The following is a 60,948-nucleotide window of genomic DNA, read 5'->3' on the forward strand; positions in this document are numbered from 1 at the left end:
ATCCCAGCCTGAGGTGACACCGCTGTGCCCAGCCCAGGGTGGCCCTCTCAGCCCGGGTTGGCCTCTCAGAGCCCGGCACAGCCTGGTCACCACCCCGCGACTGCGGCGCTCAGGGCACGGCTCCTGCTGGAGCTGCAGCCTGGGAATGCTCAGAGCTTGCCCGTGGATGTGGGTTTGTTCCCGGGGGTTTGTCACCGGCTGTCCCCACGGTGGCATCGCACCTGCAGCATGCAGGGAGCTACGTGCTGACAGAGAGGAGGGTGCTGTTCTCAGGCTGCTGGCAGGGAGATGCTCGGAGGACACACAGTTCTGGAGTGGGCCTTGGGCTCTGCTGCCAAAGGGAAATGCTGAAGGTGTCACCAGAATCTGACAGCAAAGGAAGGCTTTTCTCTTTAAATGAGGGAAATGAGTCCCCTGGCACTTGCTGCACCTCAGCTCAGTCTGTCAGGCCTTGGCAAACCTCAGCCTGTGCAGGGTGAGCTCAGCTCCTTTTGCTGTCTGTCGTGAGCGCTGGCCCATCCCACCCTGGCTGCCGGGGGTCCCAAAGGCTTGGGTGGGTCAGGACATCCCAGTAACCCCAGTCCCAGTGCTTGGGAAGGGGCAGTCCCTGTCCTTTTGTAATGAGAGACAAAGGTGTTCTTGGGAGTCAGCTCCGGAGAGCAGCGAGCCCAAAAGGGCCTGAACCAGGGTCAGTGGGAACTGGTGATCTCAGGCTTAATCTTGCTCCTGAGTCCAAATTTTAGGGCCTGGAGCCTAGCTCACAGTGTTTGGATTGAGCTGCTAAACACAGACATTCCGTGGCTTTCCCGGTGCTGCCGTGGATAAACCCCCCAAACTGGAGGGTGTCTCCCTGCTGTGGCTCAGCACAGCACAGGGACTGCTGGCACAGGAATGTCACATCCCACTTGGAGACATGGTACGGGTGCTAAAAATACCCTGAGACTCCCGATACGAAGGACAGTAAATCTCTGGAAATTAATGGGGTCAAAAGCCACGTAGATCCAGACAGAGTGTGAGCTCTCCTCTGAGAGTGGGTTAGAGCTGCCCGCGGAGCGGGAGCATTGTCCCGGGGAGGCCTGCGCCTGCTGGGCTGAAGATCCTTTATCTGGAGCCCCTCAGCTCTGTTTGGATCCCCTGCAGCCCCAGCTCCCTGTGTAGGTGTTCCGGCCCTGCTTCGGCACCATCTCAGAAGCGCGATGTGGGTTTGACAGGTTATTGGCAGCTGGGTTTGCTGCCATCTGCGGCTCTGGCAGACGCCACATGGGTCGGATGTTGCATCATTCTTTTGGGGCTTTTATTTAAGATAAAGGCAAATGATTTCTCTTGCACCGGGCAGAGGGAATTGTTTGCGTTGCTGTATTTGTATCTCTCTGGTGTTTCTGAAGCATCTGTCTCTTCTATGTGTGACAGAGCAGCTGGAGAACTGGCTGAAATTTTTATTAGAATGCGAATTTGCTCCACGACCACCATGAACAAGCAGATGGTTCTTCTCTCTCCTCTTTTTCTGATCATATTTTCCTCCTCTCCCAGAGAAGGAGCCATCTCTAGCAGCCGCATGGTGGAGCAGCCAGACAGGAGAAGCAATTAGAGGTTTGCACTCCATCTTTCTGCTGGAGGCATTTCTGAGTCCTCACTGCAGCCAAAGGGCGGCTTTTCATATTCAACACCAAACACTCGAGCAGAGCCATTGGTACCTTCAGTGTGATGTCAGCTCTGGGCAGACTGGCCCTGCTGCTGAACCAGCATACCCCAGAGAGTCGATTTATCAGTGTCACTTCAGATTTGCAGAGTCCACACAACACATCCTGGTTGTGTCCTCGTCACTGGGCCCCCAGAGCCTTTGGTCCAACACCAGAAGAGGCGAGTGTGTGTCAGACACCAGAGCTGAACCCATCACTGGTGAGGGCTGGGCACTGCCTGGGAAGTGTTAACATCCGATTTTGTTCTGTGAACAGGATTCAGAGCTGGCACCTGCAGTCATGAGTGGCTTCGGCTGGCCCCGCGGCTGAGCCCCGGCACCCTCCTCCCCTCTGCCCGTCTTTGGGTGCTGGTGCCGCCCTGTCCTGCCCGAGGAGGTGCCGCTCGCGGCTCCCCACGAGGTGGCAATGCCGGTCTCCCGCAGGAGCAGCTCGGCAGGCAGCTCCGAGCTGCTGCCGTCTCCTCGTGCCCAGCGCCTGGCAGACAATCCACGCTGTCCCCCCGGGCTGTGCGGGGGCTTCGGCACAGCAGCCCCGGTGCGTGGGGCCGTGGCCGTGCCAGGGGAGCTGCCAGAGGCCGTTCAGGGGCACCAGGAGGAGCAGAGGGAGCCCAGAGCCGCCTGCGTCCTGTGACACCTGTGCTGTCACTGCTCACAGTGATGCCTTTTCCTGGTCTTAAAATCAAGAGTCAAACACGGTTAGAAGGGAAAAAGGGATTTTACTTTGGTACTTATTTTAAGGATCCTTAGGTGCACACGTCCAGGTTGAATGCACCTCCATGCACACTGCAATGCACACCACACAAAACATCTGGTATAACATTATAGGTCTTGCTAATTAGCATATCTATAAAAATTACCCAACCAGAGGCTCGAGTGAGCCCCCCTCCCCAAGGAACCTTCTCCTGGATGGTTCTATCTTAGTTTACAGAATGTGTTCTGGAGAGGACCTTGGGGTCTGGGGCACACTGATCCCTAGCTACAAAGCTTCTAAGATGTTTAATCTCTTAGCTTGACAAACAAGGCCAAGAATGTAGGCAAAAAGCACTAAGAATACAGAAGGTGTAAAAAGGGTGTAAAAGGGGTACAAAAGAAAAGGCAAAAAATCATCATGGCATCAACTCGAAGGCATCGTAGTCATGCTGGGGTCTGGGGGTGCTCCTGAGGACCATTGTGCTCCTTGGCAGTGAGTGGCACATGCGGCCCTGCAACAAGGAAATGCACTGGTGGTGAGGACAGGGTCTACCCAGCACCTGCCAGTCCCGGGGATCTCATGGGGAAATGCTCCTGGGTACCCCTGCATGTGTGCAGACAACAAACCTGGAGACCACAGTGTGATGCAACTCAAGGCTGTGTGTGGGGGTCCTGCAGCAGTGGCCCTGGGACTCCTGGGGGCTCTTGGTGGATGACAAGCCTGTGCTTACTGCAGGTCTCTCTCTGTTGGGTCCTGCAAGGCCATTTCACCATGTGCTCTGAGGTGGGGGGGTCTTGGTACCATCCCAGTCCACCTGGGAAGTGCAGCAGAATGGAAGGAATCATCCTGGCATTTGGCTTTACTGCAGCTCAGCAATGCCCTCCAGGCCGGGACATTCCTAGAAACCAGCTTTTCTCCTCCAACATCCTTCCTGCAGCCTCTGTGTGACTGCACTGACGGGGATTCAGGATGAGCTGGATGTTTGATGGATATTTGATCCCATTAATCAGTGCGGGCAGCACTCACAGGCGTCAGCCCTGGTGATTAACCTGCTCCTGGAAAGAGCAGCAGGGTGAGCCCGGCTGTCACGGGGCCCGAGGCAGCGCAGGGATTCCCTGATCAAGTCCTACGTTCCTTTTCCTTACACAACTATTCCTGGCATTTACATCTCACATTTGCAGACCCCGGGGTGCTGCATGAACTGGCCACTGCTCACCTACAGTCGGGGCCTGCGCGATGCTCGCTGTGGTCCCAGCTGTCGGACGCTGTGGATGGAGGCACTGGACATGGTGTGACACACATTCAGAGGGTCCCACACGCCTCTCCCCTGCGTGCACAGCAAGGGCCGGCCATGGGCACATCCCGATTCCTGTCAACCCAGTGACCTCCAGGCACTGACGTGGCCCCGGGTGTGTTACAACCACTGCGTTTAAGGGTATTTATTCACCCTCCCTCGCACCGCTCAGCTCCCGCTTCCCCTGGCAGGGCCCCCTCCCTCTCTCCCTCCCTCCTGTTACTCCGCTGCTCTCCACGAGGTGCCAGGAGAGCTCCAAGCACAGGCTGAGCCCAGCCGTGCTGCTGGGGCAGGTGAGCAGGAACAGACCTGGGGCAGGTGAACGGGACCTGGCTCTGCCCGCGCAGCCCTCCCTGCCGGCACCTGTGCACCAGCGATGGAGCGACTCAGCTCTGTCCCTCCGGGCCGGTGCTGGGGAATTCTCTCAGGGAAGACCTCCAGGATCTTGGAGACCTCATGGGTTTCCTGCAGAGAAGGGGTGTTGTGCACTGCAGCCCCGGCCATTTCCTGAGTCTTTCCCATGGCTTCTCTCCTCCACCCATTGGGATTCCCCTGGCCAAGGTCGATGCCCCACGCAGATATCACTCCGTGCTCACATCGCAAGGAATGTATCGAATAAACATCCACCTTGTGGGGGTCACTGGGGTCCGACAGCCCCAGCCCTCAGCTGGGGATTTGGCATCAGCCTGGGGGAAACCCGACACGGCAACAGTGATCACAAAGACCAGGAAGGGTGGGAGCAGCTCAGGCCAACGGCTCCGCTCTCCATCAGACACCTGCAGAACCTCTGGGAGCCCCAGCAAGTGCTGGCCTCTGCCTAGTGACAGGGAGCAGGTCCAGAGGGTTTTCTGCAGTGGAAGGGCCCAGACCAGGCATCGAGGGCACCTCAGGCAGCTGGGAGAGGGACAGGCACAGCCATGATAAGATTTTCATTCCATATCTCCTGATGGATTCAGGAGCTGTTGGCACCAGGCGCAGCCAGGGCGGGGCTGACTCAGAGCCTCGGCATCGGGCCGTGCCAGGAGCACGGATCATCCCTGCATGGCAGCTCTGCCTGTCAGCCCCACACAGTCTGTTTGCACATGCCAGTGAAGCTGCTCCTGCCATACACTGCTTTGCTGCAGTTTGTCACACCTGGGCCATGGGACACAGAACTGCTCCAGTGCCACAGAAAGGGGCAAAGGTACCAGGCTCAGCACGGCCAAGGAGCAGACTGGGACATGGAGTCCAGCTGGGGACATAACTCATCTCCCACTGCTGCCCTGCTTGGCTCTAGCCCTGCTCCATCCATTCTCAATGCCTCATCCCTGGAAGTGTTCAAGGCCACGTTGAATGGGGGTTAGAGCAACCTCCTCTAGTGGACGGTGTCCATGCCAACGGCAGGGGGTGGAACTGGATGAGCTTCAAGGTCCCTTTCAACCAAAATCCTTCTGGGATTCCATGATTCTATGATCCATTGCAGTGCAATGCAGCTGTCCTGCCCTGCAGCCCCCTGCTTTCATCTTGCCCTTCCACTCTGCCTGAGCCAGGCAGCTCCTCTCCATTCTGTAGGGAATTCCCTGCTCCATGCCAGGGAGAGAATTCGGGCCATGGAGAGACGCTGAGATGAACCTTTGCTGGAATCTTGTGTGCCAGGCAGGGCCCTCCTGAGCTGGGCTCCTGGCATGTGCCAGCTCACCACCAGTACCAGCACTGGCAACATCTCTGGATACAGGATGGGTGCATGGTGGGTGCCCAGCAGTGGGAATAACCTGAATGCACTGGAAAGCACAGTGACACCCTCCTCCCAGGTGCCCTGACTCCTGCCCTGTGCTGCTGATGCTGCCTGACACAATGGAATCACAGCAGAGTCCCCTGTCATGGCACAGCAAGGGTAGAGGGTACAAGCCTTACTGAGCAGCTCTCCATGTCCACAGGCTCCGAGGCCCATGAGAGGAGCAGCCCCAGCCCATGGGAAGAGCAGCTCCTGCCCTCCCCGGAGAATCATTGCCCACTGTGCACTGCCCCCGTGCCCCTCAGCTCCTGCCAAGGGAGGAACCAGCCTGGCTGCCAAACAGCTCAGGCAGTTGATCCTGCCCTGGTGTGACAGGGGGTGGACACCAGGCTGAATCCACACCTGCTGATCCTGGGGTAAGGGCCAGGAGATTTTTGGGGTAACAGCAGCAGAAATGGCAAGCACAGGGCAGAGCTGCCCCCACTCTGCTGACTCGAGCAGAGAGAGGGGCAGGTCAGGCTGAACACCTTGGTCAGCACCTGCCTCACTCCAGTTCGTATTTCACTTACGAGGCAAAACCTGTGCGGGGTGTGAGCACATCCCCACGCAGCTCCAGCCACAGCCCGGCCCCTTCCCTGCCCCGAGGCCAGGCACACTCATCCCCGCCTACACCAACTCCCCGGGGGCCAAACACTGGCCGTGGGCCAGCGCTCCTTCCCGCATGCTGCCTGCCCCAGCCCAGCCCAGCTGCCCGTCCCGGCATGATGCTGGCACTGCAGGGATTTGCCTCTTACAAAACACTTGGCCATGGCACTCCCCTGCCCAGGCCGGGAGCTGGAGCTGGGAGCAGGGGGCCGGGATGGCCACACTCAGGGGTCCCAGGGCCCCTGTTCCCAAAGCCCAGACAGGCACTGGGACAGGCTGGTCAGGGAAGGGCACAGGTTGCAGTGGCAGAGGACACTCGAGGGGACACCAGCCCCTGGGGTGCTCAAGGTCCTTCAGAGCCACAGCTCGTGTTTGCTGCCATGTTGTGCAGTTGCTAAGCCCCCTGTGCCTGCTCACACTCCTGGGGCTCCCCTGGCACCCCAAAGGTGCAGGAGCAGTGTGTTTATCCCAGAGCTGCCTGGCCCCTTATTTGGGTATCCAGTGAGTGCCAGCCTGGCAGGGGGACAGGGAAACCTCAGCAGGCACTGTCTTGGGGGTGCAGCTGTAAAACCACTCGGCAACAGCCCCTTCTTTTGCTTATGAGATGTCAGGGACCCCTAAGCAGCGGCATTTCCATGTAACAACACTGCTCAGCTGCTGTGTGCATGGCCTTCCTGGCAGCCACTGCACTCACGCCCTGGCATGGAGCTTCCTGGGAAAACCAGGTCAAGATGGAGCCTTTCAGCATGTGGCTCTGTGGCAGGTTTTGCTGTGCTTGTGCCACAGGCTCGGTCCTGCACTTGCCAGAGCCAGAGCCACAGCGGCTGAACCGGTGTGGGGCAGGAAGGGCTGACAGATCAAGTGGGTTTTGGGGACACAGGGAAACCCAGGGTTGGGGTGCCAGGGCTAATACTGGCCCTGAAGCAGTGTGGGTAATATTGGCCCTGAACCCCTCAACCCTACAGCAGGTTCTCACCAGGCTGGGGCCAGGTTTTGTTCAAACCCTGTAGGGTTGAGATCAGAGGCGGGCACTGCCTGGCTCCTGGGACCCAACTACCCCCCTGCTCCAGGGCAGACTCTGGCTGCATTTCTCCCTTTTCCTTCACTCCAGAACCAGGAGCAGGAATTAAACTCCCCACCACAGCCTTCCCTGCTCAGGGGCTCTTTCTGAGCCCGTCAGCCTCGCTGGAAACAAACACGACACAGGGAACAGGGGCTGCCCAGCGGCCCCCAGCACACGGCCCCAGGGCAGGAGACCCCCAGGCTGGGTGTGCTGAGCTGAGCTGAGCTGCAGGCGTGTCACCGGCGTTGTTTTGGCTGCCAGGGCCGCGTCCCTGCCGCGGCTTGTCCCCACGCCCAGCGCTGGGCTGTGATTAGCGAGGCGGGTCCTGCCCGCGTTCCCATCTCCGCGTCAGCGCCGCCGCCCTCGCGGGCGCTGCCAGGCGGTGCCCGCAGCCAGGTGTGCCCCAGCCAGGTGTGCCCCAGCCAGGTGTGCCCCAGCCAAGGGTGCCGCCCCGCCGCCGCGGTGCCAAATAAGGAAACCGCCCGCTCCCTTCTGCTTGCAAAACACTTTGGACTTGGTGCTCTGCTGACGCTGCCTGTTCCCAGAAGCTCCTGGGGTGTGCTGGAGGCTGAAATGCCCCCTCTCTCCCTTGCTGGGCTGCAGCCAAGAGCCCCGGGACCCTGAAAAGATGATGCTCTGAACCCCCACAGCGCTGGTGTCCCAGTGCCCCATCAGCAATGCAAGGGACAAGGGGAGGGGACATAGGCACGGACCCACAGTGCGAATTTGGTCAGCCCTGGCCATGGGACTCACACCCCGTGCATGGAGCTCGACTCCCAGGCCCAGGACATAAAGGGGCTGCTGCCTGGCTGGCAATGCTGGTGCTGCGCCATGTGCCATGCTGGCCTGGCTGGGGTGACCTGTGTCCCTGGGGCTGCCAACGAGCCATGGAGTGGCACCAAGCACAGACCTGCACTCTGATCAAGGCTCACATCCCTTCCACAGCTGCTGCCATGCAGCTGCAGCACCGTCTGGCCAGGGCCAGCAGCAGGACAGCAGTTCCAGCCTCCCAGCAATCCCACAGCGGGGTCACCAGCACAGGGGGGGGAAACACAGTGGCAGCTGGAGGAGGAGGCAGGAGGCTCTGGCAAAGCTGGTTCAGGAACTGGCTGCCTGTGTCTCTCCATCTGCATGGGTGACAGGGAGAGGCTCAGGGGACAGGGATCCCAGGTCTTTCCCAGCTGGTTAAGCATTTGGGATGGACAGAACATGTCCAAGGGGCTTGGTGGGTCCAGCCCAGTCTGTAATTTGGGAAGGCTGTGTGCCAGCTGTGGGTGACAGGAGTGCCCTGAGCAGATATGGTCCCTCACCCAGGGAGTCTCACGTGTCCCCCAAGTCTCCCCAGCTCCTCACAATGCACTGAGTCGAAGCCCCACGTCCTGAGCAGTCACTGGGGAGCTGTCCCCAGCCAAAGCAAAGGTAAAGGGCCTGACAAGGCTCCAACGGAAGGGCCTGACTGGCCACCCATGTGGCTCCAATCTCTTGAGGACACTGATGCAAATCCCCCTCAGCTTCCAGTCACCACAACCACCTACTCTGACCCCCAGGGAAGGGCGGTCAGACCCCAGCTGTGCTGTGCACTGAGCTGCACTGACCCCACACAGGGAAAGAAGGCACCAGCACCCTGGCCTGAGGGAGCTCTTGGGACAGCAGGAGAGGGGTCGGGGCTCTTTGCAGAGAAGCAAAGCCAAAATGGGGCTGGCAGGAGCGCCCCAGTCCCACTGGGCTCCCTGGGCAGGGCTGCGGCTGGGCCACGCAGGTGGAAAGTTATTTCTCAGGAGCTGGCTGATGGTGAAAGTTCTTTCCCAGGTGTGGCCCAAAAGGAATGTGAATCCTCTGAAGTCTTCATCTCCCCTGTAATTACTGTCAGACAAGTTTCAGCTTGGAGCTGGGCCGCCCCTGCCCCGGGCGTGGGAGGGAGGGGATGACGCACCTGGCCTGTTCCTGCAGCGCACATGTCCCCTCCTGCCCCAGGAATGCATTCCATGGCTCACGGGGACCGCGGGGGCAGCGAGGTGGACGATGTAGAGGGGAGCACCCGCAGTCGGGGTGCTGGGTGGGTGCACACTACTGGGCTCATGCAGGTGTGGGGCCCTGTGTTCTCCAGCCTGGACATCCCATGGGGTGACTGAACACCCAGACACTGCTCTCTCCCTGAGGGACAGAGCCTTGCCTGTGCTGGGATCCCAGCGGTGTCCCAGTCCCACGGTCTCAGCAGACCCAGACGAAAGGTGCCTGCCTGACTCTGTGAGGGGTCTGACCATGCAGGGCACAGCTGGTCTGGTCTGTGCCCCTGGTGTCCCTCACCATGACCAATTCCACAGGGATCATCCCTGGGACATCATCACTGGGCCAGTGGACATATTCCTGGCAGCTGTGGACCAGCAGATTCCAAAGGGTCTTGGCTCATGGGGCTATCAAAACTGAGAGCCATTGCACAGGACTGACAAGGTCCAACCCATCTCAGTGGGGCCTGTGCAACTGGAGCTGGAGTGGGAGTGGGAGCTGGAGCAGTGCACAGTGGCATCTCAGGGCCAGGGGCTGGGGGCATGCCCAGGGGGGATCACTCGGGAAGGAGCCCTGCACGGTTCCCGCATGCCACGGCCCGGGCTCTCACCCTTGTGCTGCGCACCTGGGGGTCGGTCACAGGCACGGGGCTGCAGCAGAGCAGGGTCCACACTGCCAAGACCCGTGTTCCCCGGCAGTGCCCGGTGCCAGCGGGACTCTCCCCGTAGCCTGTGTGTGGGGATCAGCCCCGGCTGCGAGTCAGAACTGCGCACGCCAGGCGAACACACGAGTGTGCTCACCTTACACACCTGCTCACGCCCTTCTCCTCCCCTCTCCGCCCGGCTCTGCCCAGCGGGACGCAGCTGCCGGCTCAGCGCCCGCCCCGGCCGTGCGGCGGCTCCGACCGCGGGCCCGGCTCTGCGGCAGCGGCACCGGGGGCTGCCCACCCTGCTGGGGAACTGAGGCGCTGCTGGGGCGCGGGGACCAGCGCGGGCAGGATGCAGGCAGGGATCGGCTGCCCACAGGGCACCTGTGCACATCCCTGCACACCTTAGTACCCCCCCTTAGTACCAGAACCTTCCTGCAGCCTTGCACACCCCAGTATCCCCCGCACACCCCTGCACACATTAGCACCCCCAGGAGCCCTGCACCCCCCCGAACTGCCCCGCACACCCCTGCACACATTAGCACCCCCAGCAGCCCTGCACCCCCCAGAACTACCCCGCACATCCCTGCACACATTAGCACCCCCAGGAGCCTTGCACCCCCCAGAACTGTCCCGCACACCCCTACACACATTAGCACCCCCTGCACCCCCCAGAACTGCCCCGCACTCCTCGCTGCACCCCCGCGCTCCCGCCCCGTCCCGCCGCGCCCTCCGCTGCCAGCAGGGGGAGCCCGTGCGCAGCGATCGCGCCCCCGGGCACCGCCCGGCGCGTCCCGCCCGCTCCCACCGGGACCCCGGGATCCTCCCGCTCCCACCGGGACCCCGGGATCCTCCCGCTCCCACCGGGTACCCCCCGATCCTCCCGCTCCCACCGGGACCCCGGGATCCTCCCGCTCCCACCGGGTACCCCCCGATCCTCCCGCTCCCACCGGGTACCCTCGGATCCCAACCGATATCCCACCAGGTGCCTCCGGGACCCCCGCATCCTCCCGCTCCCACCGGTCCCCCGGTCTTAGCGGGTCCCTTCGGATCCCCCCGCTCCCCAGGGGTCCCACCGGGTCTCTCTGCACCAGCCCATAGCCCAGAGAGGGATCCCAGCCCCGGTCTCCGGGGCAGGTCGCAGCGCAGCTGTCCAACTGCAGTCCGATCACACCCGGGGTTCCCGCGGGGTAGGGGGCATCGGCATCACAGGGGCATCGGCATCACCAGCACCACCGGCACTACTGAGGAGCCAGGGCATGGGAACCATTGGGACCATCAGTACCACCAGGACCATCGGGACACCAGGACCATTGGCACCACTGGGGTCCCACCATTCGGTTCTGCCTGAGAGTCTCAGCCCAGCCCTGGTGGTACAGAACCACATTCACACACTGAGCAGGGTATGGAGTTTATCCCAAGCACCCACTGGTCCCGCAGCACTGGGCTGAGCCAGAGGTTTGGATTAACAGAGTAATAACAGAGGTGAAGCTGATTACAGAGCTGCGGCATGTAATTACTATTACATCTTTGGAGAATTCACCGCGCTCCAGGCGAGAGCGGGGCCAGCATGTGCCAGGTCCAGGCAAGCCATCGCCTCCTGCCAGACACAGCTGATGGGCCTTGGCTCTGCACTCCCAACTCGTGTTCAGAAAATCATTAGTATCATTAGAGCTCCAGGGTGGAGCAGTGGCCCGTGGCCAGGAGTGCCGTGAGCATGGCAAGGGAGCAGGAGTGGGAACGGGGTCCCGACATGGGCTTTAGCAGGGCTGTGGGTGGGGGGCTCAGGTCCTTGGGGGAAGCCAGGGAGGGATGGGGCAGGTTTATTGCCAGGGGCCTCTGGTAGGCACCGACTGTTTCAGCCTTGTTAATGACTCCATAAAACTCCCTGCCAAGTACAGATTAACGAGTAGCCAAGTCATTACCATCGCGTGGGAAGCGACAGCACAGCCCGGTTACAGGGACTGCTCTGGGGTACATCTCCCCAGCACAAGGGCTGGGCAGCCCCTTACCCTCCCAGCAGCTGTGGTGGCCTCGTGGGAGCATGGCCCCAATGTTGCCTCAAGTGCACAAGGTGATGAGGCCCTGCTGCACCAAGGCCATGGCACAGCCTCACAGGCAGCACCTGCCACAACCATCAGCCCTTGAGGAGCAAGAGAGAGGGAGGGCAGGGGAGATCCAGAACACACAGCAGTGTTAGTCCTACCTGAGGGGCCAGGCCACAGCCCTCTTCCAGAGGGGACTGAGCCCAGAGCTGGGGTTCCACTGAGGAGGAGCTGGAAATCACAGTCTGTGGGGGCTGCTTCCATTGCTCCTGCCCATCCTCCTGGTCATCGGGGCTGTGCTGCTGGGAAGGGTCTGCATGGGGCCAGGACACAGCCTGTATGCAGGAGGGCACTAAATGCCAGCAGAGGCTCCTGTGGAGGAATCATAGGGCTGGTGGAGTCCCTGTCACCACCAGCAGGTTTGTCACATCCCCCTGGGGTCCTTTGGCATGACTGGCCTCACCCCAGAATGGGGATTAAATTGCGATTCCCTTCTGTGAGCGCAAGTGTCCCCAGGGCAATGCTGGTACCTGCCTCACCCCACCACCACCATGACGGGTGTCCCAAGCCGGGATTCCCACTCGGCTGAAGACCTTGCCCTGGGGGTGCAGCGGGTGTGGGTGAAGGATGAATGTGGGAGCCGCTGTTTGTTGCCCACAGTCAGCAGAATGTATGTGTGACTTGCTGCTGGCTCTGCTGTGCTCAGTGAGGGGAGAGGAATGAGCAGACAGGGTGTGATCGTATTGCCACACCGAAGAATGAGACATGAGAAAATGCAAGAGCTGCTGCTACCTGGAAAACAGATGCTGAAAAACTAACGTGGGAAACTCCAAAGGTTGGAGTTTGCTGTGGAGATAGAGCTCAAGCAATTCCTGGTGGCTTGGGACTTTGGCTCTGCCCAGATGTAACGAATATTCTTCTGTCTGAATAAAACAAACCCTGAGGTGTGTCAGTCTGTCCTTCTTCCACCCACCAGAGTGACTGTAGTCACACCTCTGACTGCAGCTCAGGGAGATTCACAGGGAGAGCCTTGGTCCCACACGGTGTCGGAGCAGCTTGTCCCTTGGGCTCTGGACCAGGGAATCCCCAGATCTGGTCCATGGTTCCACACATTGTCACTTACCTGAGAGCCTGGGCTGGACTGTACGAGTTGTCACGTCACTGGAGACAGCCCACAGGGAGCCAAACTGTGCAGTGCTGGGCTTGCTGGAATGGGTCCCTTGTCCCCAGGCAGAGGCAGGATGGCTGTGCCAGCCCTTGGAGACAGGACTGGTGTGATCACAATTTGTTCAGTATCTTCCTTGCTAAGATGTGCCAGCAGAGAGGCCGTGCTCAGCCTGCAGTGGGCTGGCAGTGCACAGGGCTGTCACAGTGCCTGGATGGCCATGAGGATGAACAGCTGCAGTGGGACTGGGGGAAGAGCTTTGACAATCGTGGAATGACCATCTCGTGCCAGATGGGTCCATGATCCCTGAATGCAGCGGAGAGAACCTCACTGCCCCGCGCTGCCTGGCCACTCAGAAGGGCAGCGGAGCTATGGACTGGCTGTCAGCAGTGCTGATTCCCTGGGAATCACTCCATTGAAGGGGTCTCCTTGGAACACACTGTGCCAAAACAGGCAGAGTGTGTCCCTGCTGCGGAACAGATCTGTGCCCCAGCATGGCCCTCACTGGTGGAGGTGGCTCAGGAAACACCATGAGCCGGGACCTTGTGTGATGCTCTGCAAACCACTCAGGACCTGGGCCAAATGGAGGAACATCACCCTGTTCCACATTCATGGGAGGAGAGGGAGAGGGAGAGGGAGAGGGAGAGGGAGAGGGAGAGGGAGAGGAGAGTGGCCCTGATATGGGGCCGCCAATGGGGCAGCTGAAGGGTCCCACTGGCACAGCAAGGTCTGGCTTCACTGCTCCAGTTTGGAGCCTGGAGGACAATACAGAGTTGCTCCCCTTGTCCTCCTCTTCACCCGACTGCCTCCATTGCTGCCTCCTCCCCTCTGCAGCAGCTGGGCTGGGCTGTGCTGTCCATCTCTCAGTCTCTTGGGGTGGGCAGAAGGCGATTAAATAGGGTGGGCATCACCCTCACCCTGCAGCTTGGGCAGCAGAGGCTCGGCTCGCTGGCTGATGGCAAAGTGCCCTGCGCTGCCCAGAGGGAGTTTCCATTGCACACACAGCCACTGTTTCCTTTCATGGTAATAGGATCTGGGATTGCTTTCTCCAGATAATGTAGGGGGCCGTCAGGACATGTCCGGGCAGATGGTAAAGAATCGACAGCTGAGATAGAAACAAAGACATCATATGTCACTCCGCACCTTGATATATTTGTTACCTGTTTTGTGTTGTTCAGACTTACAGGGCAAACCCATCAGCAAGGGTAGAGCCTGTCCCTTCCATTCCTCACACGCAGGAGACACCTTTCCCAGGGCTGCAACCTTCAGTGAGTTCCCACTGAGCTGGGAATTGCTGTGGGAGGCACACTCGGGAGAAGCTGGCCCACAGGGGAAACCCAATGACTCCTAATTAGCTCTTATTCATGACATTAAAAGCACAATTAGATGTTACTGTTTGAGGCAAACCACCACACTGACCATGGCCGTTTCACACCAGCCCTCCCCACTCTGAGCACTGTGTGTGCAGCATGGTCACCCCAACAGGTCAGGTCACCTCCCCTCCTAAGCAAACGGAGGAGTTCAGTTCTTTCCTCCCCACTGCAGCACACGAGGCACAGATAGCATCTCTGGCATGCTTCTTGCTGGAACAGACGCCGATACCATCTCCCGAGCATTATGATGTGTTCCTTTTTTCTTTTATCTCAAGGGAATTTGTTGTGGGTGCGAGCTTCAGGAGAGCCTGGGAGATTGAATTCTTCTGGTACATAAAATAGCTGAAGCAGTACTGCTCCTCTGTATCCTGATGTCCCATCGACAGCCAGCGCAGGGGAACTCTGTGCTGAGGGCTCCTGATGTCAGAGTGGGGCTGGTGTGGGATTGTTGTTCAGGAGCTCAGTCAGGGGCCAGGGAAGCAGCTGACCAGCAAAAGCATTGGTTGAAAAAGACCAGGGAAAAGCTGATACTGCAGGACAATCTCCAGATAGTCTGTCTGACATCTGCCACACACAGTAAAAGAACTGAAACATGGGCTGAGGTTGTGATAATACAGAAGGAAAAGCCGTAAGTCCAGGTTTCCCCAGCCCATGGGCTGTGGAAGGGCTTTGCCTCATGTTAGGGCAGTTGTCACCTTCAGGCTGACTTGTAACTTGGCCTAAAATGTGGGGGTGCCCTGAGGGGGGTCAGACCTCACAGCACAGGTTTTAGCCCATGTGGGAGGCTCAGGGCCAACATGGGAATTGCCTGGAGCAGGAGGGTGTTTGCTGGAGCAAACAAGAGCAAAGGGAGCACATCTGGAAGAACTGGGAGCAGGGGTGGCCTGGGATGACTCTGGAGCACAGCTCTCACACGACAGCTGTTGGGTAATCCTGTACCCCCCACTGCAGAGGGAAGCAGGCCAGGAACATCTGATCTTCCGCCTGCCAGGTTGCCCCAGGATGGTGCTGGAAGCTGAGCACCGTCCTCTGCTCATTCTGCTCTTTGCCAACCAGGTTGTGCCCAGGAGGTTGTGCCTCCTTCCCCAGCTCTCTGAGGGATGAGGAACTTGTGCATTTTGCAGCTTGGGTAGTCAGAAATCTGAAGCCCACGGGAGTGAGGCAGTGCTGTCCAGAGAGCAGAGCCCTCGACTGAGAGGATCCAGAGTCTCTCTCTGGTTAAGCTTGGTGGCCGCCCAGAAAGTCACCCCACACTCCTGGAGCTGCTAAAGGGAGCGTGACTGCTGTGAAGTCCTGAGATCTAACAGGAGGCAGATAAAGCCTTGTTGTTGTTGTGTCCTTCGGGGAACATGAAAGAAAGGAGGCACCATGAATTACCGAGGGTGAGGCTCTGGGAACATCAGAGCACCTCCAGAATCAGTTAAGTGCATTATAATGTGAAAACAGCCGGAGGGGGCTGGGAAGGAAGGAGATCACAACGGGAGGGAAAACACAAAAGGGTTCCTAATCCCTATAACTCCTTTGCTACCTCACAGGCACCTCTGCAAAAAGCAAAAATAACTTCTTTTATTGAGAATGCCATGGATGGAGCCAGGCAAGCCGGGCTGGGTGTGCGATTTTCCACTGCACACAGCAAGAGCTGGCGTCGCATCAGTGAAGGGCTTTTTTCCCAGGAAGGAATAAAACAGTGCAGCGCCTCATTTCCTGCTTCTTTGCTGCTTTTTTTTCACGCCAATACCTGTCCAGCTATGTTGCTGTAGTCATTCTGCTTAGTTCCTCAGTAGCCTGGGGCAAGTGTGGCCAGCACTGTCCCTCCCCTCTGTGCTGGCCCAGTCAAACCCTCAGTGCTTGCAGGGTCCCCCAGTGCTGGATGTGTTGGGCTTTGCCCATCATTACTTTTGACAGAGGTGATGCTGGTCCTGCTGAGTTACCACTGGCATTCAGCTGCAAATCCATAGGAAAAAGCCTATAGCACAAGCACTGATAAGGATTGGTCATACTTTTCCTACCGATAAGGATTTATTCTACTCTTCCCATTGATAAAGACAGATCACGGTCTTCCCATTGATAAGGATTGATCCTTCTCTTCCCATCAGGAATTGCGAGTAACTAGCCCTGGCTGTGGGTGTCCGATGGAGTTTCAGTCCCTCTCCTCTGATTTAGAATGTTTAAGCATTAAACCCTGCCTCAGTGTTGAGAGAGCAGAAATTGTGGCACAGGATTTTTTAGCTCCTACACATTTTTAGAAGTCACAGGCTGTTTCTGTGGGATTTGGGAAAGGTGATGGAGCAAAGCAGGTACCACTGGGAAACATTACTCATCTGCCCTTTAAACTGACTGAAACACCACTGCTGTAGGGACTTTCCAGTCTCTGTAGGGAGATTCAGCTCAGACTGGTACATAAGCAGAAATTGCTGGAGTTTATTCTCTTTTGAGCTATAAGATTTCTGCCAAATCCTGTATCAGTACACAAATCCTGCCAGGTCTGTGCTTGTCCTGCGATAAAGGTCCTGACGGGAAAGTTTCCATCTGGCTTTGGCTTGGCCCATATAAAGATTATGGATGCTCAGAGCTCTTAAATCAGCAGCTTTCCTTGGCTTTAGACTCTTTTAAAAAACAAATAAATAGATTTGTAGATTTTTGCAATGATACTTGCAGGTGACTTGGTGGATGACAGAGGATTCCCTTGTGTTACTTCATGAGAGAGCAGCGAGTAGAGCTGTAATGGACACTGGGAATGCCAAAACATAGCCCTGAGCAGGGACCTGGATCACACCAGGTGCCGGAAAGGAAAGAGGAAGAAAGTCCCATGTGAGCCATAGTGTTGCTGCTGGGATGTGACAAAAGATGTGAAATCAAGGAGAGGAAAATGATGATTCTGGAATTTGGCTCTGGCTGTCAGGGGTGTCGAAAAGCCCCGTGTGGCAACGCCTCCTGGCCGGGCTATAAAGGGCCCCGAGGCAGGAGAGCGAGCACTCGCTGCTGCTGCTGCTGCTGCTGCGCTGCCGAGCCGCCTCTCTCTCCGCCTCCAGCCTCCAGCATGAGCACCACTGTCAGGCAATACTCCTCCTCCACGTCCCTCAAGGGATTCGGGAGCCTGGGGGGAGGCTCCAGCAGGCTTTCCTCCGTGCGTGTTGGGGGAGGAGGGTACAGGGCCCCCAGCGTCCACGGGGGCTCTGGCAGCTACTCGGTCTCTTCCCGCGTGGTCTCGGGGCTCGGCAGTGGCTTTGGGGGCAGCTACTGCAGCAGCGCAGGAGGGGCCCTCGGCGGGGGCTTTGGGGGCAGCTATGAGGCCGGCTTTGGGGGCAGCTATGGGGCCGGCTTTGGGGCCGGCTTTGGGGCCGGCTTTGGAGGCGGCTTTGGAGGAGGCTTTGGAGGCGGCGATGGCATCCTGCCGGCGGGGGAGAAGGAGACGATGCAGAACCTCAACGACCGCCTGGCCGCCTACCTGGACAAGGTGCGAGCCCTGGAGGAGGCCAACACCGACCTGGAGGTCAAGATCAGGGAGTGGTACAAGAAGCAGGGACCTGGTCCTGACCGTGACTACAGCCCCTACTACAGGACTATCGAGGAGCTCAGGAACAAGGTAGGATGCTGGGATTAACACAGTGGGACGTTGTGTGTCAGAGAGGAAGCAGAAACAATGACTGTTACCTCTGTAATTAGTCAGCACTAATTATGTCGTAAAAAGTGTCCCAGTGGCATGTGTGGAGTGCCCGGTTGGAAATGAGAGATGTCTCAATGTCAGCTTTTGGTTACATCCTTGTAACTGGGACAAGTGGCAGCTTTCCACTGGGAGGAACAGATATAAGAGGACGTAACACAAAAATGAAGAATACAGACAAGTCTGCACTGATCATGTGTGTTCCTGGGAGTTTAAAATGAAGGTTCAGGGAAACTTGCAGCTGTGGGCAAACTGTGAAACACTGATGTCAGGTTTGGAAACATTCAGGCAAAGAATTTGCAAACTTGTTTCAGCTCCTCCTACTAAGGAGATTTAGATGATTAAAAAATGGAATTGTCCAATAACAGGTTTTTTGCCTCTTTCAGCGCTTGCTGCCCCAGGGCTGGAATTGGTGCAAAGGCCCCAGCCCAGGCAGCTTGGGGGGATTCCTCTCCCTTTGATTTGAGTCCCAGCATACCATTTTGGAGGAAATGCTCAAGTTTACATCGTTCTCTGTTACTTCCCATGTATGACTTGCCCCCAGCAATTCCGGAAGCCATGTACAGCTGGAGCTGCAGGAGTGCTGGCAAAGGATGCAGGGAGTCCGTTTCCCCGCCCTGTCCTAAACAGAGTTCTCCTGAACTCTGACTTGAATCTCCTCCCAGTGTGGGTTATTTGCTCCTGCTTTGGTAATATGAAAATCAGAATCTGTAGGCACCTGCTTGCTGACTTTTGATCCATTTCTGCTGCCAACAAATTAAATCCATCTGAGAACAAGGTGTGCCAAGCACAGACACCTCACTGGTCCCTCTGACCTTATCACAATCAGCACCTGCCCTGAAGGATAGGGACAAAGGCCACCATCAGATCTCACACATCTTATGTGGCCTCACTCTCCTTTTGAAGCATTTACTGATGGATTTTTGGAAAGGGAGGTTGGAGTAACTGGTTGCTTCCTGCAGTCAGTCTCAGCTGCATCTCACTTGTCCTGATTCCAGACACACTTCTGCTAAGGAAATGCAAAACTTCCCCAAAACTGTTGTTCCTGTGCCAACACTCAGCCAGGAGGAATTCCTGACACTTTGTCTTTCACTGCCCAGGTATTGGTGGCCACAGTCGACAATTCCAACCTCTTGCTGCAGATTGACAATGCCAGGCTGACAGCAGATGACTTCAGGACCAAGTAAGCTACATTTCCAGGGAAAGACAGAGTAAAGTGTGCAGGGAAGTTTGATGAAATCAGGAGAAAATCCCATCCAAACCCTAGAAAGGCAATGTGGAAGCAAAGCCTTCAAAATGAGGGTGCAATTTCCAAAGCAGATGGTTATCTCAATCTTACAGGCACCCAGGAATTGCGTTGCTTCCATCCAAACCCATTATTTTATTGCTATTGCTTGTTCATCTGTGGCACAGCCTCTCCTGTGCAGAAACCTTGCCCTGTGCCTCTCTGTGCACCTAATGTGTGTGTGCAGAGCCCAGGGCCAGTACCAAGGCCTGGTGGTGTCAGGAGCAGGGTGATGTTATGGACTCAGGTGGACACTTTTTTATCAGTTTTCCTTCACTTTCCTCAGCATTCCCTGTAGGAAAGTGGTCAATGGGGCCATGTAGTACTGCCACAATGCCAACAGCAATGTGGAGAGAGCAAACAGCAAACCTGGGTGCTGTGTGCCCAGCTGGAGGGAGCTCGTGCAGCTTTGCTGACTGTGTGTGTGTCCCCAGGTTTGAGTCGGAGCAGGCTCTGCGCATGAGCGTGGAGGCCGATATCAATGGGCTGCGCCGCGTCCTGGATGAGCTGACCCTGTCCAGAGCTGACCTGGAGATGCAGATTGAGAATCTGAAGGAGGAGCTGGCTTATCTGAAGAAGAACCACGAGGAGGTGAGCACGGAGTTGGGCTCTAAAAAGGCCACCCTGGGCCCTTAAACTTGAGTTCCAGCCCAGCCTTTAAGGCTACACTGAGTTCTGAACTGCTGGGCAGGAGGTGAGAAGTGCTGGTGAGGCAGCAGAGGGGATACACTCTGGACAGCAGCACATCCTCCCTGGAGCCTGCGGAACTCCCACTCACCACTTGCCATGTCAGTAATACCCACTGTGGCTGTTAGAGGTTTATTAACAACCCTCGCAGCTTCTGGCTGGGAAGGTTTGTTCCCTGAGAAATGAACCAGCTACAGGCTCTGTTTTATTCTCTGGAGAATTAACTCCAGTGGGGATTTCTCAAGAATTTGAATTATTTTATTTGTGGTCATGGAGCAAAGACCCCAGTTTGTTCCCTGTTGATCAGGCCCCAAATGCTCCCTCTCCTGAAGTGTTCCTCAAAAGGAACATTTTATATGCTGATTCTTGGATTGCATGAAGATGTGTTGTGTCTCTTTTTGTGTCAGGAAATGACTGCCCTGCGCGGGCAGGTGGGTGGGGAGATCAGTGTGGAGATGGACGCTGCTCCTGGCATCGACCTCACCAAGATCCTGGCGGAGATGCGGGAGCAGTACGAGAGCCTGGCGGAGAAGAACCGCAGGGATGCCGAGCAGTGGTTCTTCAGCAAGGTGAGGAGCTGGCGGCGAGCAGCGGGCGCAGGGCAGGGGCTGTGCCCACTGCTGGGGCTCTGAGGGCACGGCTTTGCCTCGCTGCAGACGGAAGAGCTGAACCGGGAGGTGGCCATCAACACGGAGCAGCTGCAGAGCGGCAAGACGGAGATCACGGAGCTGCGGCGCACGATCCAGAGCCTGGAGATCGACCTGCAGTCCCAGCTCAGCACGGTACGAGGGCTCGGCTGCCGGCGGGGCGGAGGGCGCAGGGCTGTGCCCACCCCGGCTGCCCCCTGAGCCCGTCCCCGTCCCACAGAAAGCGGCCCTGGAGGGCACCCTGGCCGACACCGAAGCGCGCTACGGCACCCAGCTGGCCCAGCTGCAGATGCTGATCACCAGTGTGGAGGAGCAGCTGGCCGAGCTGCGCTGCGACATGGAGCGCCAGAACCACGAGTACAGGGTCCTGCTGGATGTCAAGTGCCGCCTGGAGCAGGAGATCTCCACGTACCGCCGGCTCCTGGAGGGCGAGGACGCCCAGTGCGTGAGGGGCTTTGCTGGGCGGGTGGGTGGGAGGAGATGGGTCATAGCAAAGAAATCAGAAAATGAACCACCGGCATCCCCTAGAGGGTTCTCTCAGCCCGTTCCCTGACCCATTGCATGCAACAGGGTCTCCATTTCCAGTCTCACCAGTCCACAACAGCCCAGTGGTTACAATGGCCCTGCAGCACCGCTGGCTTCCACCTCCAATCTTCCCATGTCTGTGTGATCCTGGGCAGGGAGCAGTTGCTGCTTGTTGCAGCTGGGATGGGTGCTGCACTGGTGTCTGAATCCCTGTGTCACACATCCATTTGTACCAGTTTTTTCCTTCAGTTGTGACACTGGCAGTTTCCAGAAGAATTTTAGTCATGTATTGGTACAAGAAATAAAGGCAGGGTTTAAACAATGATTTTGTCTAGATTACTCACTCTTTTCCTGTTTGTCACCACCTTTTCTCTGTTCTCGTCCTATAGCATGTCTTCCCACTACATCTCGCAGCCTGTGAAAGAAGGTAAGAACAGGTCTTGGCTGAAGCTCTGATCATACACAGCTCTCATACCCTCACCCACCTTCTTAGCTCAGACTCCTTTTACTTTTCTACTAAAGTTACTATTTTGTTGTATTTCCCAAAAGTGAATTGATATAAGCCATTTTTACGATATACCAAAACACGTGTCAGAAATTATCTGAGCAGACTGAATCTGTACAATTTAGCAGGGGGAATGTGGTGCTATATTGGGTTTCTGAGGTGGTGATTGTAGTAATAAATCTTCAAGACAAAGATTTTTAGCACACTTCCTCCTTGCTGCCATGGAAATAATGGTTCCTTCTTTCCCCATTGCAGGACCAGTAACCACCCGCCAGATCCGCACGATCTTCGAGGAAGTCCAGGATGGGAAGGTGATCTCCTCCCGGGAGCAGATCACACAGGCTGCCCACTGAGGCACTGCCTGTTCTGCTGCAAACCTCACCCAGCACAGCAAAGCAGATCCCAGCTGATGTGCTCCTGCTGTATGGATCATAAAAAGCACCTTCTCCCACTATCACCCCCTGCCGTACCCTCTCTCACCCTTCTGTCAGCTCTGTGCTGCACACAGAAATCAAATAAAGCTTGTCTCTGCAGTCCTGCAAACCAAGGTCTGGTCTCGATGCTCTCAGGCTGTCCCACTCCTGCAGCTGTGGGACAAAGCTTCTTCCTCAAAAGAGCAACATTCTCCATCCTTGGTACCCCGATGGTGCGGCCTGCACACTCACACCTCTGTAACTCCTGAGACCTGGCAGCTTCAGGGGAGAGAGTGTGGGGGGGAGTCTAGAAAGGAACTGATCCCACAGATGGTGGGAGGTGGAACCTGTGAGAATCCCTGTGTTTCACAGGTCAGACAAAGTGCTGTTCTCCTGCTGCAATGCCCAGTGACAGCAGCACTGAAGCTTTAACCCAGCGAGGCCAAGCAAGTCAACAAAGCCCAAGTGATGCAGACAGGACCCTGCAAATGCCACCCCCCAACTCTGAGCTCTGCCCCAGAAGCTGCCCCCCACTCCGGATCCCAAGCTTTGGGGTGAAATGGTCTGAAGCTGCAGGCAGGGCAGGGATCCACTGGCTGCTGTCCCTCCAGACAGGAAAAATCAGCTCAGTTTTGTTCCTGCTTCCAAAAGCACCACCGAAGGGTGAGGAAAACAGTGATGGGAAGAGGAGGGTATGGTCTGTGCAAGCAAAAGGATTAAAATTCTTCTGGGAGTTCTTGTGGCACTCCCCGGCTGCCGGTGGCTGCTCCTGACACAGCAGTTCCCACTGCCGTCAGCTGGCCCTGCGTTCCTGGAAAGCCAGTTCAGACACATTCTTGGCTGCATTCTGACACATTTATTACTTCATAAATCCAACTTCTAAATCAATGAGGTGAATCAGAGCAACGCGACTAAGTGAGAGCGAGAGCAGAGCTGGCCACACGGCTTTATGACCCTTCTCCAGAAAATCTGTCTGGAATTCAGGAGAAGATAAGAGAGAATTGTTTATTTTCCCCCAAACATTGGAATGATGCCTGCAGTGCATCATCTGCCCGGCAGCCAGGTTGGCAGGGCTCCACGCTTTCGAGGCCCCCCATGCCCCTGCCCTGCAGCTCTGCCCAGCGCCATGGGCTGTGTCCCCCCTGCCCCCTCGGAGCAGACCCCCGTGACCCTCGTGGGGCATTGGCTGCCCCGAGCACCCCCAGCATCCACCGACGGGAGGAGACACGGTTCGGGTTTGAGGTTTAATGCTAACGATCAGTGAGCTCATCAGTGGGGTCGGGAAAAAGGCTGCTGCACGTTCCCATGGAGCATCATGGATGATCCACGGGGCAGTAGCGGCACAATTCCCAACCTGAGGCACTCCCAGCCCCAGCACCTCCGCCGTCCTGCAGACTGTGCTCCCTCTGCTCCCACAGCCTTGAGGAAGGAGCCCAGAGCAACTCGGGGACTCTCCCTGGGGGAATTCATGTCCCAGGGCTGGATAAAGGCAGGGTTGAAACACTCAAGCTCAGATGCCTGAGAAGGGTCGGGGCAGACACAGCTTGCACGGCCACACCCCTTTCCAGGTCACCTTTTAGGGACCCCGCTGTCCCCATGGGTGGTGCAGGGAGCACCGACACCTCCTGCAGCTCCTCCGAGGCCCCTGCCATGGCTGTGCCCCTCTGGCTGTTGCCCTTGCAACACCCAGCACAGGGATTCACCCTTGCTGTATATTTTCCTCCTGTAAAAGTCTGGGCACACCTGTGTTCCTATAGAAACAACAAATAACACTTTGCTAATGAAATGCCCTGTTTTAATTACTCCTGCTACTGCACAGTGTGAGAGAGGTGTGGAAAATAGATGTCAATTTTCTCCTGCCTGGAGCATTAATAATTAGCCTGACCTTAGGAAACCCGCTGAGGAGGGAGCTGCAGGGGTGGCTCATGCTGACAGGCAGTGGCAGCTTGAGGCAGGTCTCAGAAAGTGGGAATTTAGTCCAGAAACATGGTTTGACTACTCAGGCAACACTGAGTTCCTCTGACAGAAAAGACCACTTTAGAAAAAGACATTAACATGTGGTTTTCAGCTCATTTTAGGGAACTTTTCTATGATTCCAGGGCAAACTTTATAAGCATAAAAAAAGAGGCATAAATAAAAGTGGTTTTATCCAGGTAGTATCTGCGTCTGCTGATATGCCATTTTGGAGCCAGAACTTCACCTCCATTTTCCCCCGAAGTAAGACCAAATTGTAGGTTTAAACACCATTGTGCTACCATGAAGCTACTGTTACGCCGTAGAACTGGAATTCCGATTTTGAAATATATTAAAAATGGGCTCACAGCATGCACGTGCTCAAGAACAGAGGCAGGATCTGGTTTAATACTCAGCCTTTTACTTCAAAGAGTGTGATAGAAACAACATGCAGTCCTTGTGGTTGTGTTCAATGGGAGGTCATGGAAATAACATTCTTGAGTGGTTAATGTAGTTTTAAGTCTTAATTAACACTGATGGTTTTAATTGCTGCCCCGTGGCATTACCAAAGTATCACAGATATTTTGGGCAATGTGTATTTTTATGCACAGCAGTTCAGCGGCAAACAAAAGATGAAAGAAAAGGCAATTCCCCACACAGGAAGAACCTGTGTGACACATACAGTGCTGGGTGACCGTGTGACAGTGTGACACCCCGCACCACTGAGGGGCTTTGCTCAGGGCAAGGCTGAGCGTTTGGACTCACCCAGGGGCTCTGTACCGGTTTTCATTCTGACATTCCCCTTTCCCCACATCACCATTGCAATCAGAGAGGACAAACCACAGCATTGCCCGGGCAAAGGTGAGGAAATGAAGATGGGGACGAAGCACATTCCTGGGAGTTACACGTCCTTGCCGCCCCCACGCTGCTGCACCTTTTCCATCTGCACCTGGGGAGGGTGAGCAGCGAGTGGGCGTCCCCTGGCCCCGTGCCCGGCGCTCACACGACATGAACATGCTGACTCCAAGAGACAGAAAAGGCCAGAGCCTACACAGAGGAGACTCTGATCCTCCACATCTCCAAGTTGCATGGACTTGTCTCCATTCACCAGTGGCAAAGAGGAAGATAGGGAACTGCTTCTCCATAGCAGCCAACTCCTGATATTCCAAGGACACATCCCACTCCTGTACCGTCTCCAGCTTTCTGCAGATGGAGGGGAGGGAGTTGTGCCCTATGAGCTCCTCAGCAATGTACCTTTGTTCTTCCTTCCATACCCTCTTTCCCCTCCTTTGGCAAATGATCTAAGGAAGAACTTGGCTGTTGGGAAGGGGCTGTTGGGGCCTGTCTGCAGAGACGGCCCAACAATCCACTGTGTGCACACATGAGCAATCCCTTCTCCTCCACACCCCGCACGATGAGCCAGGGACACTTGGATTGGTGGGTTCTGCCTGTGGGTCAGCACAGAGAGGCAACAGCAGGGCCTGACCACACCACTGCGCTCCATTCTGGAGCCTTTTCGCTCACCAGAGAAAATCGCTGTCTCTTGTAAAGCTCCATTTATATAGGAGCCTTAACTCCAAACTCACAGTGAAGCTGTCCTGCCTGGTCACAACAGACAGAATTGTCCATCTGTGCTACTGTCAGCTTTGTGCTCCTGTTCACAGGGCTTACACACCAGCAGCTTTTTCCTTATGTCCTTCATCTACTTTATGCTATCCCACATTTTTCCTGGACATCTCATAATTTCTAGCTAGCAGCTATACCCTGTCCTTTTAGGATGGTTTGCTAGTGTTCGTTCACAAAGAACATAAACCATCCTATTGCCTTTCCACAGTCCCCCACTCTTGGGTGGTCTCTGAAGTGAAGACTCCAGTGAGCCCTGGAGCACGAATTCCCTTTTCATTGCTTTTTCACTACTGATCATCCCTCTCCCTGCAGATAAAAGAGCGGACTTGCATTTCCAGGACTGGGAGCCAAGTTCCTTCCAGCACCATTGTACTCACGGGGCTGTGGAGGTGCATTCAGGGCCTCACACCGCGGCTGCTGTCCCTGCAGGTGTGTGTGTGCAGCCCAAGCAGGGACAGGAATCTGTAGCTGGGACAAAAAGCCACAGTAAAAGAGATGCTGAGCTACTCTCTCAAATGCTGCCTGCACTGCTCTGTTACAAAGCTCACAGTGCAGAGGGAATTAAATCATAGCCCTGAGCAAGGAGCCTCCTCCTTTTAATCACACCTGACAATTTACTTGGAAACGGAAGAAGCATAAAGACTCCTTTGTAAGAGAAAAAGCTTCTAGTAGAATATGACAAAAAGCATGAATAGAACAAAGGCAAAAATGACGATTCTGGAAGTTGGCTCAGGTTTTATGAGTGATGAAAATCGCCGGGAATGCAACAAAAAAAACCCCGTGTGGCAACGCCTCCTGGCCGGGCTATAAAGGGCCCCGAGGCAGGAGAGCGAGCACTCGCTGCTGCTGCTGCTGCTGCTGCTGCTGCTGCGCTGCCGAGCCGCCTCTCTCTCCGCCTCCAGCCTCCAGCATGAGCACCACTGTCAGGCAATACTCCTCCTCCACGTCCCTCAAGGGATTCGGGAGCCTGGGGGGAGGCTCCAGCAGGCTTTCCTCCGTGCGTGTTGGGGGAGGAGGGTACAGGGCCCCCAGCGTCCACGGGGGCTCTGGCAGCTACTCGGTCTCTTCCCGCGTGGTCTCGGGGCTCGGCAGTGGCTTTGGGGGCAGCTACTGCAGCAGCGCAGGAGGGGCCCTCGGCGGGGGCTTTGGGGGCAGCTATGGGGCCGGCTTTGGGGCCGGCTTTGGGGCCGGCTTTGGAGGCGGCTTTGGAGGCGGCGATGGCATCCTGCCGGCGGGGGAGAAGGAGACGATGCAGAACCTCAACGACCGCCTGGCCGCCTACCTGGACAAGGTGCGAGCCCTGGAGGAGGCCAACACCGACCTGGAGGTCAAGATCAGGGAGTGGTACAAGAAGCAGGGACCTGGTCCTGACCGTGACTACAGCCCCTACTACAGGACTATCGAGGAGCTCAGGAACAAGGTAGGATGCTGGGATTAACGTGACATCTTCATCAAAGTCGCTTGTAAAGAGATGACCTTGTTCCTAACAGCTAGCGGGAAGAGGATTATCAAATGGCAGGCAATTAGTCTGAAATGAAAACCAGAGCTTTGGAATAACAGTCACTATGAGCAGCAGATCACTAGGCACCAGGACGGTGCTTCTATTGACTGTTCCAGTGTAGGGAGAAAGGTGGGGCAGGAAAGGAGTCAGACAGTGATTCAGGTTACCTGATGCTACTTGCTGCCACACTGTCACCTCCTGCCCCACTTGTGCCCCATAGTTGCTACCTGTTAGGCTCCTGATGGAGCTCTCAGCAGGCAGGGACTTGTCTCTTGGCCCTATTCACTGCTGAGTGATATGCAGATGAAGATGAATAGTCATTCTCACAAATATCCTACAAATCAGATTTTTTTCCCTACCCTTCGAGGAGGCTAAAGGTAGAAGTTAAAATAGAAAGAAATTGTCCTATGGGATGGTTGTTCTTTGGGAGTTACAGATGCAAGTCCAGTCCAGGGTTGGAACACATAGGGCTGTGGTAGGTGCTGAAATCAGGTGTGTGCCCTGCTCTAAAATGCAGCAGATGAAATCATGGCCAAGGTAATTTCTTTATTCTTAGCAGCTCCCTGGATGACTTTAGAACTTTGTCTAAAAGTCCTTTGGCCAAAACACCAGAATCTGCCTGCCCCACCCTGCCCCGCCATCCCTCAGCCCTCATCACTCATCCCAAGTGAGCTCAGGTTCACTGAGGGAATGAGGTGTGGGTGGTTGGGCAATGACATGCCTGGTCTGTGAGAGTAAATTCCTGGGAAATGGGGCAGGGTCAGCCCCTGGGGGAAATCACATTCCTAAAATTTCTTGGCCTTCACCCTGGGGGAAAGGGCTTGCCTTGATGCAGGAAGCTCTTCTGCAGATTCCAGCACATCGGGGTGTGCTCTGATGAAGCACAGAAACATCTGGAGGCAGGAACTGTCTCTGGATTTGAGTGATGAATTTCTGGGTCTCACAGAAACCCTCTGCTCCTGCTCCAGGGGGAGGCAGACCATTCCCTCCCTCTCCACCACAGCTAGGAAATGACCACATCAATATTCCTGGATTATTCTTTGGATATCCCTGAAGCAGGAGAACTCAGAGCTTTTCATTAGCTTGTGGCTACAGAAATTCCTGCTCACTAAATGGCCAATCATTTTCATAATCCCAGAGCAAATACTTGCACCTCAGGTGTAATTATGAAAGCCAGATGATGCAGGCATAAGGCACTCCTTCCTTCCTCAACCCTTTTTTCCTTCTTAGCTGGGCTGCTCCCATTCCCAAAGCCTGGAGTGCTGCCAGGGCTCAGCATGGTGTGAGCACCTGGAGATGCCAGCTGGGCAGGGCCATGTGCCCATGGCAGTGTTCTCAGAGGACTGAATCTGTGCTGATGGGAGATGTAAACGAGCACCCCATCTCTGCCTTTGCAGAGCCCGCGTGGAAATCCAGCCCCACGGGCAGGAGGCGCAGCGCTGCTCCAGCCCTTCTCTGGATGGGATCACTTAGAGTGTTTGAAACAACTTTTTAACTCTTTCACTTATCCCCCGTCAGATTCTTTCTGCAACTGTTGAAAATGCCAACATCGTCCTGCAGATCGACAATGCCAGGCTGGCAGCAGACGACTTCCGAACCAAGTGAGTCCAACACCTCCGAGAGCTTTTGTGGAAAAGGGAGAAAAGCCTGGCTGTTCAAGGCTTTTTTTTCCTGGGGTTGCTCCCCTGGAGTGGGACATTTGGGCACCGCACTGATATTTCTGCACTGTGAGAGCTGTGCACACACATTGAATTAAAGATTCTTGGGAGAAATACACTGAGCTGGGGAAGGAAAAGACAGGAAAAATGCTGTATCGGGTGGGTGTTTGCAACTGTGTGTGTGTGTGTCCCCAGGTTTGAGTCGGAGCAGGCTCTGCGCATGAGCGTGGAGGCCGATATCAATGGGCTGCGCCGCGTCCTGGATGAGCTGACCCTGTCCAGAGCTGACCTGGAGATGCAGATCGAGAACCTGAAGGAGGAGCTGGCTTATCTGAAGAAGAACCACGAGGAGGTGAGCACGGAGTCAGGCTCAAATTGGGACCTACAAACGTTCCTTGTGCACCAGGGAAAGGGTCAGACCAAACGCACAGGAGTCTCTGCAATTAGGGCCATCAGGAGACACTCAAGCAGGAAGGGGGAGAGAAATAATCCTTCAGACCTCCAGGAGATCTGTGGGGCTCCTGTGCTGGTTGCAAATAAGAAATTTCTCATGATGGGAAGATGCCAGGTCACTCTGACGTGTTGTGTCTCTTTTTGTGTCAGGAAATGACTGCCCTGCGCGGGCAGGTGGGTGGGGAGATCAGTGTGGAGATGGACGCTGCTCCTGGCATCGACCTCACCAAGATCCTGGCGGAGATGCGGGAGCAGTACGAGAGCCTGGCGGAGAAGAACCGCAGGGATGCCGAGCAGTGGTTCTTCAGCAAGGTGAGGAGCTGGCGGCGAGCAGCGAGCGCAGGGCAGGGGCTGTGCCCGCTGCTGGGGCTCTGAGGGCACGGCTTTGCCTCGCTGCAGACGGAAGAGCTGAACCGGGAGGTGGCCATCAACACGGAGCAGCTGCAGAGCGGCAAGACGGAGATCACGGAGCTGCGGCGCACGATCCAGAGCCTGGAGATCGACCTGCAGTCCCAGCTCAGCACGGTACGAGGGCTCGGCTGCCGGCGGGGCGGAGGGCGCAGGGCTGTGCCCACCCCGGCTGCCCCCTGAGCTCGTCCCCGTCCCACAGAAAGCGGCCCTGGAGGGCACCCTGGCCGACACCGAAGCGCGCTACGGCACCCAGCTGGCCCAGCTGCAGATGCTGATCACCAGTGTGGAGGAGCAGCTGGCCGAGCTGCGCTGCGACATGGAGCGCCAGAACCACGAGTACAGGGTCCTGCTGGATGTCAAGTGCCGCCTGGAGCAGGAGATCGCCACGTACCGCCGGCTCCTGGAGGGCGAGGACGCCCAGTGCGTGAGGGGCTTTGCTGGGCGGGTGGGTGGGAGGAGATGGGTGATAGACACCAAATGCCTGGGGCTTCAGTCCAGTCACAGCTTTCAGGGCTGGTTTCTCTGTTCACACCAGCCATGGATGCCCAGTGCTCTGCCCCTGGTTTCTGGCTGTAGTGGGATGCTGCACTGGGTCCCTTTCCCTGCTGGAAAGGGCCATGGTTACTCTGTCCCTCAGGAAAGGCCAAGTGGAGCAACACTTTTACCTCCATGGGCCTTCTCTGTTTTTCTCCTGCCTGAACACAGAGCCTGGCTAACAGCAACAACCAATGTTTGTCCCTAACATCTCTTTGGTTTTGTGCTTCTCTTGTAGCATCTCCTCCCAGTACTCCTCCGCTACGTCCTCACACTCTGGCAGAGATGGTAAGAACCCTCCTTTCCTCTCAGCCTGGTTCTTTCCCCTTCCCAGTCAAAGTAGGGTTGTTTTAAACAGCATTTTCCATTCCCTTGTGGAATTTCCACCAGCTCCTGAAGAATGTGCAGTATCTGATAATGTGTTACGAAATTTCCCTCCTTCCTGCCATGGATAATTGTCTCCCTTTTCTTTGCAGTCATGACATCATCCCGCCAGGTGCGCACGATCGTTGAGGAGGTGCAGGACGGGAAGGTGGTCTCCTCCCGGGAGCAGGTTGCACTCACCACTCGCTAGGACAGCCCCTGGCCCAGGAGAGCAGCAAACTGAGCTAAGCAGTGTCTGAGGCTGTGCGTGGTCAGGCTGTGTCCCAGAATGCTCCCTTCACCTGCTCTTGCTGCCTGTGTTGCCCTCATTCCATGCAGGTGTCTCTGGACATACTGAATAAAGCTTTTTTCCTTGCTCCTGCAACTGCAGACTTGTCTGTCACTGACACGTGATCCCTCAAAGCCTCAGGGTTTTGTGTTCATGCCAGGGAAAGTCCTAAGAAACCACAAGAAGCCAGTGAGAGGAGGGGAATGGAGGGACATGGGTTCCACCTGGAGGGACAGGGGTTCTGTCAGGGACAAACATAATTGGAAACAGCTTTTTCTAATGAATTCCATGCTTGTAAGTACATGGGACTGGCTAAGACATAAACTGTGTGATACAAAATGAAGGCAGTTATGGAAAGATAAGGTTTGAGGTCAATGTGCCATGGGACTGATAATTAAAATACAGCTCAGTTCTCTAACTCATGGGATCACAAAAAGTCACCGTCTCCTGTAAGCTGAACTTAGATGGCTTCACCAAGACTGCTGCTGTCAGGTGTTCTCTCTGAGACATGAGCCCAGCGTCCGCCTGGTTGGCAAACCTCATCCCTACAGGCCTGCTGTCTCCTTTGACTACCTTTAAATCACACTATCAGGTATGAAAAATTTTACAGGGCTATTCATGCTGCCCCAGGGCTGCAATTGAGAGGAACTAAAGTAACCATTGCTTAATCCGCACGGGGATGAGTAGCAATAATTTTTATCGCTGTCGTGTGTAGCAGATCACTGCTGAAACCCTTCCTGAAACATGTGAGGTAGAAACGCCGCCTGAGGCTGAGCTGCCACTCAGGATTAGTGACACAGCTGGGCAGCAGCAGGTTCTGGCTGTGCCTGTGCCCACTCGCCTGCTGGAGAGCGACAGAGGGACGGCCAGAGAGGAGAGGAAATTGTTTTAAATCCAAAACCCGATGGAATCACTTCGATCCAGCTTCATGCTTTCTAGTCTATGGTAGCTGGGAGCCCTGTCCATGGGCTTATGTTCATCCCACACCTGAAGGATACAGATTTGGGGCTCAGACCAAAGGGAAAGGGAACAGTTTGCATTAAATCAGCTTCCCTTGTAACAAAAGACAAGAGGCTCCTGCAGCTGAGGCTCAGCTCGCTCATCATTTGGGTGATTCATTCATTCTCCCTTAGTCTCCCCAAAGCATTATGGTCCCATTGAGCACTTCCCAGAGTGCTGCCTGGCCCCAGCAGGTTTGGAAAGAGCTGATGATGTCACGCTGGGCATGACAGGACAGGCAAAGGAGAGGAAAGGAGATCGAAGAAGTGGGGAACCTGCCAGGTCTTTCCAGAGAAGGGAGTGTGAGATACTATCGTTCTGTTACCATCATTCAGCAATTACAGAAAAGGGCAGGAAATGAGACACAGCAGAGTGCAGAGTTCATGGGCTGTGTTGTGCTTCTCCCTTTGCTGGAATGACAGACCTTCCTTGGAGAAATAGGAAGTTTTCCAGGGCAAGTGAACCAGAGCTATCTCAAAAATGAAAACCAGATCCAGCAAAAATATACCTGAGCCTCAAGCTATCTCAGACTCTCTGGCAGCAGGCAAGGCTGCAGCTTGGAAATCCTGAGCAAACTGCTCATGTGCTCATTTTTTGGTTTGTTTATTTTTTTTGGAAATCACCAGAAGAGAGTTGTTGTATTTTAGTTGTAAATGGCAGCTTTTTAAGTCTTGAACCATCTGCAGAATGCCTCAAGTGTATGAATACAGAAAAGCTTTCTGCAAACAACAAATATAACTGATTAAGTAGGATACTAAAAGAAGACATCAGTCCAAGAGTAATTGGCTCTTCTGGCAGCACAGAGACATGGCCCCTTCTGCAGCCAAAAGGGCACAGGGGAGAGACTGATCCAGCAGAGCACTTAGTCATCTCTGGTATCTGTCACCCCATGCTGAGATACTTATATCTGTCAGCAGGAGCAGCCTGAGATGAAATCCTGAGGAGAGCTGGGAGAACAGCTGGGAGAGCTGATGGAAGAGCCTGGTTTGTAGTCAATGGATTCAGTTCCCCTGGGAGGATCGTATCGGGGATACTCATCAACGTATATTTGCATCAATGAAAAAGGCTTTAATTCCACATACAGCTCAGTGCAACCCTGTTATCGCAGGCAAGAGCAAAGTCCAAGCTCAGCACAAGTGATCCCTGTGAGACTTTACAGTGCTCTAAAGAAGGAAAATACCACAGAACTATTAGGTAACCTATTGCTTGTTATTTACTCTTTGCTACGCACACTTGTGTCTGTGAAACATGGACAAATTGTCTCTCCAAGAGATGGACAAACACTGGTTTTGGAGAGCATTTTTCAGATTTGCTGCAAGCTGCAAGCGCAGGAAGAAAAGCCTCGTTAGGATTCAGCTGGGAGTTACAGAGGCAAGTCCTCAGTGAATGATGGTGAAACTTTAATGGAAAACAAAATGCAAAATGGAAACTGTGAATGTCCTTGGAAGGTATTTCTTGACTGAGACACAGAGAGAAATCTATGGGATGTGCCTGTGTCAAGAGTAATATGAAATAGCAAGAACACTGACAATGAATAATACTGAAATAAGTATTATCTTTCCAATCTTTAAAGCCCCATGTGCTTCTCAGACAGTTGTTTTTACAATGCCCTCGAGGAGGAGGATTGTTGTTATTATTGTTTCCATCCTACAAAGCTTGAAATTGAGGCTTGGAGGAGCTGAACGATTTGCCTGCAGCGACTTGCAAAGCTGGGATCAGACCCTGGAGCACCTGGTGTCACTAGTGAAATGGTGATCAGTGTCAGTACAGCCAATAACAGGCTGACAGAAAGTGGCGTGACAGGTACATCACCAGCCAGATAAGCAAATAGTTTGTAAATACTTTGTAAATGGTTTGTAAATTGAGAACACCAGGATTTTCCATAGGTGTAACATGGAAATTCAGCTGACAGTGAGCAGAGAGGAGCTCGGGCTGCCTCGGGATGAGCCTCTCCCTGCCCAGGCTGGCGGGTGCTGGCAGTGCCTGGCTCCAGCTCCTCTCCTGGTCCTCCCTGTGCTTGGGCACCAGCAGGTACTTGGGGTTTGGTGCCTTGTCTGAGTCATCGAGTCCCCAGGGAAGTCCTCTTGGATGTGAAAACAACTGGTGGTTCAGGGAGTATTTGTAATAACGTGAAATGCTGGATCTCCTTCTAGGGGGCACATTATACTTCATCTGCATTAGCCTAAGAAACAGTCTTAAGCCTTAAAAAATATCCTGAGACTCCCAAAGGATTTCCCTCCAGGGAAATCTAATCTTCCTCATTTCCATTGCCCTGTTGAGTCTGATAATTCTGCTGTAGAGGACTCTTGGGAATAACTCCAGCACATCCATCCTCTGCCACCACCCCACTCTCCATCACACAGCCCAGGACGCTGACGGAAACCTGAAGTATAATCCCTTCCTTTCTATTTTTTTACAAAGCTCATTATGTGGGAGTAACACCTTCGCCTGGGGGAGGTTCTTCTGCTCATTTGTTACTTGAAGTAGTAATTTTTCCTGGTCAGACCTGCGCTGCTGTTCCTGAAATGCCCGCGGGAGATCCTCGTGTGCCGTCATTCCTCTGCTCCCCTGTCATTCCTCTGCTCCTCTTCCTCCCTTGGGGCACAGCATTGCCTTCGAGGGGCTCCCAAGTCAGCCAAGGACAGCACATCAGAGCATCGCCCCTGGCTGCCTGCAAGGATGTGGGGAGTAAATTTCCATCTGTAGACTCCAGCCAGGAAGTCAATCAAAGTTAATTCTGGAAAGAGCCTTCCATTAGGCATGGAGATCCCATCATCATCAGATCTCCTCATCACAAAGTGAAAATCACTTTAATAAAATGACACCTGTGACTTCTGGCAGGGCTTGAGGTCTGTTCTCATGTAAAAGCAAGAGCTGGTTTAAAAAAAAATTTGAATTTTGGAAAGGAAAAGAGCTGCCATGAAGAACACACAATTCCAGGAAAATCATGAGTGAAATCACTGTTCTCCTTTACAAAAGCTGTAGAAATTCTCATCACCTTTGGTAAGGTCTGCAGTTCCAAATGTAAGAAAGAAACATGGACATCTCTGCTTACTTTGCAGAAATTGGAGACAAACTCTCTATGCATTGTGGGTTTTTTCCTCATTGAAAAAATCACACAGTCACAGGATGGTTTGGGTTGGGAGGAACCATAAAGACCATCTCTCATTCTACCCCCCTGCCATGGGCAGGGACACCTCCCACTAGGCCACGTTGCTCCAAGCCCCGTCCAACCTGCCCTTCGAAAATGAAGGACCACATAAATCTCGATTAAATGAAATTAAATGTTTTCTCAGCAGTAATTTTATAATTCTTTGATGGAAAAAGGAATGATTGTGGCCAGGCTGCAGGTGGGCTCCAGGCAGCCCTGCCTGACCTTGATCCCTGGCTCTGGGCAGGGCCTGGCCACTGCTGCGGCACCAGAGCACCCTGGCACCAGCTTCGCTTCCTGATGATGGCTCTAACAAAGGATGGGCACCCACAGAACCACCCCACAGTTCAGGAGTGCTGGATTTGCAGTGTCAAGATAAAATCAAGCTTAATGAACTTGCCCAAATGGCAGAAGTAATATTTGTGAGCTAGGCTGCACCTGACACATTCTTTATGACACGTGTCCAGGTGACCTGGATGCCAAACCCACAGCTGAACCACACGTGGGTGAGAGCCAGCCAATATTAGCATGGCTATATTAATGTTATTAATAAAATGAAAGATTTAGATGACAAAATATTTTAATTATTTTCATTCTTCCTCAATTCAGCATTCCAGTACTAAATAATAAGTTTAATAAACTTTTTAAAAGATCTTTTCTTTTGTCCTTTCTAAATTTAACACCTAGATTGTGTTTGGGGAGTTTTCATGGTGCTGGTTGGAACTGGATCAGACCTCTGTAGGGTCATGCATCTCCTGAAATTCTCCACATTACTGTTTCAGAAACCTTATGAAATATCCTGTGTGGCAGTGAATATTCAGTGAACTGCATGTTCAGTGCCCAGGAAATACCCTTTGGTATTTTGGATAAATATTTGACTATTTTGTCTACCCTTGAAAGCAGCAAAGCAACCCAGACCTCTGCAAAGGGATGTTTTGATGGATGTAGAATAAAGAGAAGGGACAAACCAGCCTTGGTACATTCCAGTGCAATATTCCTCTGTGCTCTCCTAGAGCATTTGAGGTCTAATGACCCAGATCAGGGGCTCACTCCACCGATGGCCATGTGGAACGGAACAGACCCTTGCCACATGGCCCAGAGTGGTCTCCTGGCCCTGGTCCCAGAGACTGAGGCCAGCTGAGTGAGGGGACACCCTCGCTTCTGGTCACAAAGGGGTCGAACAGGCTCCATCAGATAGGATGCCTTTCCCACACCTTTCACTTTCCGTGTAGACTCGCCCACGCCAGGGATGGATAATTGCTGTGGTGTTTCATTCCCCGGGCACTCTTGGGTATCGTCAGGTTTTTGTGTCACTGTTGTTGAGTTGTCATCACAAGTCAGACCTGATGATTCAGGAAGTAACATTTTTGATGTAGTTTTGAAACACGCTTCTGTTAACCAAAGCATCTTTCTGTTGTGGGATTTCTGGAGACAAACGCCTTTGGGGAATTATTTCCGGCTGAAAAAAAAAAAATCACCTCCTAGCCAGGTCACAAGGAGGAAGAATAAACAACCCTTCTCCAGTCGCACAATCCACAGGGACTGGTATAAATAGAGGACCAGGGGACAGAAGGATCACAGTCGGATCCTGCAGCGACCTGAGCACTTGCCTTGTGCTCTGTCGGCTCTGCACCCGCACCATGAGCTGTGCTGTCAGGCAGGTTGTCACCACCTGCGCCCAGGGCAGGGGCAGTGCGGGCAGCAACGCGGCTGGCACTGGCAGGAGGGTCTCCTCTGCCTCCTCGGGGAGACATGCTGCCTATGACTTGGGTGCTGTGGTTGGCAGCTTCTCCGGTGGCAGTGTGAGCGAGGGATTACTCGGGAAGCAGCTGAGCACTGGCAGTGCGGCTGGTGGGAGCTTCGGAGCCACCCAGAGGGCTTGTTCTGCCCTGGGATTCAGTGGTGGAGGCATCTGCACTCGAGGTGGTGGTGGCTTCCCCAGGGCTGGCGCTGGCTGCGGGGATGGGATCCTGTTCGCTAACAATGAGAAGGCGACGATGCAGAACCTCAACGACCGCTTGGCCTCGTACCTGGACAAGGTGCGGCTCCTGGAGGGGGACAATGCTGACCTGGAGTGCAAGATCAGGGAGTGGTATGCCAAGGTAGGGCCCAGCTGTGAGCCACGGGACTACAGCTGCTACCACAAGGAAATTGAAGACCTTCAGAATCAGGTAAATACTTGTTTGTCAAGAAAATCCTAATATTTCTTTGGGCTTTGCTTTCACATGTGCACAGAGCCCTGTTGAAGGGCAGAGGCAGTGGCTCTGGAGGGGCAGGCGAAGCCAGGGTTTATATGAAATGATGGTCTGTGGGAGGGGGACTGCATTTACTCAGCACTGATGCTTCAGCAAGGCTGGGTCCACCCACCTGGCATATGGGTTTCTCTGCTGTGATGCCACATAACTGATTAATAACCCCAATATATGGAATGATTATAAAACACACCAGGTAGGTGTTTCCTCCATGGTCTTCTGGAGCCAGAGGAAGCTGCAAGCCCACGTATTCTTCTTATGTTTTCTTTTCCAGATCCTGTGTGCAGCCATGGAGACTAACAAAATCCTTCTGAACATTGATAACAACAGGATGACTGCTGATGACTTCAGGGTGAAGTGAGTACAGTCCCCTGCTGGCCCATGGAAGGGCAGGTGAGGGGTGGTGATGGGGAAATCCCAACTCTTTGCCTGTTACACTGCAGAGTAAAATGCAGATCTCTGATACCACTGGCAATGTTCATAGCACTGCATGTCTGAAGCAAAAGAACCTGATCCTAAATTTTTTCCCCCAAGTGAAGGCCTTGCCCTGCTTTGCTGACATGTTGACCTTTCTTTGCTGCCTGTGGTTTAAGGTATGAGACCGAGTGTGGTCTCCGGCAGAACGTGGATGCTGACATTTGCAACCTCCGGCCCGTCCTGGACCAGCTGGCCAGCTGCAAGACCGACCTGCAGCTGCAGTGTGAGGCTCTGACGGAGGAGATGTGCTGCCTAAAGACCAACCACGAGGAGGTCAGCTCTCTTAGGGAATTAAGAAGAAGAAGGAAAGCCCCCCCAAGGGTGGATGGAAATTACTGATATGGTCACATACTCCCTGCAGGAAATGAGCTGTCTGAGGAAACAGGCGACTGGGGATGTGAGTGTGGAGGTCAATGCCTGCCCTGGCCCAGACCTGAGGAAGATCCTGGAGGATCTGCGGTGCCAGTATGAGACCCTGATGGAGCGCAACCGCAAAGAGACGGAGCAGTGGTACGCCTGCAAGGTACCACGTCCACGTAGAGTGGGACCCAGCCCTGGCTGTCGGGGGAAAGAGAAAAATGAGGGATGAGTCACAGACATGCACAGATCTAACTGTACTGCCCGATTTCTGTGTCCTGTCTGTGGCAGAGGGGCCACCACATGGTGCCACAGGGTCAGAATGGAATAAACAGGGTGTCAGCCTTGGACATGCTCAGGGCACTGCAGGGTGTGGGGAGGTCCTGGCCACCACGAGATGCACCGGGGAGGTGAGGAAAGGGCTGTTCTTTTCTGACCTTGCAGGTAGAGGAGGTGAATCTGGAGGTTGTCACAAGCAGCCAGGAGATCGAGTCAAGCAACAAGCAGGTCACTGAGCTGAGACGTCAGCTGCAGGCCCTGGAGATCAACGTACAAGCCCAGCTCACCATGGTAGGTGCTGCCACGACAATTCACAGCTCCAGCTCTCATGACCAAGGTTGTATCCACAGCAAACCCAGGCACCTGTGTGCTCGTTCTATTCTCAGAAAGAAAATCTGGAATCCTCTTTGACGGAGACCGAATGTCGCTACAACAAATACCTGGCTGAGCTGCAGAACCAGATCTCCTGCGTGGAGCAACGGCTGGCTGAGATCCGAGCAGAAATGGAGTGCCAGAACCAGGAATACAAGACCCTCCTGGACGTCAAGTGTCGCTTGGAGCAGGAGATCCAGACCTACCACTGCCTGCTGGAGGGTGGCCAGCACGACATCATGTACGCAAACAGAGCTGGGCACCCCAAAATCTCTGTGCTTTGCCTTGCAGGGATATGAAAATTCGTGGTCCTGGTAGTAAAAGCAACACTGTGGTGAGGAACCAGTGCTGACCTGTTACCAGACAGGGCCGATTAGCAAGCCATGAGGCATCTGAGGATTTGGCTCTAATAAATGTCCAGGGAGCACACCAAAGACTATTCTTGGGCCAGGGAAGGGGCTGGGAGAGCCCCCAAAGCTGTCCCAGCCCCTGGCACAGTTCAGCAGCTCTTTAAAGGCAACTTCACCAGGCGCTGGGCAAGGTCTCCTACAAACAGTCATGTAACTGAGTTTTATTGGCTTGTCAGGTGAGACAGGATTAGGGACTAGCAGCTAAATTAACTGAAACAATAAATTATCTAAACATTTTCAGTTTCACACAACAATTTTAATTAAAGTTTTGGAACATTTAATTTGTATGCAAAGCAGCTGGCTCTGCCTCCCATTGACTGAGGTTTTGAAACAGCCAGGCTGTTAATCCCAGACATGGCTGCACACACACAAAACTGGCCTGAGCACCCACCTACTCCTTCTGTTTTGTTGGAAAAGGAGGCTTTGGAATGGTGGTGCCCTGACGTGGGCTCCCCTGGACTCTCCAGTCCTAAATTAGTTACATGAAAAGTCAGTTTTTATTCCAAAATACCTATTGCAAGGGTTGGAGTGGCACTGTTAGTGCTTGCCCAGGGTAATCCTTAGAGTCAGGTGGAAAAGCATCAGCTGCCAAAAGCCAGGTGGGAGGGGGTGGATGGTGGCTGCAGCTGACCTTCGGGGCTGGGAGGGGGAACAGCAGCTGTGACTGAAGAGACAGAGCTAAAGCCAGTGAGCAGGGCAGGGGGAGATCTTCAGGGTGGGAGTGCCGGGGGCCTGAGTGTCCAGAGCTGTCTCTTTCCTCAGAGGGTCGACGGGAAGAGGAGTCGGTGCCACATCAGCCGGGAGAAGCGCGGGGCTGAAAGCCAGCCTGTGCCAGCCCTGCCTGCCCTGAGCCCTGCGCTGGCCAGGGTCTGCCAGGTGAGGGGGCCTCCGGGGAAGTGGGACCATGAGCTGCCTCTTTAGTGCTGGGTACCTGGGAACAGGAGCATGAGAGGTCTCCACGGTGGATGACCCTTTCCTGGGTGATGAAGAGCGGCTGGAGGGGCTTTACCCTGGAGAGCGGCTGGGCTGGAGCCAGACACTCAGGATCACAGCTGTGACTGTTGGTGGTAGGGCACTGGGATTAACTGGGCTGTGCTGGGAAGCAGTGGCAAGGGATGGTGGGATGCAGTGCAGGGGATACAGCTATGGGATATTTATTTATACACCTCAGCGCAGAAATTATGTTTGACCCTGGGGGGTGCCCAGCAGTATATGTGTGTTTAAATAAGACTTTCTGCACAACATGGGAATGAGGAACTGGCAGGGGAATCAGTCAGTCGCAAGTCTTTCAACACGGAAAAAATTTAGCAAAGCTGGGGAGAAGAGGGGAAGAGAAAGATAAGTACAAAAGCAAAGGGGCGTAAGAGAAAGGCACAGGATGCAGACCTCCCTGAAAAAGTGATTCTTCCCACTCTCCTTCAGGTCACTGCAGACCAGAGAGTCCCCGCCAGCCCCCACTGCACATTCCCTGAGGAGCTCTCTGAAGAATAAGTCATTTGGAAAAACAAGGCAAAAATAACCTGGGAGTTCTCAGTTGTGCTCCAGCAGCAGTCAGAGGGACTCCGCAGGATGGCACCTCCCGGCCACCCCGCTCTGATCCCACCACTGCCCCTCGCTCAGGCTCCCCTGGGTTGTGGCAGTTCTCTAACAGCGACCAAGGCTTGTCTCCAATAAAACTTTACTCCTGCTGACACAGCCTTGAACCTGAGAAATAATTTCTACAAGTAATCAATATACAAGTATTAAAAAAGTTACGAATCCACCTTCAATCTCCATCCACACAGATATCACTACAGGAAAAAAGGAAAAAAAGCCATGTTCCCATCAGTGCTCCATCTGAACTCAGAGGCTGAGGATAGGGATGGAGGGTGGAGGAAAAGGACCAGACAATGTTGTGCAAAGGGATATTTGCTACCAGAGGAGGAAGCATGAACCAAGACATGAAGCAGAAGGTGGTGAGGAAAGAAACATCCAGGGAGGCTGGGCAGAGGGGAGGGAGGGAGTCTCAGGGCTGTCTGACTGACAGTCTGCTACCAAGAGAGACCTCAGAAAGAAATGGGAGTCTTCACTAAAGCAGGCGTGTGATAATATAATATAATATAATATATCACATAGTATAATGTACTACACAACACCTTTGAGTTATTACAGATGCACACTCACAGGATAAAATCAAGGACAACAAGTTTTCTCAAATAATACCAAAGCAGGAATTTTGAAAGCCAGGCTCTGCTGGACTCTCCACACCCTTCTGGTGGAGGAAAACAATTCCCAGAGAAAACACTAAATAAAGAACCTCTAAATGGATTTGTAAAAAAGGCAAACAGGAAGAACCAGCTGGCAACATGTGGGAAGATAAAAGGGTGAGACAAATTAATATGTGGGAGAGAATTTTTTTTAAAGTGAGACACAATAAACAGCCAGGAAAAAAAAAGGCTGCTGGTGTTTTATTACCCCAGAGAAAGGAATGACAAACACATTTAGGAACACAACTGCATTTTGCTGCATGTGCAAGCCAAGGCTCAGGATCCAGCCTGTCCCTCCTTGCTGGCAGCAGTGTCTGAGCGATGGGTCAGATGGGCTGGGAGTGGTGGCACAACCCTTGCTCCTTGTTGTGGGGCTCTGGCAGCCTTTCTCTCATGAAATGTTGGATGGGGTTTGATGACTAACCTTAGACAGAGGCCTGACATGAAGGCTTCTAACAATAAGGCTTTGGGGGATACGATGAGTCTGAATTAGTGTCTGTTTCTAAAGAGAGAAACAGCTCAGACAGTTCTGGAATGGCCTCTTCCTGGGCTCTGTCCAGGACACTTCTTAGCCCTGTGGAGTAATTGCTCTAATGAGCTCCTGGACAAGTTCTGTGTTAGTTTCCCTGCTCAGTTCTGCATGTCCCATTCCTGCAGCACTAATTACGCTGAGAATTTCGGGGCGATTTAACCCAGCTTGGTGCTGACACAGCAGCTCTGAGGTCACTGTGTTGCATCTGTGCAGAAATAGAACGTTGCCTTCCCTGCCCGGTGTTTATAACCCGGACAGTGATGGGAAATGATGACGGCTGTGGAGACAGCACAGGAAGAGACAGGGAAGGGAAGATAAATGGAATGCAGAGGACACAGTGCATGGGAGAGCAGGACAGGAATGACCTGGGACCTGGACTGCAGGCAAATGTCTGCTGTGTTCCCCACACAGCTCAGGGTTGTGCAGCCCATAGGAGCTCGTTCTGTCCTCTTGTAACATGCAAATCTTGTAAAGCAAGAACAAATGAGTATCTTCAAGACAGAGAGACTTGGGCTGAAGGTACAGGACGGAGAGAGGAACCCAAGGAAACAAAGAGCAAGGGTGGGTGCCCCGGAGAGAGATGGGGGTGGTATCAGCACTCGGGCTGGTAAGCAATGAAATGCACTGTGACAGTCCAGCAGATGTGTCTGTGTCATACAGAGAGCAGGCATATGGAAATTACACCACCATCAGGGAAAATCCCTGAGGAGTTAACACACCAGAGGTTTAAGAGATCAGTGAAGAAATGGGAAGAAAACAACTAGTTTTGCAAATTACCAATGCTGGAAATCAGCTATGAGTTCCAGATTGCACAGCACAGGCAATTATCTCTGATTACAGACACGGTGTGTTTGGAAAAGCAGGCCATGTTTTGGTGTGATGCATAAACTGTAATTTCTCTACAAAAGCCTGTTTTATACAGTATGCAGGCAGGTACAGTCTAACACCCACAGTCACTATCTGTGGGGTTTAGATTTTTGTCTGTTGGCTTGTGTAACATTTGTAAAGAATTACAAGGGATGAGCAAACTGCTGCTGTAACCCAACAGGAGATTTTTCAGCTCAGTGCACTGAATAATATAACTAAACTGCCAGTATGAGCCACATATTGAAAGTGTATTGAAATTAAGAGACTTTTTAGTACAAGTATGATATGAAGATAAAGAAGACAGTCTGGGGAGTCCTGGCTGCCCTGCACCTTTACCTGCCTGGCGCTGTTGCACCACTGGACGGTGCCTGAGCACAGGAAGCACCAGAACACTCCAGGTTGTCAGGCTGATCCTGTGGCTGTGCAGCAGAGACCACAGGCTGAAGCCTTGGTTTTCCTCCCATCCTGTGCCATGCTCAGCTCTCCATGCAGAGTGGAACTGCTGTACTTTCATCATCCATCACTATTCCCATCTAACAAATTCTCCCGGACTCTCCTCTGCCATGATAACCTTCAGTGCCACCAGAGATGTATGTGCCGGAGGCCTGACTGCACTGTCAGCATCTGGCAGGCACTGGAAGGATCCAACACCCTTCATCAAGTGAATCAGGGGAGTCTGAACTTCAGTAGGAAGAAACCTGGTTGTGTCCACCTCCATGTCCTGCTGAACTTCTCCTTCAGCACTGCAGATGCTCAGAGTCTACAGATGTGAACACTCAGCAAGAAAGAAAGTGAAGCAGTCATTCTCTCGGTCTCTGAGGCGTATTTAAGCCTGTGCTGTTACCAAACCCACTGTGGTAATTATTTCAGTTGCCTTACAGGATTTGGCTAAACATGGTGGTATAAACCAATGAGTCACTAGCCAGGAAAAAGTTGTAGTCTGCATTTGAAAGATGGGAGTATGGGGCCTGGAGCCGGCTCAGTATCACATCAAAGAAATGTTTAATAAGTGATGCCTAATGGCCATTATGCAAATTATTAATGGTAATTACAAGTGACAAGATAAAATCATATTCCAGTGTGGTTGCACAAACATCACCGAGGCAATGCTTATGAAAGCAAAGTTCTGTAGAACCAGACACACCTTTCTTGTAGTTGACACAAGAAAACATTATCAGCTTTGATAAGCAAAGCAAGGTGAGCATGTGGAACCGGGCTGGGCACAGCGACAGCCACAGCTCCCACAGGACCAGACTGTCCTGCCCACAGCACCCCTTGCAAATGTGGCATCCTTCTGCCTCCTCCATCCCTGTGCACCAATATTCACCCTTATCCCCTCTTCCTCCGCTTGCACTCTCTCTTCTCGTCCATCAAGCCCACAAGACTCAGCAGCACTGGCACTGACGTTGTGTGTGACCACTGCTGATCGTCCTGGCTGAGGGCTGTTGTGGTTTCCTGCACTTCCATCTGCATGAAACCGTTTATTTCCGGCAGTCCTTCACTGAGGTTGTAAATCCTTTTGGGACACGTTTATGTCTTAGACTTGCACAGTCCTTTCCCTGTGTTCTGGCCCAAGGCTGTGTCCCAAGGCTATAGGAATACAATAATAACAAAAGTGGAGGTAAAGAAATCAGTTTAGTGGGAAAAAAAGCCAGTACTGAGGGAACACAGCCTCTGCCTGTCTCAGTGCTGAGCCCTGGAGCCCTGACATGGCCATGAGGAGTGGGACAACACCATGGTGTGTTTTTAGGATACGATCAGTTTAGCCAGGGACTGGCTTCTGGGTGCATTTGCTGTATCAGACACATGTTCCATGTCCCAGTGAAATTGGCAGGAGCCCAGAAAAACTCCAAAGAATGCCATTGCATCCCAAATATGAGTTCTTCGGAAGAATTGTATAGTCATGTCCAATTTTCACTGGTAAAATGGGGTTTGGGAGTCTGTGGATCGTTCCACCAGGACATGAGTGAAAGGTTGTACAGTGCTGCTGCTGTTTGTTTTGTGGAGCAAGACCTGTTCCTTCTTCCCATCAGAGAACTGCTGAAGGAGGGAGGGATGGGTGCTCCATTCCCACCCGTAGAGAAATGCCCAACATCTGCAATGTCTCCTCCTAAACATTCTACAAGGGAAAGAAAGGCACCCCCAGCCCCGTCTCTGCAGGTTGCTCTTGGGTAACTCCTGAAAACCTCCCCAGCTGAAGCGAAGCTCCAAGCAAGCATTATATTAATTTTTGTTGGCTCCAACAGCCACACCCTGTCTTCAATTATATTCCTCAAAATGACAGATGAAAGCCAGATTTGCTTCCTCTCCTCCTTTTTGCTCATGATTTTCCCGACTGTGAGTCTAGGCTGTGTGGGGAGCATGGGGGCTGCGTCTAGGGGGAGGATGGACTTGTATTTCAGGCACTGCAGTCTCAGCGAGGAATCTGAGCTCCAACAGACTTCAGCTCTGTCCTTAAGCAAGTTATTTCCCTGCACCATACGAATAATGAATATTCCTGGGTGCTGCCAGCCTTGGGTAGGCGGCTTTTTATCATTTTTGATCTAAGTAAAGAAATAAATTATCCCACTGGAGAGTGGAAAGCTTTAACTCATGCTGGTGTGAAGACAATCCTATCTAAACAGGCTTGGGGACACTCTCCTACCATGGTGACAGCAGTCATCAACTTCCCACCAGTAAAGAGGTGGCTGAGGGTACAAGTGTGGGTTTTCTCTGCTCTTTCTCCCGGAGGTGACGCTGCTCTCAGAGCTCCTTGAGTGTCACCCTCGCTGCCAACAGGGATCTATCACAACTGCTCCTGTACATATGGACATCCTCGAGTCAAAGGCTGCTTTGTGAGTAAGAGTTGCATGAAAATTCCACGCTGTAGGGAACAGAAGCCGTCGTCCCCCGGAGAGCAGAATATCCTCTCATTACGGAGTCGGCTGGAGAAGGACACTGGCACTGGTGGAGCCAGTTCTCCGAATGCTCCCTTGGCTGCTGCCTGCCTGGCTGGGAGGTTGTGCTCCCCTGACCAGCCAGGCTGTGCTGACGCCTGCTACTGCTCCGACAAACTCAGTAAGAAATGCAGAAAGCTTTTCTCCTTCTTATTCAGTGTGCAGCACAATCTTAGTAATGGCAAAGACCCGCGGGGTCACATCTGAGTCCAGGGATCTGGATATATCGCCTGTGGATACTCCCTTTCCTGTCATCTCTTTCTTTATCTACCATCACCACAAACTGAGAAAGCATGGACAGCAATTAAAGCAATTGAAAAATAACTTCAGCAAGGTCCTTCATACACTGCAGGTGACATCAACCCCTGTGTCACACATCCACAGGGGACACTGAGCTTTGCAGTGTGTGCAACTTGGCTTCTTGTGTTTGCATGACTAAAGAAATTTAAGCCATAAATAGGGAATTAAATCGATGGGGGATTTACCTCAGTGATTTTGGAAATCCCACAGTAAAGCAGGTATTAGAGCTGTGCCAGGTGACCAACATCCACACCACAGTGTCCCTGGTCTGTTCACTACTACAGTAACAACTGTTCACACTTTTCAGAAGTGAGAAATTCTATTCATTTTCCATTTTTCGTTTCACAAGCTCTACCACAGCATGTGATATAAAAATGGTTATTGGACTAAGAATAAAATAAATACAAATTAATAAAAGATAAAAGGCACTTTGATGTTATAAATACCAATGTTTCTTCTTTGTACATAATCTAGGGCAACTTTTTTTCTTGACTTGTTGCAAAGTTTGCATCATACAAAAAGCTGATGACTCATAAAACACTATTTTACTTTTTGGAATAAGCTGCTGACATGTAAAGTATCTTCCTTGTGAACTGGGATTTCTAGAGGGAAACTGCCTATGGGCTATTTAATCTTGGCATAAACAGCCAGACTAGCCAGCCCCGTGGGAAGAAGAAACACCCCACAGGTGACACCCCCTTTGGAAGGTATAAATGGAGACCTGCGGCAGCCGCCAGCCTGCAGTCGGACTCAGTATCACGCTCTGCATCTTGCTTTGGGCTGTGGGTTGGCGCTGCAGCTGGGCCTCGCCATGAGCTGTAGTATTAAGCAGACAACTGGCTCTCTCAGGGGCAGGACCAGCGGTGGCAGCTGTGTGATTGGTGGTGGTGGTGGTGGCGGAGCGCGGATCTCCTCGGTGTCCTCTGGAAGATACACAACTTGCGGGATAGGCGGTAGCCGAGGGTTTTCTGGGAGAAGCTACTGTGGTGGTGTGAATTACGGAGGAGGACTGAGCACTGGCAGTTTGGTCGGTGGAAACTTTGGAGGTGGCTTAGGAGCCGCTGTCCTCGGAGGATGTCCAGGCATGGGATTCAGTGGTGGCAGTGCTCGCTTTGGCGGTGGCATGGGAGGTGGCATGGGTATGGGTCTTGGTGGAGGTGGTTTTGCTGGTGATGGCATTCTTCTTTCTGGTGATGAGAAGGTCACCATGCAAAACCTCAATGACCGCCTGGCTTCTTACCTGGACAAGGTGAGGTGCCTGGAACAAGAGAATGCTGACCTGGAGTGCAGGATCAGGGAGTGGTATGCCAAGCAGGGCCCTTTTTGTGAGCCACGGGACTACAGCTGCTATTACAAAGAAATAGAAGATCTTCAGAACCAGGTAACATCCTTTCTCAGCTGCTTTCTCCCTTGCAAGGCTCTCTCTGGTGCTGGTTCATAACTGGGTCCATTATTGGGAGTAACAAATCATTGTTGTAAAATGCTTTTTGCAAACAGCCATTACAGCATCTGCCTGTGGAAAGCTCAGAGCTCAGAGGTAAAACTGGAGGGTTTGGGCTGTTTCTGTTGCTTTTATTCATCAGACATATTGAAGGGGAAAATGTTACTTCATGGAATGTATCTGGATGGGCTCAGTGGTCTTTTTAAATTCAGTTTGTGCTGAGGTGGTCAAATAGATATATGGCAAGAAAAGAACTAAAAGATAAATAAATAATGGATCACATTAATTTGCCTGAATTTATATGATTGTCATCAGTCTTGCAGAATTCCAGTTAAACTTTATTTCTTGCAGAATTCTAGTTAAACTTTATTTCCTTTTTCTTATTAGTTTATTCTTTCAGGTAGAATTGGGAAATATAGGGCATCTAATTAAAACTAAGGAAAAAGAGAACATTGCCATAACACATTTGGAATGGGCAATTTAAAATTAAAAACTTTTGCAAAGTGTTTGGCAAAAAATTCGGACATCAATGCACAAAGAATAAAGAGAAAAGAATCCAGGAAAGAAACAGAATGAGATAGGCTTGTCATTAATTCTTCAAATAAAACTTTAAATCTCATAAGATTTAGATTTAAGAGGCTGAGGTGGATTGTGGCAGGTGCTGGACAGTAATTACATCTCCCGGACTCTGCACCTGAACCACGAATTTTATCATTTTAATGTCTTCACTGCACTTCCCTGAACATCCCTGTGAGTGCTGCACCCCTCAGCTCCCCATCCCTGATACCCAGGATTTTAAAAAAGAGAGGGAGGAAGAGGGTCTGGTTGCAGCAGGCAATGGGTGTCTTGAGCCCAAGGACATGGAGCAGAGACCAGGAACAAACGTTCTTTTTCCAGATTGTCTGTGCAACCATAGACAACAACAAGATCATTCTGAACATCGATAACAGCAGGATGACAGCCGACGACTTCCGAGTGAAGTGAGTACCCGGGGCTGTCCCCTCCTCTGTCACTGCCCTCAGAGCTCTCAGTTGCTCTCCTGTGACCCAGGACAGGCTGGAGGCTGTGCAGAACTCTCTCATCCATTGCCTCTAGAGCTGCCCTAATTAGGGGCAGTTCCAGGAGGGGAAGTTTGGGATGCCAAGCTGGTTTTGAGTAGAGGTTAAAAGAAGCAGAAGGGATCTGCAGACTGGGAGCAGTGAGGGTTCAGCCAGGCTGCTGTTCCAGCATGTGCTGTCTCTCAGAGGGGAAGGTTTTGGGGTTTCCTGTCAGAGCTCAGAAACACTGGTGGTGTCAGACACTGACTGCTCTTTCTTTCTTGTTTCCTCCCTCACAGGTACGAGACGGAGCTGGCCCTGCGCCAGAGCGTGGAGGCCGACATCAACGGGCTGCGCCAGGTGCTGGACCAGCTGACGCTGTGCAGGTCTGACCTGGAGGCACAGCTGGAGTCGCTGCGGGAGGAGCTCTGCTGCCTGAAGAAGAACCATGAGGAGGTAGGTCCTGCCCTCTCCTGTACAAAGCATTCACTCCTGTGGGATCCATCACCCCGGGGTGCTGCTGCGGAGGGCCGTGGTTGATGGATACCATCATGTGACCCAGGAGTTGTGAAGGTCCATCAGAGAGGGGCTCTGCAGGGCCCTGCTCCCTGTGAGGGAACTTGGCTCCCTCTATTTTTTCCTTCATTTTAAATCTGATCTGATCTGGATGGTGTTTCCAGGAAATGTGCTGTCTGAGGAAGCAATCGACTGGAGATGTGAGCGTGGAGGTCAATGCCTGCCCTGGCCCAGACCTCAGGAAGATCCTGGAGGAGATGAGGTGCCAGTATGAGACGCTGATTGAACGCAACCGCAAAGAAGTTGAGGATTGGTACGAGTGCAAGGTGAGTAAATTCCCATAGCTCTGACTTTTCCCTGGCTAACACCCAGGCAATGGTCCCGCAGGGATTTATTGCATGTAAAAACCACACAACAGACTGTAAGAACGTTTAGCATTGGTTCACACTGACCAAGTGACACAAGGGAGGGACACCACCACCCTGCATCCTTGTCATGGGCTGAGGGAAGCTCTGCATGTTGGTGGGACTTGAGGCAGGAATTTTCTACAAAGCAGTAAGTGGTGAGAAGAACTGGAAGCAGCATTATTAGAAGAGAAAGAGGAATGACCAGCCAGGTTTACACTACGATTAGGAGGAGAATTTTCACCCAAACCCTTCTCATTTTATGTCTTTGCTCTTTCTAACTTCTCTGCTCTTTCCTTAATACTTGATCCAACTTACATTGCACATTCTCTGAAGCTCTTTATGCCGGATTGGTGATTTCAGATTGAGGAGGTGAATCGGGAGGTTATTACAAGTGGTCAGGAGGTGGAGACGTGCAACAACCAGGTGACTGAACTGAGACGCCAATTGCAAGCCCTGGAAATCGATCTCCAAGCTCAGCTCAGCCAGGTGAGTGTGAGCTGCTGCAAACCTCAGCCATCTCACAGAAGTCATAGCTAAATGCAGCGTTTCTCCTGCCTATATTTGTCTTATGTCCCATGTCACTCCTCAGAGGGACAACCTGGAGTCCTCGCTGGCAGAGACAGAGTGTCGCTACAACAACCACCTTGCTGAGCTGCAGAGCCAGATCACCTGTGTGGAGCAGCAGCTGGCTGACCTGCGGGCAGAGATGGAGTGCCAGAACCAAGAGTACAAGATCCTGCTGGACGTCAAGTGCCGCCTGGAGCAGGAGATCCACACGTACCGCTGCCTGCTGGAGGGTGGCCAGCAGGACCTTATGTAAGTGGGCTTGAGACACAGCAAAAAAAATATAATAAAATACCTGTGTCCTGGTTATTGCAACATAAGAGCAAAGTGAAGGACCTGCCCAGCTCCTTCTCCCTTGCTGACTTATTTGGGCTGCCTGGTGTCATGGTGGTGACTTGCTTCCTCCCGTGTGCCAATTGCTGCCACAAGGAGAATGGTCACTGCAACATTCTGCCAGTTTTCTGCCAAAAAGGGAAACAGACTGAGAACAACAGGGACACTGGAAATCTGTAGCTCTAGTTTATATGTCATTTCCCTTACTAAAATGTTATTTTCCTGTCTCCTCAGTCAGCAAGGAGGAATTGGTCAGTCTTCAGGTCTAGGAGGAGGAGTTGCAAGAAGCAGTGGAATAGGAGGAGGAGGCATCATTAGGACAAGCCACACTTACACTTCGTCTGCCCAGATCCCATCCTGTGCAGCTGCGGAGATCCAAGGTAAGAACAGCCCCACTCTAAACATTTCCACAGTCTCTGCTCTAATGCAACACTGATGGGCTGGAAGAAAAATCTTTCCCACGTAGCTTATAGGTGCTACTTGAAAGTTTTATTGTGGGGCCCCTGGGAAATACAGGACAGGAGCGACAGAGGAGTGGCTGAGAGGAGAGGTTTTGGGAGCTGGGACTCTGCTGGGATGCATGAGAATTGCCAAAGGGAAGAGGGATAGAAAGGAGAGGGACAGAGCCAGCAGGCAGGCAAGCCATGGAGAACATGGAAAAAGGACTGACGTGAGATGTGGGACAAAGGAAAGAGCAGGAGAGAGGAAAAGTACTCAGAAATCAGGTGGGCAAAAAAAGTGGGAATCATGAGAATACTGGCAGATAACTACTAGTCATAATTCAAGGGGAAACTTCCAGCCAAACTGAAAAGGAAAGAAGGAAATATAGTGACAGTTGGTCCAGGAGAATGACGTGAGCAAGGGCATTGATCTGGCATGGACCCCAATGCCATTCCCTCATCCAGATCACTGCTGGAGCAGTGTCTGAAGCTTCCACTTTTTGGCATTTCGATGCAGCCCGTGCTGCAGCCAGTGACAGATCCATCTGCCTTGCTGGCAGGAGCCATCAGATCTTCCCAGGAAGGGGCAGTATTTATCTGAAATTCTAATTGAATTGGCTTGTGAAACGATCACGTGCAGGGAATGACAGTGTGGGAAAGAATCTATTTTTGCTATAAACACAGTAATGTTTCCTTTGATCTCTCCAGTGCCTTGCCGAAGGATTTGTGATTAAGCAGAGAAACAAGAATATCCAACAAGAGAAGCCTGAAGCAGAGCTATGGATGAAGAGAGAGAATATTTACTGCATGTGTCTGCAGAGAGCACGGAGAGTGCTCGTCTGTGTTGCTCAGCCGTGCTAAGCAATGTGTCAGAGGGATGAGCAGAGCATTGGGCCACATTCTGCTTTACTTTGCTATTTGCTATTCCAGTCTGTGTGGCCCAGCACCACGACTGTTGCTGTAGTCAGCCAGGGCTATGATCACTTATGTACCTGCTGGTGAAAATTGTCTCTAATAAAACTTTGCTTCTGCCTGATGCAATCAAGAACCTGTGTCTGAAACTTTGAACACCAGGTGCTGATCCATGAACAAGGGGCACCTAAACTGGTCAGGATCATCCTGCACTGGGAATAAAGCTGCTTTGCCAGTGGGAGCCAGAGAATGGCCTCGCTGACCTGGCAGGTCTTGTCCAGCTCCTCCCTGTTGTCACAGCCTGAGGCAGGTGTTGCCCATTCCTGTGTGACACCTGCCCTGACCCCCATGGACCCTGCAGGCCAGGCAGAGGCCTGTGTCCTTCTCACACAGCATTGGGCTAAAACACAGTTTTAGAAGAGTTTCCAAAGTGGAGACAGTTTGCCCTGGTCCCAGTCTAGTGCTGACACATCTGGGCTGAGCCCTCTCATGCTCCATCTCCCAGCCTGGGGACTGTTGAGGATGAAATCTTGGTTCCCACAACTGATTCAGTTTCTGCTGACATGGCTTATTGTCCAACCTATCCCTTTCATTTTATAGGAATCTTCACATTGGGAAAAGGATTGGAGGCAAAAGGTTTATCTCCTCTCTTTTCACATAGTGACTGAGTCATTTACTGGTCATCCTTGGATTGCCAAGAGTTTCGACCTGAAAATCAGGAGTGGTTGAAAGATCATCTCTGCGTTAAACACACCTTGTCTGGGGAGCTGCAGAGGGCAGGGTGGGAGCTGAAAAAGTGCAGCTTAACAGAGAACAGAATGGAGAAAAAAGCCAGGTAGGGCTATTGAACACCCAGAGCCACCCAGTTGTCACAAGCAAGGCAGGTCACTCGATCACACTTGGCCTCGATCAGCAGCCATGTAGCTGGTGCTGAGCTGGTTTTGTCCTGGTGCTGACCTGTCAGAGCAGCCGTGGGCCACAGTGAGCTGGAAGAGTCACTCTGGTTTTAGAGAACTGGAAGTTCAAAGTATTATGATGGTGTTCTGAGGATTAACTTGTTGGTCCAGAATGCCAAGCAGTGGTGGTTTTAACTGTGGTGTGGCTGTTACAGAGTCACATTCACTTGTGGGATGACCCAGTAAAGCAAAACTCCTGGTTATTCCTTTTCCATCAAAGGCTGGAGGTTATGGAACAGCCAGACTCAGGGCAGGAAGAGAACAGGTACAAAGACAAAACCACTTCAGGACTGTACATACAGTATAGTGGGGCACACTTTTCGATTGCCAGTTCTTTTATAGAGACACCAATTTCTCTGATGATACAGAAATAGACTTAACATGGTAGCAAGTGCCTGAAGAAGCTCAACCACTAATATCTTGGAGAGCAGGTGAAAGGTGCCCTTCTGTGGTGAGAGGCCACAGAGAGATGTCTCAGTGATATTTCTTTATTTCATCTACCAGACACTAAGTTTAATACTATCCATGGGCAAGAGAAGATAATGCAGCACTGGAACACCTGCAATGACTCAGAAGAGTGGCCAAAGGTATAAGTTTTTAAACCAGGACTAAATTAAGGCTTATTAAAAGTTCAGTTCCAGCCCTACAGGAAGTCCCAGACTTGATGCACAGTTCTTTCAGTAGACATGTATGGCCAGTGCTTCACAAGAGATCAAAAGAGATACATATTTTGGCTCTAATGGCAAATTTCCTTGTGTTGGACTGCAGTGGATATTCCAGTTGTTCTCAGAGCTCTGGCTGAGAAGTTGAAAAGCAGATCTTTCCCTTTCCATTCCCAGTGTCTCCTCCTGCCTTGTTCAGTGCAAAGACAGACAGTGAGATAACCCACTGCTGCCCTTTTTGGCCTCAATCCTTCCCAATCCATGAGTCCTCACCTCTTGTTTCTAAAAATATAAAAACACTGCATGGAGACTCTTCCAGTTTCCAGTCTTCTGGAAACTCTTGGCTACCTATGGTATGTAAAAGCTTCCCAGTCTCTCCTGGCAGCCCCAGCAGATTCCCACCAGCTGTGGGCTGGTTCCTCCTCTTGCGAACTGCTACTGACATCTAGCTGCTCCTCCAGATTCTCTGGGCTCGTATCAAAGACCTTCCCACCCTTCTCACCACATTCAGCAGGTCTAAAGCATGCACTTTCACAAAGGAGCTGTCCTGAATTCCTGAGAGGTGAAAGAGACCTAATGACATGGCCAGAAAGACTCTAATGATCCAGAAATTATGAATATGCCTCTGGAAAGCCCTGGGAGGAACAGCCTCAGCTCTTGGGATGCTGTGATGTTGTTTGTGGACCTACAAGTTAGGATGAGTCTGGAAGGCAGTTAAGGAGAGGCAGGTTGTGATTAACAGTTCCCCAGCAGAAAACATCCTGGAAACACGTCATTTATTAAAGAGCTGCAAATTATGGAGCTGCAAATTTTGGAAACTACATTTCCATAAGATTTCCCTATTTCTTTGTGCTGATGAGACAGACCCAGGAAGCTTATGAGTTCAAGTAACTGAATGAAAACATGAGGGAAAGCTTAATTTAATTTTTTAAGGTCTCAGAACAATTACTTAATTTTGTCTCAGTTTAACTAGTGCCCTCATTTCCTGGAGAAAAACAGGAAAAATACCAAGACAGAGGGAAGTGTGTGCAGAGCAAGGCTCCTGGGCACAGGTGGCTGCTGCAGGCACACAGAGGTGTGAGGGGCAGAGGGGACCGAGGTGTCTCGGAGCAGCAGGAGCATCCCTGGGGTGCAGACACCGTCCACTCCTACGGAGTACAAGTCATCCCGTGTTTCTGCCTGCACTACACTGATGTGCCCGTGTGATAACTGCAGAGCTGGGGAAGGAATGTGTGCTCACTCAGGAGAGATGCTTGCTGCAGACAGCTGTTGGGAAACTCCTGAGGAATCATCCGCAGACCAGGCGAAGCTTCCAGCGACGCAGCTTACAGCAGTTTCGGTTCGCTCCTGCCACCACACCCTGACTCCCAATTATGTTCTCCTGTCCTAGGAATGAAATCCAGCAATTCCTTCCTATACACAATAACTTTATTAGAGCTTTTACCTATTCTGAGCTTTGTTTCTGTGTGTTTTGGGCCAGAGGGAGGCCCGGTGTGTCAGGCAGGGCAGGCTGACACACAGGCACCGTGTTGGGGTCCAGCTGCAGCTCTGCCAGCAGTGAGTGCTTTGTCTTGGAGTAAATCACGTTGGGAAGCCTCTCCACACCTGTCTCCAGCCTGCTGGAGATATCACTGCAATGCTTCTGCCTTTCACGGCATGGATAAGGAACATCCAAGGAGGCAAAGAAAAGGGGAGACATCTTTGTAACAGAAGTAAGAGTAAGAGCAATAAAATGATGAGTAAATTCATGAATACTGGGACAATTCAGTCCTTAAGTAAATGGGATCATATACCTGCCCTAACAATAGCTATTCCAATCCACAATCCTGACACTGAGTGAGGATTTCAGCAAGAGTTTGAATTCACTTTTCCTGGTGAAGGAGATTTGGAGAATTTCTTACAAGGAACAGTTGGGTTCAGAAAGCCATGGAATGCCTTTCCCTTGCTCCATGGCCACTGGAAAAGGGGCTCCCTAGGGAGAAGGCCAGTGCTCTGGAGTGTGAGCAAAACATCACATGAAAAGAAGCGCAGCCTGAATTTTGATGACAAAAGTGTGAAAGGATTCTTACTTTTTCTTTTCCTTGCTTAGTTAATATTTGGAAACATTACTGACAGAGAGCCTCTTGTTTGTACCAAATCCAGCTCCAGCCCAGGTAGAACTGCCCAGGGCAGTGACTGCTCTGCAGCTCTATCAGCAGTTCTGTTTTTATATGTCCCAGGACAGCTATCCCAAAGCTCTGTTTAAAATGCAGTACGTATTGACAGAGAAATTGGCCATAGGATGTTTCCACTCCCATCCACTGTTTCAAAACCACCCTTTCCCAGCAACAATTACAATCCATAATGAGGAGAAGTACAGAAATTATCTTTCACTGAACAACAGGAAATATTTAAAGCACTTTTACCTTCCCTTGCACTCTCCACATAATGAAACAAATCCTTTGTGAATTACTGGAGAGCCACAATCATGTATGAAGAACCTTTCATCCGTCTGCATTAAGAGATCCTTCCTTGGTCTCACTTGTCTTGCAGCAGAGTGTTTCAGATTTGTCATTTTGCCAGTGGAGAGATTTAAAGGTTAATCTCTGTGTCTCTGATCTTTCCAGAGTTCTTACATCATTCTTCATACATCATTCGAAAAGCAAACTTAGTATTTCTTCTTTCTTTTTCATCTTACATATTCCAACCTCAGCACCTTGCATGAAAACTGCTTATTCAACTCAAAATAAAATGAAAATAAATTAATGAGAGATAAAGAGCTCTTTGATGCAATAACCTTTAATGATTTCTTCCTGCTATGTAATTTAGGACAGTGTTTTTCCTGGCTTAATGCTGTAAGTTTGCATCATAAACAAAAAGCTGATGATTCATAAAACATTATTGCTAATGTATTTTTGAAATTAGCAAGAGACATGTAAAGTATCTTCCTTGTCTACCAGGCTTCTTGAAAGGAAACTTCCCTTTGAGAAATTATTCTTGGCACCAATGGCTGGAGTAGCCAGCCTTATGGGAAGAAGAAGCAGTGGTGACACCCACTGTGGAAGGTATAAATAGGGATCGGCGGCCACGGACAGCTCGCAGTCTGATTTCGTATCAAGCTGTGCATCTTGCTTTGGGCTTCTGCTTGCATTTCCAACCGCTGTCGCCATGAGTTGCAACATTAAGGAGACTATTACTGTATCTAGCAAAGGCAGGAGCAGTGGTGGCAGCTGTATCATTGGTGGTGGTGGTGGAGCACGGATTTCTTCCTATGGCATAGGCAGTGGCAGAGGTTTTTCTGGAAGGAGTTACTGCGGTGGAGTGAATTATGGAGGGGGACTGAGTGTTGGTAGCTTGGCTGGTGGGAGCTATGGAGGTGGCAACTGCTATGGCAATGGCCTTGGGTTTGGCCTTGGAGGTGGTGTGGTTGTTGGTGGTCTTGGTGGCGACTGCTTGCTTTCATCCTGCGATGAGAAGGTCACCATGCAAAACCTCAATGACCGCCTGGCTTCCTACCTGGACAAAGTGAAGTGCTTGGAGAAGGAGAATGCTGAGTTGGAGTGCAGGATCAGAGAGTGGTATGCAACACAGGGCCTCTCCTGCGAGCCCCGTGACTACAGCTGCTACTACAAAGAGATTGAAGATCTTCAGAACCAGGTAATCTCCCCTTGGGTTGTTCCTCCCCTTTTGAAAGCTTACTGTCGAATTTCTGGGTTGTTCCTCCTCTTTTGAAAGCATACTGCTGAATTTCTGGGTTGTTCCTCCTCTTTTGAAAGCATACTGCTGAATTTCTGGGTTGTTCCTCCCCTTTTGAAAGCATACTGCTGAATTTGTGTTTAGAACCTACTGCAGTTGTTGGAGGGAACTTTGGTGCTTCTGAATGTCTTTGCAAACAGAAATTTTGGCAAATTCCCCTATGATGTTGCTGAGTGTGGGGGCACATCAAGGATGGGTGCTGCGAGGTGATATGGGTGGGAGAACACTCTGAAAAAGAGAAAGGATGCTTTGGTACATTGTATTTGATTATACAACTGTAAATGTGATATTAGCAATGTACTCTGAGGAAACGTAGTGGTGTCAGCCCCACAGGAAAAGCAAAGCAAGCTATGGAATGATCAAAAACATATACATTGAATGCTTTATCAAATGAAACATTATAAAATCTAGGTGAGAAAAGCTGAGAATTGAAACTGATTGTCACAGTGGCACAAACAGCCTGATATTAGTAAGTCCACAATGAAAGTTGTGGCTGATCCTAAGGCTTAAAGACACCTTCCCACCATCTTCCCTGAAGGTCCTTAAGTCTGAAGCCCAGAACATGCCAGCTTGAATGTCAGTTGAGATTTAATATCTTAAGGAAGGTTCTTTAGGTTCATTTTTTGAAGCATCTTTAGAACTTGCCTTCAGATCTTGAAACTGGGAAGTTCCATCTCACAACTCTTTAATTCCCAGCTCTACGTGGTTTATCTCTTTTCTTCTGTGAGTAAAGGAGGCAAAGCCACCACCTTCAACTTCTCTGCTGAAGGGACAAAGTTACTTAAGTAAGAAGGTAACAGAAAAAGGGAACTGTGAAGAGTTGCTACCTAACTGCAATGCAGAAAGACCTGTAGAGTAGAACAGGAGACGGGAGACATCTCTCATGGTTTGCTGTTTTCCAGATTGTCTGCGCAACCATTGATAACAACAAGATCATCCTGGACATTGATAACAGCAGGATGGCTGCTGATGACTTCCGTGTGAAGTGAGTGCCCCTCTGTGAACCTGCTGCCTCCCCCCTGCTCTGTTCCACCTCCCTGGGAGGCTCAGAGCACTAATTATAGAGACTCCAGACACGTCTCCCCACATCACTGCGGTAGGACAGGATGATGAAAGGCATTTTGCTCCTGGTCACCAGCCCTCCCTTAATTAGTGTTCTTGGGTAAAACATTTAGCAACGGCGTTTGTGGTGAGGCTGGGGACGGGCACCTCAGGGAGTGGCCCATTTTCGCCCCAGACCAATGCCGATGGGATCAACAAAGCAGAAATGCAGCTGAGTAAGTGATACCAAATATACAGTGAGCAGGAGCAGAGAAAAAACATGAGGAAGAAAAGCTTTCACATAACAGACAGGAAGTGGTGCAGAAATCCAAGGCATGGTGCATTCAGCTTGGACAGCAAAATGCAGGGCAAAGCATGGAGCTGGGAAAGGAGATCCTGTGGCACAGAGCCCATGTGGGACATCCCCATCCTGAATCTATGCTTTCTGACACAACCCAGGTACGAGACGGAGCTGGCCCTGCGCCAGAGCGTGGAGGCCGACATCAACGGGCTGCGCCAGGTGCTGGACCAGCTGACGCTGTGCAGGTCTGACCTGGAGGCACAGCTGGAGTCGCTGCGGGAGGAGCTCTGCTGCCTGAAGAAGAACCATGAGGAGGTAGGTCCTGCCCTAACCCTACGAGCACCAGGGCCCTGGCAGAAAACTTCACCACTGTGGAATTTAAATTATCCACTTTCAGGCCACAGCTTTCCCACCAAACTTTCTGGGCTCAGACCCCTCTGTCTCAGAAGGGAAGGGAGCTCTGTCAGGGGCAGTGCTGCTGCCGGGGCTGTGCTGACACTGGGAGTGCCAGAGGGTGGAAAGGTGCTGCTGACTCCAGTGGATGAAGAAAGAAATTAGCCAACAGATTTGCTGGGAAAACACTTGCACCATCCTCCAGTGCCTTTCACAGCCACAGCAGGGAAGAAAATCTTGCGGGGAGGGCAGTTCTTGGCCACTGAGTTTTGCTCTTCTGTGCTGCCTTCCAAAAGCCAGTATGATCTGATCTGGCATTTATTTCCAGGAGATGAATTGCCTGAGGAAACAGTCAACTGGAGACGTGAGTGTGGAGGTCAATGCCTGCCCTGGACCTGATCTCAGACAAATCCTGGAGGATTTGAGATGCCAGTATGAAACACTGATAGCGCGCAACCGCAAGGAAGTCGAGGATTGGTACGAGTGCAAGGTAAGCGACACACTTATGCTGCAAACCAGACTGACACACACCCCCGGGCTCAGGAGCCTTTCAGAGACCAGACATGGAGACAATAACCAGTTCTTGCCTCTCAGCGAAGCCCGAGAGCAGCACTCATTATAGCCTGTGTTCCACAGGAGCCACAGGCCTGTCTGACCAGTTTGTTATGTCCCATCTGGAACAGCAGCATTTGCCACAAGGCCTTGTGGTGTGTTGTTGGAACAGAGATATCCCCCATTTGGATTAAAGAGATTTAATAGCCCATTAAAATGAACAAGCAGTGGAGCCGGTGGGGAACACCGTGTGCACAGGGAACCTGCCCTGCTCCCTGTTTCTTTTTGCTGAATGCTCACCATGTTCTGCTCCTGTAAAAGCAAGTTCAGTGTACCCAGATATCCCCTGAAGCTCTTTATGCTGGATTGGTGATTTCAGATTGAAGAGGTGAATCGGGAGGTTATTACAAGCGGTCAGGAAGTGGAGACGTGCAACAACCAGGTGACTGAACTGAGACGCCAACTGCAAACCCTGGAAATCGATCTCCAAGCCCAGCTCAGCCAGGTGGGTGATGAGCTGACTCACAGCTCCGACTGGTTACTGCTGTGTTTCTTAGCATGAACAGCCAGACCTGCCAACCAGCACGAAGGTGGTGAATGGCTCGTTCATTTTTGGATTTGAACTAACAAACTCCAGGATGACACTTAAATGATTGTTGTTTTTTTGCTTATCTTATCTTATCAGAGAAATAACTTGGAATCATCTCTGGCTGAAACAGAGTGCCAGTACAACACCCTTCTCGGTGAGCTACAGAACCAAATCACGTGCGTGGAGCAGCAGTTGGCTGAAATAAGAGCGGAAATTGAGTGCCAGAACCAAGAGTACAAGACCTTACTGGACGTCAAGTGCCGCCTGGAGCAGGAGATCCAGACCTACCGGTGCTTGTTGGAAGGAGGACAGCAGGACCTCATGTAAGTACCTCTCTAGAGGTACTTTATTCTAGAGAATAAATGAAAATATCAAGGATGTGTATTACAGACTGGGTATCCAACCTGATCTTTACTCCTTCTTAGGGCTTTCTCTGAGATGAAAAAGTTGCCTCATGAACAACTTCCTCATGATGAACATTCCAATCAGAACTAAATGTCAGTCCTTGGGATCTGCAAAGCAGAACACCAAATCTGCTGGTGACAATACTGTCACTCCTGGCATTATGTCAGCATTGGTGACAGTCCCTTTTTTACAGTGAGATGGGTGAGAACTGTCCTTGCCAAGGGGGAGGACAAATGCAAAGCCACTCTGAAAGTGAAAGAAAATGTAATGTAAAATACTGTAACCCCCATAAAGGCCATAGTTTGAGACTCTGTCATGTAGTCAGCAGTGACGTGAAGCTCTAAAAGTCCCTATTTCTCTCACCAAATTTATCCCACTAGTCACGGAGGAGGAATCGGAACTGGTGGAGGGGTCATTAGGACGAGCCACACCTACACAACAACTTCAGCTGCCCACTGCCAGCCCCAGGTCCCGCCCTGCAAGACTGGAGACATACAAGGTAAGAGCTGTGTTTTCACAAAAGGAAAACTGGCTTTGTTCATTTCCTTGTGCACTAAGGCCAGGAGACAGCACATTCCTAGGACATGTCGCTGGCCTCCTCTCAGAGTCACTGTACTACAGGGGGATCTG

At 52.2% G+C, this 60,948-nt stretch overlaps 4 protein-coding genes across 4 annotated transcripts; all 4 read left to right on the top strand.

The window, feature by feature from the left end:
• Nucleotides 1-17,382: 17,382 nt before the first annotated feature.
• LOC309582308 (keratin, type I cytoskeletal 14-like) lies at nt 17,383-22,008 on the top strand (the record flags this gene model as incomplete). The annotated part of the gene is made up of 8 exons (XM_082297386.1): nt 17,383-17,928; nt 19,107-19,189; nt 19,726-19,882; nt 20,386-20,547; nt 20,635-20,760; nt 20,846-21,066; nt 21,540-21,577; nt 21,911-22,008. The coding sequence occupies 8 exons, from the start codon at nt 17,383-17,385 to the stop codon at nt 22,006-22,008; spliced, it is 1,431 nt and encodes a 476-aa protein (XP_082153512.1).
• A 4,549-nt stretch (nt 22,009-26,557) lies between these two features.
• LOC309582307 (keratin, type I cytoskeletal 14) lies at nt 26,558-30,778 on the top strand (the record flags this gene model as incomplete). The annotated part of the gene is made up of 8 exons (XM_082297385.1): nt 26,558-27,067; nt 28,667-28,749; nt 29,002-29,158; nt 29,410-29,571; nt 29,659-29,784; nt 29,870-30,090; nt 30,443-30,492; nt 30,681-30,778. 8 exons carry the CDS (start codon nt 26,558-26,560, stop codon nt 30,776-30,778), a joined length of 1,407 nt encoding a protein of 468 aa, XP_082153511.1.
• A 5,868-nt stretch (nt 30,779-36,646) lies between these two features.
• LOC309582219 (keratin, type I cytoskeletal 19-like) lies at nt 36,647-40,644 on the top strand (the record flags this gene model as incomplete). The annotated part of the gene is made up of 8 exons (XM_082297257.1): nt 36,647-37,177; nt 37,533-37,615; nt 37,852-38,008; nt 38,097-38,258; nt 38,537-38,662; nt 38,758-39,018; nt 39,916-40,029; nt 40,576-40,644. 8 exons carry the CDS (start codon nt 36,647-36,649, stop codon nt 40,642-40,644), a joined length of 1,503 nt encoding a protein of 500 aa, XP_082153383.1.
• A 6,201-nt stretch (nt 40,645-46,845) lies between these two features.
• Nucleotides 46,846-60,240, top strand: LOC309582221 (uncharacterized protein; the record flags this gene model as incomplete). The annotated part of the gene is made up of 12 exons (XM_082297259.1): nt 46,846-47,415; nt 48,373-48,455; nt 48,812-48,968; nt 49,193-49,354; nt 49,796-49,921; nt 50,025-50,251; nt 56,401-56,938; nt 57,940-58,022; nt 58,538-58,694; nt 59,101-59,262; nt 59,704-59,829; nt 60,010-60,240. 12 exons carry the CDS (start codon nt 46,846-46,848, stop codon nt 60,238-60,240), a joined length of 2,622 nt encoding a protein of 873 aa, XP_082153385.1.
• Nucleotides 60,241-60,948: the final 708 nt, after the last annotated feature.

Source organism: Coloeus monedula (assembly GCF_965178545.1).
Source record: "Coloeus monedula genome assembly, chromosome: 26".
In the NCBI taxonomy this organism is placed as follows: domain Eukaryota; kingdom Metazoa; phylum Chordata; class Aves; order Passeriformes; family Corvidae; genus Coloeus; species Coloeus monedula.